Genomic DNA, 68,641 nt, shown 5'->3' on the forward strand with positions numbered 1-68,641 from the left:
TTCAGAAATTTCTCCAGATGTTCCTCTGTGCTTTCATGTCCGTCTCCATCAAATCAGAATTGTCCATGGCCCCTATTTAACGGATACGATATCATTTTTCACCGGAGGGCGGCGCACGCGTGGCGCGCTGCTCTCTCTCCTCCCGCCCATACAGGCGAGAAAAGTAGGTATCGAAAAAAGTGAGTTTTGGGTAAACTATATTTAGCTGACAGTTGCTCAAACAAAAGGAGACTTCCCTCCACAAACAAGTCCTGGAAGCATTTAATACCCAATCTATCCCATTCTTTAAAAGCCACATCTATCATAGAAGATTTAAAAATAATTAGAAAAAATGGGACTTGAGGAGAAAATCTCAATAGGCCAAAGTATTTTTGGAACTGTACTCAAATTCTCATAGTGTGTTTAACTATCAAATTGTCAGTTAACTTATTCAGGGATAAAGAAAGTGAGGACCCAAGAAGAGAAATAATAGAAAATTTATTAACAGAGTTAGCTTCTAAAGAAACCCACATCGGACAATCCTCACAATTAATGTAATATAACCAAAATGTAAGATTACGTATATTAACTGCCCAATAATAAAACCTAAAGTTTGGTAAAGCTGGCCCTCCATTCTTATTAGCTTTCTGAATTTTATTTAGTCTAGAATGCTTATTTTTCCATATATAGGATGATATATTAGAATCTAGAGAAAAGATTTAGGGATAAAAACAGGTAATGCCTGAAAAAGATATATAAATTTAGGTAAAATATTTATTTTAATAGAGTTAATTCGACCAATCAATTTGAAAGAGGCGACCAATTTGATAGTGTCCTTTTTACATAATTCAATAGGGTAAGAAAATTTTCTTTAAATTAGCACTTATGATATTTAATAATTATTATACCTAAGTAAGTAAATTGGGTTCTTACAATTTTAAAAGGAAGGTTAGAATTAGTTGATATCCAATTATTCAAAGGAAAAAATTCACTCTTTGTAAATTCAGATTATAACCTGAGAACTGGCAAAAACAGGAGGGTAAAGAAAGCGCATGGGTCAACGAAGTCTCGACATTAGAAATAAAGAGCAATTGATCATCAGCATAAAGTGAAACTTTGTGGATAGTGCCTCTCCTTAGAATACCAGTGACCTCATTAGATTCTGGAAAGGCTATGGCTAAGGGTTCTAAGGCCAGCTCAAAGAGCAAAGGTCTCAACAGACAGCCCTGTCTGGTGCCATGTTGAAGCCTAAATGGTTTGGAGTTCCAAGAATTAGTAATAACCCTAGCAGAGGGAGCTAAATAACACAATTTAATCCACTGAATGAAATCAGGTCCAAAATTGAATTTTTCTAAAATTTTAAATAAATAATTCCATTCAACTCTGTCCAAAGCCTTCTCAGTGTCTAGGGATACCACACATTCGGATATCTCCTTAGAAGGAGAATAGATAACATTTAATAAATGATGAACATTAAAATGAGAATATCGATTTTTGATAATTCCAGTCTGATTATCAGATATGACAGATGGTAAAATATTTTCAATCCTATGGGCCAAAACTTTAGACAGGATCTTAGTATCAACATTAAAAATAAAGAAATTGGCCTATAGGAAGAGCATTCAATTGGATCCTTATTCTTTTTGAGGATAAGACAAGAGAAAATCTGCAGATGTTGGCAATCCAAAGTAACACACACAAAATGCTGGAGGAACTCAGCAGGCCAGGCAGCAGCTGATGAGTTCCTCCAGCATTTTGTCTGTGCCCCCGCCCCCACAGATGCTGGCTGACATGCTGAGATTCTCCAGCACATTGTGTATTGCTCCAGATTTTCAGCATCTATTGTCTATCTTCTGGGTCTGCTACCTTTATAACACTTACACATTTCTCCCACTCAGCTATATCATTGAAGTCAGTCATTTTGTAATTACATCAGATAAAATATTGCTGACTAAATCAGCATCATTTCTCAATCTCAAATTTAATAATTGTTAGCTCTAGGATATATTACTGTGAAAAACCACATGAATTCACTCATTGACCCTCCTTTTCCAGTAATAATAGGGGTGAATCTAGTATAGCCACTATAACTATACCATGAAATTGACAGTAATCTAGGATTTTCCCTACATACTCAGTTTACCACAGAAATCCCTGGCTGCTGTCAGTTATTCAGTCCTTCTCCAAAATTTTCACAATAAAAGGAAATCATGAAGTGATGAAAATTTCAAGCAGTTGCAAACTCTCCACAAAGCACAGTGAAAGTGTGAAGCTTGGACACAAGACAATGAATTTTAAGATACTCCAAGTTATAATTAGCAAATTCCTTTGGTTTATAAAATATGAATATGAATTGCAAATCTTTCAGATAAATGTTTAAAAATATAATTAACTTTGAAATAATAAACATGAATTTTATTATTAAAAAGTTATATTGTGCTCTCAGTCTTTATAACATTTGTGTATTGGTATTTACTTAATGGGACTATAAAGTGTTTCAAATATCATTTAAACAATGACTTTTTTTTTCTTACTGGCTTGGCACCTGTGAGAACTCTTTAATATGATTGCTTAGCCAGTTTGATGACATCTTGTCTGCTGGACACCTCTGGTCCTTTGAATGTGAATTCTGACAAGAACTGTTGTTTGAAAAAGAGAAGTTTACGACTCAGATATTGCAATATCTTTGTGTATAGTTTTTGAGTTTGCTAGCAGGCATCATGGCTTTGTTACTGAGTGCAGAGTAACAGAGACATTTAAAAACAGTCAAATAAACGAAGGTATTTCTCAGTATCTTAGTTTGGCAGCATAGCAGTTAGTGTAATGCTATGACAGCACCAAATCCTGCCACAGCCTGGAAGGAGTTTGTATGTTCTCTTCACAACTGCACAGGTTACCTCCAGGTGCTCCCGTTTCCTCCCACAGTCCAAAGACAGATGAGATAGTAGGTTAATTTGTCAGATGGGTGCAAGTGGGTGACAGAGGATTCATTGGGCCAGAGGGGCCTGTTACTGTGCTCTATCTCTAAGTAAATAAAATTTAAAAATAAATAAAAATAATATATTTGGCAATAAAACCATAAACTCCCTAAAGTATTATAAAATTAATTGGGAACATTAAGCCCATGGAAATTACTTACCTGCGGTATCCCTCTCAGTGGTGTTGTGCTGCTTGTTCCAACCATCACCAGTCATTACGGTTGAGCTCTGCTACTGGGCAATGGCTGACCAGGACCTGGCCAGAAGTGCTGGCACCTGATTTTCTTATTGTCAGTGTTTTACCACAGAGACAGGATATTGTAGACAAGTTAAACAGCGAGCACCAGGTGGCCAACAGTGTGCAATGGAACCCTGGCTGAAGTACAATCATGCCTAATGTACTCTGATGGATTTAGTCACAATCATCTTGCAAGCATGGCCTAGCAACAGTCACCAGGTCACGTCCTCCAGGTTGAATTTGCTCTCACGGTTCAATTTGTCTCTTTGTGTATTTGCACAAACATAAATATTATTCCCCCTCCCCGCAGTGTTTCACTCTCATACCTCTGATTTCACTTCCATTTTATTGCCACTTAACTTCCTTGGTAAGTCAGTAAACCCAAGTGGGACACAAAGGTCCATTTTGGTTGTGACACAAAATTTCCGTAGTACCCAGGACTCAAGGATCTAAATGAATATTGCACAATTTTGTAGTGAAGCATGTGGTTGCTAGGACCAAAGCCAGGTTTTGTGGGGGTGGGGGAGTTAGTATAGACTGTGCAGGACGTGCCCGGAAATTGGAGAATGACAATCTGTGGGTCAGTCATGACACATATAGCCTGAAAGGACTGAACCAGGGCTTGGGGTTGTGGCCAATGGAACAGTGAGCAAGGTATGGATCTATCCGTCTTAGATTAATGACTACCAATTATCATTGGACAAACTGTTCTTTTTTGGAGAGATTTCTCTGTTTTATTCATCTTTTTAAAAATTTCAATGTAGATATTTGCTTGCATTAAAGTCTGTTTTCCAGTGTTTTGCCCTTTCAATTAATTTAGTTGTAATTTTATGTCCCCAGCAACATCACTTCCTGCACTGGTTCTTGTCAGAAATTGTTAAATCTGGATGTATAACATCCTATCCCATCACCTAACTCATTTTAAGTTTAGTCAATAGCTGTAACACCAACACATAACTTTGTGCAATTTTATGAATGGAAATTTTCATATAGTTAGAATGCTTCTTTATTGAATCCTCTGTTGCCAGAAATGTTCTATAATTTACCTTTTGTGCTTCAACGTTCATAGTAATTCATCAGATATGGCTCTGCTTTTGAATTGCCTGCCAGCTCTCTAATCAGATAAGGTTCGTCCGTCGTCACCGATGAAGAGTTCGACACCATTAGTACGCTCAACCCAGCACAGATGGAGAGCACGCATAGGAGCCGGCTCGGGACCTCTCACCCTGAAGTCTAGCGCTGATGCCACTACGCTACCAGCTGGCTGATGGTGTCAAGACTAGCACTTGATTCGGATTTAAGTGAGGGAGAGTTGCACAGCGTCAGCCTCACTCTCTCTTCCCAATTCCCATCTGGATCCAGTGGCAAGACAAGAGTCGAGACGGCTGGAGATGGGACTAGGCGCAGTGGATGACCAGGAGGTCTTCTGTGTCTTGCCCTGCTCTACACATTCTACAATGCTTGCAGAGACTGCCCTCTTGACCGTTGGACCTTCCATTGGTCTCGTCCACTCAATCCGCCGGAGTCTGTCTTCACATGCTGGGATAGACAACTCCCTATCTCACCGAGGGTTTGAGACCCGTCGGCTACCCTCACCTGGTTTAGCCGGCTTGTCGAAGCCGTTGCCCGGGGTGTGGCCGCTGTCACATGCAAACAGCTACGGGGAGCCACAGGTGAGAGCTGAGTGCCAGGTGGGGACCAAAGATGGATAAACCATCCTGAAAAGGACGCGACATGTTCCCCCAACAGAGGTGCTACCCCTCCCTGACACCCCATACACCCCTCAGATAATCAGCTGCTCAGGACTCTGGTTGGCTGTGCCTGGACCTCACCATTCATTTCAAGATGGTTTGGACACAATTTTCCACTTGAAATCCAGTCCATAGTATATTGATTGGAGCTGTGTAAACACAACACTCAGTGGCCATTTTATTAGGTACACCTGCTCATTAATGCAAATATCTAATCAATTAATCATGTGGCAGCAACTCAATGCATAAAAGCATGCAGATGTGGTCAAAAGATTCAGTTGTTGTTCAGACCAATCATCAGATAGGGGAAGAGATGTGATCGAAGTGACTTTGTTGGTGCCAGACAGGAGAGGTTTGAGTATCTCAGAACCTGCTGATCTCCTGGGATTTTCACGCACAACAGTCTCTGGAGTTTACAGAGAATGGCTTGGAAAACAAGAAACATCCGGTGAGCGGCAGTTCTGTGGGCGAAAGTGCCTTGTTAATGAGAGAGGTCAGAGGAGAATGGCCAGACTGGTTCAAGCTGACGGGAAGCAACGGTAACTCAAGCAACCATGCGTTACCGCAGTGGTGAGAAGAGCATCTCAATGTACGACACATCGAACTTTGAAGTCGATGGGGTACGGCCGTGAACGAACACTCAGTGGCCACTTTATTAGGTACAGGAGGTACATAATATAATGACCACTGGGTGTGGTGCAATCAGGGCCCCTCCCTGTGGGAGGAGTAGATGGCAATAAATGCTGATTGAATGTTGCTCCATAGTTTCACCGGTTGTCAAACTTGTCACTTTCGCTGTGCAGATCACATGGGAACCGTTAAAAGTAAAGCAATAAATAGATTAAAGGTTTTTTTTTACTAACTATAACACACGTAATTAAAACATGCAAATTAACTTCATTAAACCAAGAAGATAATCTCTCCAATTTCCTCTTACTGGGTTTGGTGCGCTTGCTCCAGGTCAGGCTGCTGTGGATTCTGAAGGTGGATGAGTGAGAGTCAATAGTATCCCTCAGACCAGTGTCTCGTTGAGCTGCCAGGAAATCCAAGCTCTTTCCTGAGGGAAATAATTCTCTAATCCAGCTAACCTACTGAAAATACCACTGTTAAAGGGAAGTATTTAACTATTTATGGTTCTATTACTATTTATTATTTATGGTGCAACTGTAATGAAAACCAATTTCCCCCTGGGATCAATAAAGTATGACTATGACTATGACTATTTTGGGAATTATAGTCCAACAAGGTTTTCCAGTATGCATGATGATGTGCTGGGAGTGGCAGAAGATATAGTTCATATTTCAGACTGGTTCAGACAAGTTATTACTGTATGTCTCAAACAGGTTTCCCTTCCTTGCAACCAGTTTTTTTCTGCACCCACTCATTGCTGGTCTAAAGACCTGGAAAAAATCCACTATCACAGGGCACCAATCACAAAGATGCTTTGGCTGTTTAACCTTCTCAGGCTTTGTCCCTCTAAATATTACCCCAAGTTGCCTGTCAGTCACTTTATGTGCAGGTACTCCTGTACCTAATGTCACTTTATGTACATACAATTAGTCTATATATATCAGCTAATCTTATGTATTTGTATTTATTGTGTTTTTCTATTGTGTGCTTTATGCTTACTATGTATTTTTATGCTACATCAGATCCAGAGTATAACAATCATTTTGTTCTCCTTAACGCTGGTGTACTGAAGAATGACAATAAACAGTCTTGAATCTTGAATCTTGAAATTTTTGCAGCATCTGCCTTGAGGCCAGAGAATTAGGCCCCTGCTCCTCGCTAGATTTTATATCTTAGCCAGCTGCACGAGGCGCAGAAATTTTAATTTGCCTTTGTGACAATCAGTTTCATGTATTTCATTCTGATACGAAGGAAATTATTACACGTTCCAGAGAAAGCTAATGTTTGCCATATCATCAAAAAAATTAGTCTTAAAGATTCTCTAGCATTCTGTTTTCCTAAATTTGCTTGGTGGTTTATTCTTGCTAGATATTGTTGTCAATCAAATGCTCCATTTAAAATCTTGCTTTTCTCCACTTCAAGTTCAATTTTAATTCCACTGAAAGGGTTCCAACCCATCCAGAATATTTCCTGAATAAGCTAGTTTACTGAGAGCAGCACACACAAAATGCTGGAGGAACTCAGCAGGCCAGGCAGCATCTTTGGGAATATTCTGGTATCTGTCCCCCACTTTTCCTTCGCTACATCGACGACTGCATTGGCGCTGCTTCCTGCACGCATGCAGAACTCGTTAACTTTATTAACTTTGCCTCCAACTTTCACCCTGCCCTCAAGTTTACCTGGTCCATTTCTGACACCTCCCTCCCCTTTCTAGATCTTTCTGTCTCTGTCTCTGGAGACAGCTTATCCACTGATGTCTACTATAAGCCTACTGACTCTCACAACTATCTGGACTATTCCTCTTCTCACCCTGTCTCTTGCAAAAACGCCATCCCCTTCTCGCAATTCCTCCGTCTCCGCCGCATCTGCTCTCAGGATGAGGCTTTTCATTCTAGGACGAGGGAGATGTCTTCATTTTTTAAAGAAAGGGGCTTCCCTTCCTCCACTATCAACTCTGCTCTTAAACGCATCTCCCCCATTTCACGTACATCTGCTCTCACTCCATCCTCCCACCACCCCACTAGGAATAGGGTTCCCCTGGTCCTCACCTACCACCCCACCAGCCTCCGGGTCCAACATATTATTCTCCGTAACTTCCGCCACCTCCAACGGGATCCCACCACTAAGCATATCTTTCCCTCCCCGCCTCTCTCTGCATTCCGCAGGGATCGCTCCCTACACAACTCCCTTGTCCATTCGTCCCCCCCATCCCACCCCACTGATCTCCCTCCTGGCACTTATCCGTGTAAGCGGAACAAGTGCTACACATGCCCTTACACTTCCTCCCTTACCACCATTCAGGGCCCCAAACAGTCCTTCCAGGTGAGGCATCACTTCACCTGTGAGTCGACTGGGGTGATATACTGCGTCCGGTGCTCCCGATGTGGCCTTTTATATATTGGTGAGACCCGACGCAGACTGGGAGACCGCTTTGCTGAACATCTGCGCTCTGTCCGCCAGAGAGGGCAGGATCTCCCAGTGGCCACACATTTTAATTCCACATCCCATTCCCATTCTGACATGTCTATCCACAGCCTCCTCTACTGTAAAGATGAAGCCACACTCAGGTTGGAGGAACAACACCTTATATTCCGTCTGGGTAGCCTCCAACCTGATGGCATGAACATTGACTTCTCTTAACTTCCGCTAGGCCCCACCTCCCCCTCGTACCCCATCTGTTACTCTTTTTAATGCACACATTCTTTCTCTCACTCTCCTTTTTCTCCCTCTGTCCCTCTGAATATACCTCTTGCCCATCCTCTGGGTCACCCCCCCCCGTCTTTCTTCCCGGACCTCCTGTCCCATGATCCTCTCGTATCCCCTTCTGCCTATCACCTGTCCAGCTCTCGGCTCCATCCCTCCCCCTCCTGTCTTCTCCTATCATTTTGCATCTCCCCCTCCCCCTCCAGCTTTCAAATCCCTTACTCACTCTTCCTTCAGTTAGTCCTGACGAAGGGTCTCGGCCTGAAACGTCGACTGCGCCTCTTCCTATAGATGCTGCCTGGCCTGCTGCGTTCACCAGCAACTTTGATGTATGTTGCTTGAATTTCCAGCATCTGCAGAATTCCTGTTGTTTGCATGACAATGCAGGTGCTGGAATTAAATACTTCAATCTTTCAAAATACGCGTCTTTACCAAATCCATTGCATTATTACTTTTGGACCTAATGACATTTTGATTGCTCCTTTCAGCTACTGTTCAGAGTGCTAGGTGCAGTCAACTTTAGCTAGAGTGGATCATCTGTCTTGGCTTCCACATACGTTCCTCCACATCAGCTTATCTTCAACCAAAGCCATTCACTAAACATGACATCAAAGAAAGCTGAGAGCATGGACTTGACACAGTTTTTAGAGACTCTGACTATGTTCCATGGTAGTGCTGAAGACTGTGTTCCAGGAATAGAAGCGTTTCCAGAGCAGTTATCCGGGTATAGCTAGGTTATGAGTGTCTGCCTGACAAAGTGGAAAATATTAAATTCTCTTTTCCTCAAAATGCAGGATAAATTCAATCTGGTTATTTGTTATCCTTTTCTCAATGATCAGAATGGCACAGATAAAGGAGTTTCTTGAGTCAGTGACTTAAGCCAAACTGGCATGAACTGCTTTGTCAATTACTTTCTATCATAAGCTCTGAAGCATGGATGGCTGTTAATGATAGCAGTGTTCAATATTGCTCAGTTCCATGGATAACAAAACAAAACAAATAACATTTCAGCCAGTCAAATGAACATCTTGGACAAGAGAAACAAGCCACCATTTATCCCAGAAGAATATCTTAATTTTGTCATGCCAGAAATATTGTGCTAATAAGAACCATCCTCTGGGTCACCCCCCCCCGTCTTTCTTCCCGGACCTCCTGTCCCATGATCCTCTCGTATCCCCTTCTGCCTATCACCTGTCTAGCTCTCGGCTCCATCCCTCCCCCTCCTGTCTTCTCCTATCATTTTGCATCTCCCCCTCCCCCTCCAGCTTTCAAATCCCTTACTCACTCTTCCTTCAGTTAGTCCTGACGAAGGGTCTCGGCCTGAAACGTCGACTGCGCCTCTTCCTATAGATGCTGCCTGGCCTGCTGCGTTCACCAGCAACTTTGATGTATGTTGCTTGAATTTCCAGCATCTGCAGAATTCCTGTTGTTTTGTGTGTGTTGCTTGGATTTTCAGCATCTGCAGATTTTCTCTTGTTTGTAGTTTATTGAGTGAATGCTTTTCAGTGGATTGGTAACTTGGAGAGCTCTCTCACCATCCTGAATCACATTGACTATTTTATTTCATGCTCTGGTCAAATAAATAAGCATCTCCAAGGAAAATAACTCCATGCATTGTAGTGCCATTTTCCCACACATAACAAATCAAACACTGATCAGACATTATCCATTATAATAGTGCAAGCAACATCTGATATAAGGTCTGGGCTTCCTTTGATATCTGCAGATCTGGTTAGGGTTTAGGGATTGTTACTCATCCCCCCACGCTTTGGTCAGGTTATCAAATGTATATATATTTAAAATATAGAAAAAAATTTCCAGAGGAAATCTTCTAATCAGAATTCTCATTTGTACTTCTGTTAACTTCACCCGACCATCACTTGCTTAATTTTCCTTGAAATGCACCCAGGTAATCTATTCAAATTTACCCAAGAATAAAAAAAAGAGTAATTTTACAAGAGATTCCTCTAGTGGAGCAGATTTCCATGTTATATATTACATACTCACACAGGTCATCACTAATTGCTGATCTCTCCCATTTATCAACCCTGGAGGGACCTTACCATCAAATATATTGTTAAAAGTAGAAAACAAATAGTCAAAGTATTAACAGTTTATTTGGGTGTTTTACAGGACTTTTTATTTTCCAGAACAAATTAATATTGTAGCGGGACACAAAAGGCTGCAGATACTGGAAATTTCTCTGACCTGATGAAGCGCCTTGACTTAAAATGTTGACTGTTCATTTCCCTCTGTAGATGCTGCCCGACCTGCTGATTTCCTCCAGCTCCTTTGCATGTTGCTCAATATTTTACGTCTTGGTTTATTTGTCATCATCTCTTTAGATACTTTTGTAAACTTAAGGTAAACTTCCACTTCTTAAGTAATAGGTTAAGACGTTTATTTCACATTACTGATTCAGATGTAATTCCGAGATTCTGTGCATGATCCTCCCATTCTCAAGTAGGTGAAAAGAGACCAGGAATCATCTAAATGACTTTGAATTGCAGAAATTAAGTCCAAATCATGTATACTTTAAAAATCACCTTTCTAAGTGTAACTTACCCATAAATATGCGACCCCACTCAACTCACATTAACACATGCACTTGAATACACATATGTACAGGCATGTGCACTCCAGTACACACAAACACATGAGCATTCACACATGCACACACAATGTGGAACTAAAAGGTTGTGGAGGCAGAAACATTTGGAACATTTAAGATAGGCACAGGGATGAAAGAAAAATGGAGGGCTATGTGGGAGGGAAAGGTTAGATTGATTCTGGAGTAGGTTATAGGGTTAGTATAACATTATGGGCCAAAGGGTCTGTACAGTGCTGTACTGTTCTATGTTCTGTGCTCTTAAAATTCAGCAGCTATTTACTTTTTAAAAGAGGAGCAGAAATTACTGAACTGAACCCACTTACTCTCTCACAGTGTTTAAATTTTGTTCTGAGCTTCTCTTTTCTTTTCCTCCTAACCCAGGGGTTCTTAATTTTTTTTTAATACCATTGTCCCTTTGTGGGCACGTGGCCAAGTGGTTAAGGCGTTCGTCTAGTGATCTCAAGGTTGCTAGTTTGAGCCTCAGCTGTGGCAGCGTGTTTGTGTCCTTGAGCAAGGCTCTTAATCACACATTGCTCTAGTGTCTGTGTGAGGAGTGGCGCCCCACACAGACTTCCAACCTGCGCCTTGTAAGGCATGAAAATGCCCGACGCAGCTCCCTCACGGTCTGAGTTGACGTTTCCCCCCTTTGGCAGTCCTGTGGACCCCTTCTCAGAATAATGTATTTAAATACATAAAATAAAATACATAGAATTATAAAAGAAACAAATTGCATTGAAATAAGGTTATCAAAATACTTTTAAAAACACATTTGTAATATAGTAATATATGTGCTTCTTTATTAATGCAAGACTATACATTTAAAATACAGGCAATTTAAAATTAAATTTATTTTTTAAAGGTGTAGTGGCGTAAAGGGAGTTGGTGCTCAGCTTGAATAAGAACATTAAACTGTGGGGTTGTCTTTGGCAAAGCAACACTCATGTCATGTCGGACATCCAATCGATTATGATTTTTTGTTTTAAAGGTTCCTGATTCGCAAAGATATGTTGTTGCAAATGGAATTAAAGCTTCCATAACTCACTTTACAAGGTGAGGATAGGCTTCTCTTAAGGAGCACCAGAATTCTCCAAGGCTTTTTAAGTTAAACTCCAATTGTAATAAGTTTTTTGTCCTAAAATCAATGAGTTCACCTTTGGGTAGATCAACATCTTCGATAAAGTTTATATCAGAAAGAAAAGGATTGTGGATTCATGTTTCTACTTTAATGCCATTAAATAACTTTTGAAAGAGTTCTGAAGTGTTTCCAGGTGTTCACAGCTGTCTCTCTCTTCAAAGAAATTGACGGAGAATTTGGTATCTCAACTCTCATCTTGGTAAAGCACTTCCTCCAGCATTTAAAAGTTTGCAAAGATGTCGGCCTCTACTCTCTCTTCTCCCATATCGGCAGCTTAGTCAAGAAAGCTAGCAGAAGCATCCATAATAGTCACTTCAGGACCTTGAATTGAAAGATTTATTTCATTCATATGGTTAAAAATATCTGGCAGGTAAGCCAACCCATGGATACAATCCTTTTTCCAAACTGCTCCAAGAGTGGGGTTTCTTTTTCCTTCAGAAAAAAAAATGAATCTTCAATCCTTAGTTCGAACAACACTTCAAAATTTGTCCTCTTGAGAGCCAACAGACTTCTGTGTGGTAAAGAGACATTTCATATTCTGCTCCCATTTCTTGACAAAGTCTTTTAAAACTGCGATTATTCAGAGACCTGTTTCTGATAAAGTTAGTGACTTTTATGGCTGTTGACAAAACCTCTCTCAGGGTTGTTGGAAGAGTATCTGTTGTCAGTGCATGTCTGTGTAAAAAGCAATGAGTGACAACAACGTGAGGAGCTTCCTTTTTCACTAAAGTAGATGTATTACCAAGCATTGGAGGAGATCCATCTCTGCAGAGTATGAAGTTTTTCTTTCCAGTCAGTTTTGTTTGGCAAAAAAAAACTTCTTACCATTTCCAAAATGTCAACGGCCTTTGTAGTTTCCAAAAGAGACTCACAAAATAAGCATTTTTCTTTGATGACTACATTGCAGGTCTGTAGTTTCACCCAACTGCATACTGAATGGGAATTGTGAGGTTGCCAATTCCTCAATGACCTGCTTCAAGATGTTAAAAGAAATATCAACTATTCTCGAACATTTCACATTATTTGATACGGGAATTGCTTCCAGGTTTTCTCTCTGTTCCAGTCCACAACCAGCTCAACCATTTCCAGTGCACATAGCTTTACTAAAGTCTCTCCAACAGTGTGAAGCAATCCAGTAAGCAATTTTATAGGATGCTTCAAGAAAAGGTATTTGTGAAATGGCAAATCCATGTTTTGGAAGTGTCCCAACTTTTTTGAATTGAGTCTTTCTTTGCATGGAAAAACCCCTGCTTCTTAAGGTGCATTTTCAGGATGAACAGACGTGAGGTGCTCTGTCAGTTTTGCTGGCTTCATACTTCCGTTCACAAGAAATTTACTGCAAAAAAAAACGCTGAAGCTTTTGTGTTCTGTCACGTCAATTAATGCAAGTGAAACCATATAATACATAGTAATATAATGCAGGTTTTACAATTTATCCAAAGTTCTAACACTTTCAATGGCTTTTAGATACTCCGAGACACAAGGATTACAACAGTAGCTCAGAAGTTGTGTCCTTCTTAGAATTTGGCTATTGTTGCATGTATTTTACAAAAGGCTATGAGACCCTATGGAGAATGAAGAATTCTCATTTGAACTGCCTAGTTTTGCAAAACATTAACAAACAATAAGGACGACTGACCTCCTTCCATGCATTGATCAACACAGACGGGGAACAATGGAGAGCAATGGAGATGTCTGGGTCACAAATGTAAGAACACAAGACCTCACCGTTTGGTAGCTGTACAACTACTAGGTGAAGAACTGCCCAATAGTTGACCAGCTACATTGCTTGAGCATCTACAGACAGGAAGACTGCAATCATGTTCGGTCTAATGGCAAAGTAGTGGTGAGCATGCCGTAAACGATATTTTGAGATATTTGTAATGGCTGTAATGTGATATGAAAATATTTGTAATTTATATTGGTGACAAAGTCACAGGTACAGCTAATCCTACTGTGATTTGTTGCCTACGTTCATAAATGAAGGAAATGCTAAATTTCACTTAGAGGTTAGTGAAAATACAGATGTAACCCGAAGGGGGTTTGTGGACCCCAGGTTAAGAACCCCTGTCCTAAGTCATTTGTTACTCATTCAGTTGAGGTGGGATGGTAGAGATGGAGCTGGAGGTGAATGATTGGAGGTAAACATTCAACCTCATTTGCTAAATGTGATTGCGTAGCAGGTATCTGTTGTAGCTAGCTTCTAAAATCTGGTTCATCGAACACATCAAAGTTGCTTGAATTTCCAGCATCTGCAGAATTCTTCGTGTCTGGTTCATTGAAGCAGGTTTAGTGAGAGTGACCAAAGATGACTTTTCCCCCAAGTTTCCAACCTGGTGTTCTCTTTGTTCAGGCTTATGATAAAGTCTAATATTAACTCTGCTGATAATACTCATGCCAATAAATTCATATTTGGTCAGTAACACTTGAATACCACATATAAAACCAGCAAATTGTTTGGCTTTGATCTAAACTTCAAAGTTCCGCAATCAGAATACAAAGTTGTTGCCTGTCCTCAATTAGCATGACTGATTGAGATTGAACTTCTACGCTGTTTTTCTATTCTTCCTGTCAAAATAAGTAAGTTTCTATTTTCCTGCATTGCTTTCCTCTGGGAGAAATGCCTCAGATTTAGCAAAAGACATGTTGCTCTAAGTATTGCTGCTTACCACAGTTACACCGTGACCTGTGAATATTTAGGACTTGAGTGCATGTGATGCTAAACCCAGAAATTGTGAAGCTGCTTTCAGTGATGTAGTCCTCCTTTACTCACTACACTCCTTCACTGCCTTCTCTAACAGAATGAAGGTGAGTCAGTCAGACTGCAGAATATACTGACTAAGTACAGTAGATCCCCCCCCACCGTGAATTACAGAATCAATGATATTGAAGAAGAAACTCATTTAGACCATAGGCTCCATTCTGAAAAAGTTATCTTTCTTGTTGTCAAAAGAAAACTCTCTTTCCATTCCATTGCAAGTTCCATGATTTATCCACCTTCATTTAATCTCTGCCTGGCCTCCAGATTGTAATGGAAATAACTCCAGCTAGACAGAGTTCCTTCATGGTTATAATCCTCCAGCCCCACCAGCATTTTTGTAAATCTTCTCAATACTCTCATTATTGTTACCACACTCTTCCATAATTGCCGTGACCAGAACTGTAATCAGTTCTCGTGTTCACTGAAGCAACATGGGAGATCAAAGATAGAGAGGTCAGAGTGGGAATGGGGCAGAAAATTGAAGTAGCAGCTGATTGAAAGATAAGGGTGGCCCTTGCTATCCAGCTTCCAGCATTTTCTGCTTTTGTTTTGGGAACACCTTGTTGCCTGTCACTTTAATTCTCTTCTCTGCTCCCCCTCTGTCTTTGACCTCTCACATTGCTCTGTCAAGGCCCGATGTACGCTTGCAGAATAACAGATGCTTGGAACGGGCTGCCAGAGGCAGTGGTGGAAGCAGATACAAAAGTGGTGTTTATAGCTTTTGGACAGGAATGTGAATATACGGGGAATGGAGGCAGAGACGGAAGAGGTTTACTTTAGTTTTGAATCATGTTAGCACAGAGATCATGGGCCAAATTTCTCCTCTTCCAACTGACTACGTTACGGTCCATGGAGCTTAAGATTGAATATAACTACTGTATTTCAGATAATCACCCTTTGTTTTCTCCTTGGTACCTTTCCTTATATTTTTTAAAAAACATTGCTCTTTGTAATTACAAGTTTTTAAACCAATCGTTATCTTGACAACTTTGGTCTGCACCCCAACAGACAAACCTGTGTTCTATTAATTTGACCCTCTCTGCAGTTTAACGCACATTGCCTTTCTCACACTTTTCTGTTTCTGATGAAGGGTCTTTCAGCAGGAACGTCGACTGTTTCTCTCTGCGCCGATGCTGCCTGACCTGCTGAGTGCTTCCAGCAACTTCAGGTTATGGTTTGGACTTTTTGCATTCCATTCTTCATTTTTCGTTTCTATTGCTGATCTTACCTTGCCATGCACCATTAACTACTTTGTTTGCCAACATTTTAAAAGTACTTTGTTAATCACTTCTTCTCTTGGGATATCTTGTGGTAACAAAAGGCAAGTTTTAAATGCAAGTCTTCCCTTTTGTTCCGAAGGAAGTAGCTGTGGAGATTGTGGAGGCATTAGCGATGATCTTTCAAAAGTCGGTAGATTCTGGCGTGGTTCCGGAGGACTGGAAGATTGCAAATCTCACTCCGCTATTTAAGAAGGGGGCAAGGAAGCAAAAAGGAAATTATAGACCTGTTAGCTTGACGTTGGTGGTTGGGAAGTTGTTGGAGTTGATTGTCAAGGATGAGGTTACAGAGTACCTGGAGGCATATGACAAGATAGGCAGAACTCAGCATGGATTCCCTAAAGGAATCCTATTACAATTTTTTGAGGAAATTACAAGTAGGCTAGACAAGGGAGATGTAGTGGATGTTGTATATTTGGATTTTCAGAAGGCCTTTGACAAGGTGCCACACATGAGGCTACTTAACAAGATAAGAGCCCATGGAATTATGGGAAAGTTACATACATGGATAGAGCGTTGGCTGATTGGCAGGAAACAGAGAGTGGGAATAAAGGGATCCTATTCTGTTTGGCTGCCGGTTACCAGTGGTGTTCCACAGGGGTCCGTGTTGGGACCGCTTCTTTTTACATTGTACATCAACGATTTGGATTATGGAATAGATGGCTTTGTGGCTAAGTTTGCTGACGATACAAAGATACGTGGAGGGGCCGGTAGTGCTGAGGAAACGGAGAGTCTGCAGAGAGACTTGGATAGATTGGAAGAATGGGCAAAGAAGTGGCAAATGAAATACAATGTTGGAAAGTGTATGGTTATGCACTTTAGCAGAAGAAATAAACAGGCAGACTATTATTTAAATGGAGAGAGAATTCAAAGTTCTGAGATGCAACGGGACTTGGGAGTCCTTGTACAGGATACCCTTAAGGTTAACCTCCAGGTTTAGTCGGTGGTGAAGAAGGCGAATGCAATGTTGGCATTCATTTCTAGAGGAATAGAGTATAGGAGCAGGGATGTGATGTTGAAGTTCTATAAGGCGCTGATGAGACCTCACTTGGAGTACTGTGGGCAGTTTTGGTCTCCTTATTTAAGAAAGGCTGTGCTGATGTTGGAGAGGGTACAGAGAAGATTCACTAGAATGATTCTGGGAATAAGAGGGTTAACATATGAGGAACGTTTGTCTGCTCTTGGACTGTATTTCTTGGAGTTTAGAAGAATGAGGGGAGACCTCATAGAAACATTTTGAATGTTGAAAGGCATGGACAGAGTGGATGTGGCAAAGTTGTTTCCCATGATGGCGGAATCTAGTACGAGAGGGCATGACTTAAGGATTGAAGGGCGCCCATTCAGAACAGAAATGTGAAGAAATTTTTTTAGCCAGAGGGTGGTGAATATATGGAATCTGTTGCCACGGGTGGTAGTGGAGGCCAAGTCACTGGGTGTATTTAAGGCAGAGATTGATAGGTATCTGAGTAGCCAGGGCATCAAAGGTTATGGTGAGAAGGCGGGGGAGTGGGACTAAATGGGAGAATGGATCAGCTCATGATAAAATGGCGGAGCAGACTTGATGGGCCGAATGGCCGACTTCTGCGCCTTTGTCTTATGGTCTTATGGTCTAACACCAGAGACTCATATGTATGCTTCTGCCAGTGGAATTGAATTATGCAGTTGGGCAGGCTCTCGTTGAGTCTGCTATCTCCACCACCACACTTGGGGAAAGGCCTCCAAGATCTATTTGTTTAGAGACTTTGGCAACTGTAGCCATTTAGTGCTTCATGAACTGATTTAACTTCCTAGATCCTTGGAGAGAGATGTGTGTGTGTGTGTGTGTGTGTGTGTGTGTGATTGATACCTACACTTGGAGTTAGCATGAATTTACCAAGAATGTCAATTTGTTCATGTGCTGCAGTGGTATTTAAAGAAACATGATTGAAATCTCCAAATGTTCTTTGCTTATGTTGCAGTTGTATGTTAAAAATAAGAACCTTGCATTGAAGCTATTAAGGGTTGTGGCAACTGTGCTCTTGAGATAATGCAGAGCTAATCAGAATTAAGATGCCCCAAGGATTAATTTGCTGTTCTATGCAGAATCGTATGAAGGGTAAGGCTACAGGGTTGCACAATGTATCGTGCACAGAGCTGACCAAAGCAATTTGACAACATGAATACGCAGACATTCAATAAAGGCTTTCACTGCCTTAAGCATCCTGGTAAAGAAGCTTCATAATGCTGTCACCAATCTAACCCAGTGCAGATCTGTTAAACAGTGATTTTAAAAATCCATAGTTGCTCTATTTTTCACTGTAATACTGGCAGCTAATTATTTTCCCAAAGGTGTTCAGCTCTTAAGTTACTGTGTATACATCAGGGCTTCACAGTGCCACACATACTCACCGAAGCAATGTCTCTTGGTCCTCCAGTTGTAAGGAGCAGATCCTGGAATCTTTTAATGAAGGCAAGTACAAAAGGAGTCATTGAGGAATCTGAATCTGATGACCTCTGGAATTACAATGAGGAATTAACAGTTCACTGCAATACAGGCTACAGTGCAGGTAGTGCAGTGGATGTGATCTATATGGATTTTAGTAAGGCATTTGACAAGGTTCCACACGGTAGGCTTTTTCAGAAAGTTAGAAGGCATGGGATCCAGGGAAGTTTGGCCAGGTGGATTCAGAATTGGCTTGCCTGCAGAAGGCAGAGGGTGGTGGTGGAGGGAGTACATTCAGATTGGAGGATTGTGACTAGTGCTGTCCCACAAGGATCTATTCTGGGACCTCTACTTTTCGTGATTTTTATTAACGACCTGGATGTGGGGGTAGAAGGGTGGGTTGGCAAGTTTGTAGACGCCACAAAGGTTGGTAGTGTTGTAGATAGTGTAGAGGGTTGTCAAAGATTGCAGAGAGACATTGATAGGATGCAGAAGTGGGCTGAGAAGTGGCAGATGGAGTTCAACCCGGAGAAGTGTGAGGTGGTACACTTTGGAAGGACAAACTCCAAGGCAGAGTACAAAGTAAATGGTCGGATACTTGGTAGTGTGGAGGAGCAGAGGGATCTTGGGGTACATGTCCACAGATCCCTGAAAGTTGCCTCACAGGTGGATAGGGTAGTTAAGAAAGCTTATGGGGTGTTAGCTTTCATAAGTCGAGGGATAGAGTTTAAGAGTCGCGATGTAATGATGCAGCTCTGTAAAACTCTGGTTAGGCCACACTTGGAGTATTGTGTCCAGTTCTGGTCACCTCACTATAGGAAGGATGTGGAAGCATTGGAAAGGGTACAGAGGAGATTTACCAGGATGCTGCCTGGTTTAGAAAGTATGCATTATGATCAGAGATTAAGGGAGTTTAAGAGATTAATAAGAGGAATAGATAGAGTGGATAGCCAGCGCCTCTTCCCCAGGGCACCACTGCTCAGTACAAGAGGACATGGTTTTAAGGTAAGGGGTGGGAAGTTCAAGGGGGATATTAGAGGAAGGTTTTTTACTCAGAGAGTGGTTGGTGCGTGGAATGCACTGCCTGAGTCAGTGGTGGAGGCAGATACACTCGTGAAGTTTAAGAGACTACTAGACAGGTATATGGAGGAATCTAAAATGGGGACTTATATGGGAGGCAGGGTTTGAGGGTCAGCACAACATTGTGGGCCGAAGGGCCTGTACTGTGCTTTACTATTCTATGTTCTATGTTCACATCAGCTTTTACTGTCTGATTATTTCCAAGATAGTTCATTGGTCAGACACTTCACTGGGCTAATACTATGCATCTACTAGCCAGCTCAGTCAACCCAGGGAAATGGGAGTGCAATGTTCTTGGATCAAGCACTTCACAACTAAAGGTAAACTTGAGAAAATGTAAAGATCAGTGCAATATGGACTGCATGGTTTTCAGAAGACCCATGTGAGAAAGTTGAGAAAGAAGACCAAGAGACCATCAAGTACCGGAAATATAGGAACACCAAAGACTAGAGGCCAATTCCGTGGGTTAAGGCTTGATATGTATTCTGTATTGCAGTGAACTGTTCATTCCTCATTGTAGTTCAATTATCTCCGCTTATATTAAAGATTACTGAGCACGTCACCAAATGACATAAGCTACACATTGCACCAGTAACTTTAGCCAATGCTTAGTTCCCCATTATTCATCTACCAATAATCACTGCCATTTAGGACTACCTAAATGAGACAACCGCTGGAGTATTGAAATCTCCTTACCCAAACAAAGGATATAACTTCTTTAGGGAGGGTGCAGCAAAGATTCACTGGTCTAGTCTTAATAAGTTCCACCACACCCTCACATACACAACACTCCTACAAGCGCCCCACCCATCCAAACTCCCACTCTTCTGATTTATATCATGCAGATGTCAGAAGCATGCTCCTTTTATTTCCATCCAATCCCATTCAATATTCTCACCCTTGATCCTTTCTCATTTCAGATACTCAAGAGCTGAAGCCTGACCAGACAGAGCAGGGTGATGACTGAAATGCTAAAAATGTGCCATCTCATAGTCTCCTGCTCAGGGCATGAGCAATGTTAAGGAGCATGGTAGAATCCAGCAACAACTTAATACAGAACCACATGTAGAGATTAGAGCCTATTCTTTCCAGGGAAAAGTTTTGACCATCTTCCTGTGTACACTTCTGGACTGATCCTAGCAGCTTCTGAAATATCATCATCATCATCATCATCAGGTGCCATGCCCAGTTTGAGCTTTGACTGCCATGGCCCACACACTCCTGTTTTGGGTCAAGTGGATTAATTCATTGGTATTCATTCAGTTCTCCGGCTGCTGTCTTCACCATCATTTGTCTTTGTCTTCCTCTTGCTTTCTTCCCTTCAATCTTTCCCATAATTACTGTGCATTCTAACTCCTCTTTCCTAATCACATGTCCAATGAAGTTACGTTGCCTTTTCATGATCTCATACATTATTTCTCTTTTTGTGTTTGCTCTGTTCATGACATCCTTGTTAGATATTCATTTCGTTCATGATATTCTTTGCATCCTCCTCAAAAACCACATCTCTGCTGCCACAATTCGTTTCCTCATGTTACTAGATATTGTCCAACATTCTGAGCCATATAACATAACTGGATAAACGTAACATTTCAGTACTCTGAGGCGGGTTGTCACACCTAGTTTAGTATTGGTCAGTATACTCTTCATTCTCGTAAAGGTGTCTTTTACCATCCCTATTCTTCTTTGGAGGTCCATGTCACACCTGCCATCTGATGTCACCCAGCTTCCTAAGTAGCAAAAGTTCTGTACTTGTTTTATGTCTTCCCTGGTTATTTTCAGCCTGCAGATAGGATTCTCTTTCTTTTTGGATATCACCATACATTCTGTCTTTTTGCAATTGATAGATAGACCCATTTTTGCACTTTCTTCAACAATTATATCAATTAAGTTTTGTAGTTCTTCCTCCGTACTTGAAATTAACACAGTGTCATCTGCATATCTGAAATTATTGATGTTTTCACCACCAACTTTGATTCCCAAGATGTATCTTATTTTTTGTAATATTGTTTCACTGTACACACTAAATAAATCAGGGGAGAAAACACACCCTTGTCTAACGCCTCTCTTGATTTTCGTAAACTGACTCACTTCTCCATCTATTCTTACAGTGGCAGTTTGTTCCCAGTACAGATTTCTGATTAGGTGGAGGTCTTTCAAGTCTAGATCTTGAGTTTTCTGTAATATTTCAAATAACTTACTGTGCTTCACTTTATCAAATGCTTTTGTGTAGTTGATAAAACAAACAAATCTTTTTGCACTTAAATAGCTCGTTCTGATAGTATCCTCAACGTCAATATTGCGTTTCTTGTACCTTTGTCTTTCACAAAACCACATTGTTCTTTGCCTGTTTCAGCTTGTATCTTACTTTTAGCTCTTGTCATCAAAATTCTTAGAAGTACCTTGGTGATATGACTCATTAAACTTATGGTCCTATGTAATTCACATTCTATTGCTCCAGCTTTCTTAGGAAGAGTGATAAATACTGATTTTTTAAAATGCAAGCAACAGGAATTCTGCAGATGCTGGAAATTCAAGCAACACACAGCAAAGTTGCTGGTGAACGCAGCAGGCCAGGCAGCATCTCTAGGAAGAGGTACAGTCGACGTTTCAGGCTGAGACCCTTCGTCAGGACTAACTGAAGGACACTTTCAAATCTCTTACTCACTCTTCCTTCAGTTAGTCCTGACAAAGGGTCTCGGCCTGAAACGTCGACTGTACCTCTTCCTAGAGATGCTGCCTGGCCTGCTGCATTCACCAGCAACTTTGATGTGAATACTGATTTTTTTCATCTCTTCTGATATTATTCCAGTCTTACAAATGTCATTGATTAAATCAGTAAGTTTTGCAATTCCATAATCTTCAAAGGCGATAATTTGTTCTATTACTAAATAATCAGCACCTGCTGCCTTTCCTTTCTTCATCTTATTTATTGCATTACGAACTTCAGATTTTAAAATACTTGGACCTTCAATGTTTTTCTTAATTTCTAGTTTTTTGCCTCGATCATCTTCAAACAATTCCTGAATATGCTCAGTCCATCTGTTCATAATCTCATCTTTTTCCATGATAATGGTATCCTTTGCTTTCAAACATCCACCTGAAGAACAGAGGAGCTTTTTACCAGTGATATTCTTGATTTGTTGATGTAACCTTTTTGGATCAGTAATAGGGATTCTTTCTATTTGCTCACATTCCTGGTTTAACCATTCTTCTTTGGCTTTTTGACATAAGCTTTTAACTTTTTTAACTAAGGACTTATATTCTATAGGATTTGCTTTCTTCCATCTCCTTTCTTCCATTAGATTTTTGATTTCATCTGTCATCCATTTATTCTTCGTGCTTTTTTCTTTTTTTGGAATCACTGACTTTGCTGATTCTACCAAGGCATCTTTTAGAAAGTTAAATTTCATTTCTACGTGATTGCTATCATCTTCAACAGATTCTATTTCTATACTTTGAAATCTATTCCTTACTTTAATCGTAAATTTTTGCCTTAAGTTTTCTTCTTTAATTAATTGCAAGTAGTCAAAGGATTGTTCAGGTTTTTGCTTCTTTAGTTTTTTAAGTTTTACTTTTACATGACATACTACTGGGTTATGGTCACTATTACAGTCTGCACCTGGATATGTTTTGCATCGAGTCACTGCGTTTCTAAATCTTTGGTTTATAGTAATAAAGTCAATTTGATTTCTAGTGTTATCACCTGGACTTTTCCAGGTCCACAAGCGTCTTGGATGGTTTTTAAAGTAGGTATGCATAATGGCCTGATTATTCATTTCACACCATTCTACCCATTTCTCACCTCTTTCATTTCTTTCCCCTCATCCAAACTTTCCTATGGTATTTCCGTCAGCACCTTGTCCTACTTTAGCATTTAGATCTCCCATGACAATAACAATATCTTGAGATTTGCATCCATTCTTTGTTTGTTCAAGCTCTTCATAGAATTTATCTATTTCTTCATTTGTTCCATCTGTTCTTGGTGCATATACCTGTATAATTGCTAAATCAAATGGTTGTCCTCTGAATCTAAAAAGGAGAACTCTTTCTGATATTGCCCAATGTCCTAAAACACTTTTTGCCATGTTTTCATCCATACGAATTCGTACTCCATTAGTATGGGATGTTCCACAAGAATAAATTAGTGTTTTATTTCTATTCTGACATGTTCCAGCACCTATCCAACGAACTTCGCTAATTCCCATGATGTTAATCTTTAGTCTTTCCATTTAATTTATCACATTGTCCAATCTTCCTGCTTGATATAAGGTCCTTACATTCCAAGTGGCAATAATTTTCTTTTGTGTTACTTGAATTTTATGAGCAGTAGCTTGATGATGGTTGGGGATCCCCTGCTGACCAGAATCAACCCTACCGAGCGAAGCATCTTCAGAATTGTCTTGAAGATCCTCTTGACACTGTTGTTGTGTGATACATTTTATGAGTTTGACCATGGTTTTCTTGGCAAATAGAATCTAGGAGACCTAGTATCTAGCAACGGTGGTTTGCTATTGCCTACTGTTAGGCGAACTAACAAAATCGCCATTTCTCTTCCCAAATGTTCATCTGCCTGCACTATAGCCATTGACATTTGAGGTCCTAGCTCATCCGCGTTCTCTGTCATAAGTTCAGTTACTGAACCTGCCGGATCTGTTGTTGGCCTTCGCTCGTATCCTGAGCAGGAACCCTTGCAGGTGCTACCGTTCCGGGTCAGAGCGGCCCTGGGAGCAGTGAATGACTAAGGGGTAACTCCACTTTCCCCAAAGCTCTGAAAGTCCCCAATCAGAGCCTCATCACTGGTTGCAGTTTAGAGTCATACCCAGGACATTTCTGGAATATAAGGACACCAGAAACAAGCCTGCTTCACACTGCTTCACTTTTCAATAAGTTCATGGCTGATCTTTACCCTCAAACCCTCTGTTCCTGCTCAATCCCCATATCCTTAGATTCCTTTGATATGCAGAAGTGTATTAATTTCTGTTTTTTATGGAGCTTTTTGTTTAGAGACACAGTGTAGAACAAGCCCTTCTGGCCCAGCAAGTCAGGCAGCTCAGTAAGCCACAGATTTAACCCTAACCTAATCACAGAACAATTTACAATGGCCAATTAACCTACTAACCAGGACGTCTTTGGACTGTGGAGGAAAGCGGAACACCTGAAGGAAACCCATGCGTGCAAGGGAAGAACATACAAACACTCTCACCGAGGATGTCAGAATTGAACTCTGAACTCCAATTCCCCGAGCAGTTATAGTGTTGCACTAAATTGATTGAGCTTTCATAGCATTCTGGGTAGAGATGAGTTAAGAACTTGTTCCTTACCTCAGTCCTAATGAACATACCCTTATTTGCTAGACATGTTCTAAGTTCCCTATTCTTCCTGCATTTACCATGCCATGTCCTCCAAGAACTTTATAAGTTTCAAGAAGATCACTTCTCTTTCTTCTATACAAGAGAATGGAAACCCATCATTCTTAATATCTTCTTATGTAGAAGATCAGCTGTCCAGGAAAGAGACTGCACTCTCTGTAAAGAAGTTATAGCCTTTGTTTAGGTAAGGAAATTGCAATAATCTAGGTGTTGTCTCATCTTGAGCTGTCCACATACAGAAGAGGCTACAAAAAGCCCAGTCCATCACAGGAAAATCCCTCCCCACCATTGAACACACCTACAAGGAGTGCTGCCACAAGAGAGCAGCATCCATTACCAAGGACCCTACTGTCCAGGCCGTGCTCACTTCCCACTGCTGCCATTAGGAAGGAGATACAGGAGAGTTCGGTCCCACACCAACAGGGTCAGAATCAGTTATTACCCTCCAGCCATCAGGCTCCTGAACCAGTGTGGATCACTTCACTCACCTCACCACGGAACTGATTCCACAACCTATGGAGTCACATTTAATGACATTAGAACTCATGTTTTCAGTATTATTTATGTTGTTTGATATTTTTGTACTTGCACAGGTTGTCTTCTTTTGCAAATTGGTTGTTTGTAGTTTTTCATTGATTCAATTGTATTTCTTCATTCTACTGTGAAGAAAATGAATCTCAAGGTAGTAGATGGTGACATACAGTATACGTACTTTGATAATAAATCTGCTTTAATTTCATAATTGTCTTCATTATCGGGATCTGGATAGATTCAGTAGGGCGGACATTTATCTATCTCTAATTGCCCTTCAGCAGATGGTGGTGAGTCATCTCTTTCAAGTGCTACCAGGTAAACTGGAGAGTAATCCTACAGTTCTATAGGGCAGCGAGTTCCAGGATTAGTAACCGTCAGCAATGTCTTGGAACCATGGTATTTAGGGAGCTAGTTCAACTGAGTTCCTGCTCAATTGTAGCCCCAAGATATGGGTCATTTTTCTCGTCAAGATAAGCTGAGCTGTGGTCTTCATCAAGATTGTGCTCAGATTTAGATTTTTTTTAAGTTTGTAAGAATGTTTTTTGGAGACAGAGAGGGTATTTTGGAATCAGGGCAGGGTTTAGGGATAAGAGTGCAGAGGAGTTAGAGGTCAGATTAGTGTTTGGGGATAGGGATATGGAGGAGTTAGAGGTTAGGCCAGAGTCTAGACCTCTGCTCTGTACCCCGCATTTGAAGGTCAGCTGAGTGGATGGATAATGAAAGACATCCGGAGTCTAGGATCCCGCTCTGCGCTGGAGGCAAGTGTTGTGGATGTAGAATGAAGGATACCTGAAGTCCAGGAATCCACTCTGCCCTTGATGGCCAACCACATGGGTGTGTGTCATCTGTGGATGGCAGACTGCTGGGTCCCAGCATTGGAGGTCTATCTGAGCAGGAAGCACGAGGGTCCATAAGTCAGGGGGCCTGGGAGTTCAGGCTCCCATCATCAGCTAGTCCATGGGTCAACGCCTGAAGCGCAGTTGGAAGTCTGGAAGTTGAAGCCCAGTGGCTGAAGCCTGAAGCAGGGAAACTGTAGGCACGGAGGCTGAGGGTGGGAGGACTGTCCATGTGAGAGGGTGAGTGGGAGGGGGAAAGGGGGTTCCCAGTTGTTGTTTAGTTGCTTGTTGAGTTTGTTCTGCTAAGATTTGTGGTCATGCTATGTTGGTGCCCAAATGTCTGCTGACACTTGCATGCTGCCCCAGTATATCCTCGGCTGTTAACGTGAATGATGCATTTCAGTCTACGTTTCAATGTACATGTGATAAATCCGAATCTGAGTTGGTGACCTAGTGATAGTAATGCCATTGAACATCGTGGGAAGAGGTTAGATTCTATCTTGTTGGATATATTCATTTCTTCACACCTTTGTGGTGTGATTGCTATTCACTTGGAGGGTCAGACACCCTGATCCAATAGGCTGGTCCTGGACTTATTTCATAATTTACTGGCATAATTTACATATTACTATCTAACTATTTATGGTTCTATTACTATTTATTATTTATGGTGCAACTGTAACGAGAACCAGTTTCCCCCGGGATCAATAAAGTATGACTATGACTATGACTACTATTTGTCACTTATCAATCCAAGTCTGAATGTTGTCCAGGTTTGTGGAATGCAAGGATAGGTTGTTTTATTAGCTGAGGAGTTGCAAATAGAATTGAACACTGAACAATCATCAAACAAATGTACACCCACCCCGACGTAATGATTAAAGGAAGATCATTCATGAAAGGTGGTTAGGTCTAGGACTTTGCCCTGAGAAACTCTTCTATTTATGTCTTGGGCCTGGGGTGATTGATCTCCAATAATCACAACTCAGGCACTTCGATGCTGCACTCAGTCAAGTGTAACCATGATGACAAAAGCACTGTCTCACTCACCTCTGGAGTCCACACGTTTGGTCCATTTTTGGATCAAGATTGTGATGGGGCATTGGGCAGAGTGGTTCTGGTAAAAACCAGATTGTGCAATAGTGAGTAGGTTTTTGGTGAATGTTGTCATTGTTAACAGTTATGTCCAACACTTTGCTGAGAGTGGGCTGATTGATTGGTAATTAGCCAGATTAGATTTGCTGGCTTTTATTAATAACCATAAGACATAGGATCAGAATTAAGCCATTCGGCCCATTGAGTCTGCTCCACTGTTGCTTCTTAGCTGATTTATTATCACTCTCGACTCCATTCTCCTGCCTTCTCCCTGTAATCTTCCATGTCTTTACTAAGCAGGAACCTATCAACCTCCACTTTAATGACTTGGCCATCCACAGCCATCCGTGGCAATGAATTCCACAGATTCACCCATCCTCTGGCTCAAGAAATTCTTCCACATCTCTGATCTAAAGGGACGTCCTTCTAAGCTGAGGCTGTACCCTCTGGTCCTCAACTCCCCACCATAGAAAACATTCTCTCCATAGCCACCCCATCTAGACTTTTCAATATTCAATCGGTTTCAATGAGATTCCCCCACCCCACCCATTCACTCATTCTTTGAAACTCCAGTGAGTACAGGCCCAGAGAATCTGAGTGGGATGGACCTGCGCAATTATCCAAATTTTGGGTAGATGCCGACGTTGTAAGTGTGCTGGAAGAGATTGGCTAGTGATGCAGTAATTCTGGAGTGCAGCAATGTTGTCTGGTGCAATAGCATTTGAAATCTTCATTGTTTCAACTTTTCTTGATATCTTGGTGAGTGAATCAAATTAGCTGGATGTTGGCTTCTGAGATGGTGGGATTTCAGGAGGAAGCTGGCGGTGGATCATCTGTTTGAAATTTCTGCTTGAGTGTGTTCATGAGTGTTTCAGACCTGTCAATGATGCGAATGGGGATGTCTTGGAACCTTATCCTCTTATTAGCTGTATAATTGTCCACCAGCATTCAGGATAGCAGAGCTTTCATCTGCTCCGTTAGTTTTGAGCTTGCTAGCAAATTGGTCTGTTATCGTCACATGTAAAACTTTATCTTGCATGGCATCCATACAGATTACTTAATCACATCAGTACATCGATGGTAATAACAGTCTCCTGAATATAGTGTTACACTTACAAATTAAGTGCTGTGCAGATAGACAATAAGGTGGCCAAGAGTTTATTTAATCATACAATGATTAGTACTTAGCTAATCAACTAATTAGTTCTTATTGTACAGCTCTCTGTCTCTCTCTTTCTCTCGTATTCAGTTTTTTTGGTTAGCATATATAAGTATTACTTTATTACAACTTCACTTTGTTTGCACCTCATCATTGTTAGGTACACTGGTACTGCTCCTCTTAGTCCTTCTAATAGAACCAGGTTTCAATAGTAAACAGTAAAAGTAGAGTCTGGGAATTCTAAGCCAAGAGGGTACTGAGTGTGACAGGGCATATTCTGTTGCTGATGGTCTATATAACCTCTCGGATGCTGAGTTTTGAACTGCCAGACCTGTTTTGTGATAATTTCTTTTGTATTAGTGATATTGCTACAAAATACATAGGCTCAATGTGAAGAAACGAGACTCTAGAAAATGGGGCTGGTGAATTAATAACAGGAAGCAAGGAAATGGCAGATGTATTAAGTCAAAAATTTGCTTTAGTCTTCACTGTGGAAGACACTGGAAATATCCCTAAGATAACAGATTAATTAATTTTAAATAAAATTGAGGAACTTGTAAAATTCCTAATCAAAAGGAATAAAAGTATTAGAGAAACTCACAGGGCTAAATGTGGACATATCACCAGGACCCAATGGTTTCAAAAGGAAGAGGCTGCAGAATTAGTCAGTCCATTGATTGCAAATTTTCAAAGCTTGGTAAATTGCAGGAGGGATCCAGAAGATTGAAAACAGCCAGTCTGGTCAAAACGCAGAAAGATTGAAGTGGGGAACTATAGACCAGTTCAACCTTTCTTGTTGCCATGATTCTGAAACCAATAATCAAATAGAAAATAACTAATCAGTTAGGAAAGCTGAAATCAATCAAACCTAGTCAGGTTTCAATTTATGGACATAAATTATGTTGGACAAATTTACTCATATTCTTTGAGGATGAGATCGGGAGAGTTGATAAAGGGGAACCTGTCCATTTAGATTTCTAAAATGCATTTGACAAGCTACCACATTAGAGATGGGTGCATAAATTATTGGAGTAAGTGTGTTAGTATGGATTGGAAACTGGATGACATGTAAAAAATAGGGAATAAATGGGATGTAATCTGTGTAGTTCCCCAGACATTGGTTCTTGACCCTCGTTTTTTTTACGATTTACATTAATGGTCTTGAGGAGGGAATGAAAAGTAGTTTCCAGGTCTGTTGATGATATGACGATAGGTGGAAGGGCATGTTATGCAATGGGATATGGAAAGACTGTCGATATGGAAACTTTCAAATATTCCTATTTTAGACTGCTACAGCTGAAACCCATAGCTACAGCCACAGACAATACAGCAAGCAACATCATTTTAGGGCTCTTAAAAAATCTTTTGCTACTCAAAGTCGATGAATCTCAGACAGCAGTTCAAGTACTGGAAGCATTATCTCATGTCCGCGATCTGCTTGTCACATTCTCTGAGGCAATGGGCCTTTCACGATAAGCCTGCTGTAGTTGGGTTGTAAACCAGAGTTATCAGCCATTTTATTCAGCAGATTGCTCCTGTTGGCCAGGAGCCAGCCTTTGACTGCCAAGATGGCTCAGGTGCAGAATTACAGCTTTGTGGCTGTAGCCAGGAAACTGGGCTGTGTCCTGGATTGATTTGCTATCTATGGCTGTACATCTGGCAGACAGCCAGAAATAGTTTTGGTTCCAATATAGGAAGGAATTGATAGATGGCAAGCGGAAAAGCCTGCAATCCTGACATAGCCTGTTGATCTGTAGTGAGAGAGAATGAATCCAGAGAATCTGTGAGTACCCTAAACCAACATTAGGTGGCAGTCCTTCCAAGGTAGGCTAATCCAATATCATAGTTTCAACATGTAGCTAATTTATCTCCTCTGATTTTTTATCTGAACAGATATATTTTGTATAGGAAGTGTGTAAACAAAATAATCTGGGGGAAATTTTCCTCTTGATAGTTGGTCAGGGTCCTAAATTTCCCTGTTTTACTTTGTTACACCATGGTTGTCACAGACTTTATTAAACAGTTCTAGATGAGTGTTTCCCCACAAAATCATTCAGAGTCGTCCCCAACCAGAAGCTCTGAATGAATCATGAGATCTGCAATCTGCTGAGAGCCAGAACAATGGATTCCAGTCTGGTGACCAAGAAAGTTACAGGAAGTACAATCACCAGAAAGCCATCACTTGGGCAAAGTGGCAATTCTGAACCAAACTTGAATCAATAAAGGATGTTCGACAGTTGTAACAGAGCTTAAATATGATCACCTCTTATAAAGTTAAAATTGAAGCAACACAGGGTGACAGCAGAGTTTCAGTTCCAGATGAGCTCAGTGCCTTCTATGCACACTGTGACCATTAAAACATGGAGGAACCATCACAAGCTCACACATCCCCTGGCGATCCAATGATTTCAATATCTGAAGCTGACACGCAATCCACCTTCAGGGGGTGAACCCACGAAAAGCATTTGGCCCAGTTGGGGTACTTGGCCAAGTACTAAAGATCTGTGCTGATCAATTGGCTGGAGTTTTCACTGAGATCTTTAAACTCTCACTTTGGTGGTGTGTGGTATTCACCTGCTTCAAGCAGGCCTCAATTATATCAGTGCCCAAGAAGAGCCTGGTGACCTGACTCAATGACTATCACCCAGTAGCACTTACATCCACAGTGAAGAAGTGTTTTGAGAGATTGGTGATGAAACATATGAACTCCTGTCTGAGAAGCGACTTGGATCCGCTCCAATTTGCCTACCGGAGCAACAGGTCCACAGCAGATGCCATCTCAACGGCTCTTCACTCAATCCTGGAACATTTGGACAGCAAAGATACAAACATCAGGATGCTCTTTATCAACTACAGCTCAACATTCAATACCAAAAATCTCCTTAAAGCTAATCAATAAGCTGCAAGACCTTGGCCTCAACACCTCTTTGTTCAATTGGATCCTGGATTTCCTCACTGGTGAACCCCAGTCAGTTTGGATTGGCAACAACATCTGCTCCAAGATATCCATCAACACATACAACACAGGACTGTGTGCTTAGTCCACTGCTCTATTCACTTTACACTTATGACCGTGTGGCTTAGCGCAGCTCCAATATCATATTTAAGTTTGCTGACAACACCAGTTTGTTGGCTGAATCAAAGGCAGTGATGAATCAGAAAATAGGAGGGAGAATGAATATCTAGCTGAGTGTTGTCATAACAAGAGCCTCTTACTGAATGTCAGGAAGACCAGCTGATTATTGACTTCAGGAGAAGGAAACCAGAGGTCCTCTTTGGAGGATCAGAGATAGAGAGGGGTAGCAACTTTAAATTCCTATTTCAGAGGACCTGTCCTGGGCCCAGCACTTAAATGCAATTATGAAGAAAGCACAGCAGTACCTCTACTTCCTTATGAGTTTGAAGAGGATGATAACTAAAACTTTAACAAACTTTAACAAACTTCAAACTTGTGTAGTGGAGAGTATACTGACTGGCTGCATCTCATGTTCTCGATATTTATTGCTTATTTATTAGATTATGAGGACACTCAGTCCTCGTTTATTGTCATTTAGAAATGCATGCATTAAAAAATGATACAACGTTCCTCCAGAATGATATCACAAGAAAACACAGGACAAACCAAGACTAAAACTGACAAAACCACATAATTATAACATATAGTTACAACAGTGCAAAACAATACCATAATTTGATAAAGAGCAGACCATGGGTACAGTAAAAAAAAAGTCTCAAAGTCCCGATAGACCCATCATCTCACGCAGGCGGCAAAAGGGAGGAATTCTCCCCGCCATGAACCTCCAAGTGCCGCCAACTTGCCGTTGCAGCACCATTGGAAGCACCCGACTGCAGTGGACTCTGAGTCCGTCTGAAAACTTCGAGCCTCCGACCAGCCCCTCTGACGCAGCCTCTCTGAGCACCATCTGAGCCTCTCTGAGCCAAGTGCTCCGACTCCACCCCGGCTGCCGAGCAACAAGCAAAGCCGAGGACTCGGGGCCTTCTCCTCCGGAGATTCTGGATCACACAGTAGCAGCAGCAGCGAAGCAGGCATTTCAGAAGTTTCACCAGATGTTCCTCCGTGCTCTCACATCCATCTCCATCAAATCAGGATTGTGCACGGCACCCTACTTGACATATAACAGACATCACCACCGGAGTGGCCGCTGTGAGCTGCGTCACGCTGCCATCTTCCCTTCTGATTGTAATAATAAATAATATTTATTATTATTATTTCTTCTTTAGTACTTGTACAATTTGTTGTCTTCTGCATTCTGGTTGAACGCACTAGTTGGGCGATCTTACATTGAATGTGTTATAGTTATTATCCTATGGATTTATTGAGTATGCCCACAAGAAAATGAATCAGGGTTATATACAGTGACATATATATACTGTGATAATAAATGTACTTTGAACTTTGATGGTGTTTTAGCCATATAAATCCAAGGATTCTTTTCCTTCTAAGTATTCCTGTCCCTGCCATACCTAATGGGAGGGTAGAGTCACAGAATCCTAAAGGGTGAGCAGTACCAGTGAGCTACGAACAGTCGTTCTTTGTTACACTCTTGGGAAGCTCACTCTGTAAATTGTTGAATTTGCAACATTGATGAATTGGTTTCAATCAATTGCAAGCAGACCAACCCACACTCGAGGAGAAAGGTGTTTGGCTGATTCAGGATGCAGTTCTAGTTTTAGTTCTGTTGTTCAGGAAATTAAAATGTGGCATATGTGAACAGACCATGCTCATTTTTTCAAATGCACCCTATTTAAACCGGATCGAAAAATAACCACACGTAAGTTTATTTTAATCACTAATATTTCTGTTTATAAACCAATGAAGTGGAAATGGGCACGGTATTTTACAACAGATTTTTAAGAGATGACCTTTCCGAGAAATAAGTTGCAAAATACTGTGTACTGGAATAGAACTGCAATTAAAATAACCATGTTTTTGATATGCATTTGGTCTTCAGAAATATAAGATTTTCCTTGATGTCCTCAACCATCCTTCTCAATTCCAAACAAATCCCTATCACCAACCTACTGCTGTTTTTCAACCACTTTATCTACCCCAAATGCACAATCTATGACCCAGCTGATTTCCTCTACTAGTTCAGCCTTTGCAAAAAATGATCCCATTTATAGACTTTGCAAAGCATTGGAACTCAAACATCAGAAGGATGCGCACTAAACCAAAATGGCTCCCAAGCAATGCTAAGTTAACTCATCCTTAGGACATTGATGAATTCCGGCAACTGTACATTCACAAAGATTTTTAAAATATATAGTATTCATTTGGCTTCTATATCGAGGACATCGTCAAAAGGCGATGTCTCATTAAGGATCCTCATCACCCAGGCTATGACCCCTTCTCATTACTAACATCAGGGAGGAGGTATAGGAGGTTGAAAATAACACTCAGCATTTCAGAACAGCTTCATTCCCTCTGCCATCAGATTTCTGAACAGTCCATGAACCCACTTCTTCATAATTTTGCTCACTTTTTGCACTACTTAATTATTTTTTATATTTCTGATTGTAACTGAAAGTATTTTTAATGCATTACTCTGTGAAACGATAACTGTCTCCATGTTGTACACCACTGCTGCAAAACAATAAATATCATGACATATGTCGTGATAATGAATCTGATTTTGATATCCTCCTGCAAAGGGCTGCCTGGTGAAGTAAGGGGAAGATGTTTCTCAAACTCACAACAATCTCAGCTTAAATAAACAACACCATTTTCAAAACCTTGTGAAATATTTTGTAATTTAACCATGGAAAGTATTGGCAGGCAAGATGTTAATGCTAATAGAGTGTGAGTCCTCACTTTTTTATAGTACTCATAGTTTCATAAGTAACATTTGGACAAATGGAAACTTCATTAGTCTGAGATGCTACCATGCCATTTGACAATATAATACAGAGACATAAGAGACTGCAGATGCTGAAATCTGGAGCAACAGGCAAGATGCTGGAGCCTAGCAGTTAGCACAACGTTATATAAAAGTTGTTGGTGAACGCAGCAGGCCAGGCAGCATATCTAGGAAGAGGTACAGTCGACGTTTCGGGCCGAGACCCTTCATCAGGACTAACTGAAAGAAGAGCTAGCACAACATTATTACAGTTCGGAGTTCAAATCTGGCGCGGCGGTAAGGAGTCTCTATACGCCCCCTCCATGGAATGTGTGTGTTTTCTCCATGTCCACCGGTTTCCTCTCACAGTCCAAAGATGTATGGGACAGGTTAATTGATCATTGTAAACTGTCCTGTGATTTGCCTAGGGTTAATTGGGCTTGTCTGGGGTTGCTGGGCAACGTGGCTCAGAGAGCTAGAAGGGCCTACTCTGTGCTGTATTGCTAAATAAAATAAAATAAAACTCAGCGGGTCAGGCAGCATCTAGATGGGAAATGGACAGTTGACGTTTTGGGTCAGGACCCTCCACCCTGATTGAAACACTGACTGCCAATTTCCCTCCATTGATGGTGCCCAGTCTGCTGAGTTCCTCCAGCATCTTATTGGTTATTCTTAATATAACAGTTTAACTTGACAAAAACAGTCAGAAACATTTCATAAAATTGCTTGAAATAAAAGTATTAAGATCTAGTACACATTTATCAGACTTCCTCACAATCTCCTCTGCTCCAAGGAGAACAATCCCAGCTTTCCCGATCTAAACATGTTGTGAAGTTTCCTCATCCTTGAAACCTTTCTGGCTAATCTTCTCTAAATCCTTTCTAAGACTTCTACTTCCTGCCTAAAGGGTAGTGACCGGAATTGGATACGTACTCCATTCTGGTCTTATCAATGTTTTATAAACATAAGCATCTTGCTATTGTACTTAATACCTCTATTTCTGAAGACCAGGATCCTATAGGTTGTAACTACACTCTCAAAAATAGGAAGATTTTGGTAGATGTCCATCCAGATCTGTTGTGTATTCAATATTTCAGTAACACTTGAATAATACTGTAAATGTATTGTTTGACAAAACATTCTTTGTTGTTTACATACAAACGTAATACATTGTGGGTTGCCTGTAGAAGTACATCCATAGCATGTCATCACGTCGCTTGCACACCTCACTTAAAGTAAACACAAAGTTAGATACATAAATCTAGGCTCCCTTGTTTTTATTTTGATTAGTTTTTATGTTTGGGAGTTACAAAACATAACGATGGTGACGAGGTATTTTAAAAATGAACTGAAGTCGACTACATACCTGTTGCAGCGCAGTGAGATGTTTCAAATAAAAGAAAAGAACAGTGAGAAATGGCTGAGTTAAAAAAAAAGAGCAGCACATTGTGTTTTTTTCTTCAGAGCTGCATGTCCTCTTTACAAAAGGATAGGTGATCGAGTTTTAAAAAAGGCAGAAAATAGAAGAATTTACAGTTTCATAAACAGTGAGTATCAGGTGGTAATAATCATTAAAAAAAAGGCAGAATCAGCTGGCTAAATTGGAAAGACAGATGTGTTCCATTGCACAATGGATAGCTGGCTCATGTATACTGACAGATTGAGCAGTATTTTAAAGCAAATAAAATAACCAATAAGAAATACCAATTTTGCAAAGTGTATTAGATTTAAGGGCGTACAGTTTGCTTAGAAAGTTTAACTGCTCGAAAGGAACCAGCTTTTTTTCGAACAAAAAAGACACTTATGTTTGAATGCTGTTCATAGACTTCAGTTCAGCATTCAACATAATCAGTCCTCAGAAACTGATTGGAAAGCTGAGCCTACTGGGCCTGAACACCTCCCTCTGCAGCTGGATCCTAGACTTCCTGACTGGGAGACCTCAGTCAGTCCGGATTGGAAGCAGCATCTCCAACACCATCACACTGAGCACGGGCCCCCCCCACCACCCCAGGGCTGTGTGCTCAGTCCACTGCTGTTCACTCTGCTGACCCACGACTGTGCTGCAACACACAGCTCGAACCACATCATCAAGTTCGCCGATGACACGACCGTGGTGCGTCTCATCAGCAAGAACGATGAGTCAGCATACAGAGAGGAGGTTCAGCAGCTAACGGACTGGTGCAGAGCCAACAACCTGTCTCTGGATGTGAACAAAACAAAAGAGATGGTTGTTGACTTCAGGAGGACACGGAGTGACCACTCTCTGCTGAACATCAACGACTCCTCCGTAGAGATCGTTAAGAGCACCAAATTTCTTGGTGTTCACCTGGCAGAGAATCTCACCTGGTCCCTCAACACCAGCTCCATAGCAAAGAAAGCCCAACAGCGTCTCTACTTTCTGCGAAGGCTGAGAAAAGTCCATCTCCCACCCCCCATCCTCACCACATTCTACAGAGGTTGTATTGAGAGCATCCTGAGCAGCTGCATCACTGTCTGGTTTGGAAATTGCACCGTCTCAAATCGCAAGACCCTGCAGCGGATAGTGAGGTCAGCTGAAGGGCTCATCGGGGTCTCTCTTCCCGCCATTACAGACACTTACACCACACACTGCATCCGTAAAGCGAACAGCATTATGGAGGACCCCACGCACCCCTCATACAAACTCTTCTCCCTCCTGCCATCTGGCAAAAGGCACCGAAGTATTCAGGCTCTCACGACCAGACTATTTAACAGTTTCTTCCCCCAAGCCATCAGACTCCTCAATACCCAGACCCTGGACTGACACCAACCTACTGCCCTCTACTGTGCCTATTGTCTTATTTATTATTTATTGTAATGCCTGCACTGTTTTGTTCATTTTATGCAGTCCTGGGTAGGTCTGTAGTCTAGTGTAGTTTTGTGTTGTTTTTTACGTAGTTCAGTGTAGTTTTTGTATTGTTTCATGTAGCACCATGGTCCTGAAAAACGTTGTCTCAGTTTTACTGTGTACTGTACCAGCAGTTATAGTCGAAATGACAATAAAAAGTGACTTGACTTGACTTGACTTGAGCTGAAATGAGGTTTGCTGATGTCATGAAAGTAATGCACGAACATTTACAACCAAAACTATTGTTGAATGCAGAACACTTTAGGTTTCATAAGCAGAATTAAAAGGAAGTTGAGTCCATTTCAGCCTATGTGGCTGAATTGAAGAAATTGTCTGAGCATTGTCAGTTCAGTGATGGGTTTAATGATACACCGAGAGATCGCTTAGTTTATGGAATCTTGCAAGAAAGCATTCAGAAGCACCTCCTAACTGAAGTACAACTTAACTTTAAAACAGCAGTTGAAATAGCTGTGTCCAGGGTAACAGCAGACAGAGATGCAATTGGGTTGCAGTCAGGAATGACATTGAGCACGGACAAAATTACAACATCTAAATAGAATCTGGCCTGGCCAAATAAATGATGTTAATGTTGTAGAGAGGGTTCACATTCACCAGACCAATGCAGATTTGAAGGTGAAACTTACAGAAAATGCAAAAATGGCACATACAGAGAGCATGTTGGACAAACAAAGATTAATGGACAGTACAGGGAAGCAAAAAAAATAAAAGGTCAAGTTGCAGTTTCAAAAAGAGCACTCTTCTGCATGCACTGCATGCTGCTGATGAAAATTCTGATAATGATGAGAGTGACACAGGACTGTGTGGCCTTGAGATTTACAAGGTGGAAACTAACAATAGACAAGCAATATGGCTTACAGCAGAAGTGAACAATAAATTAATTAAGATGCAATTGGACACTGACCCTGTTGTTTCAGTCATTCCACAAAATGAGTTTGAATGACATTTCAAAGATATTGAACTGAAGCCTGCAGATATCCAACTGAGAACTTATACTGGCGAAAAGTTAACTCCCATGGGACTGAGGTTCTTAACAGTGAAACACAACAACCAACAAGCTACATTGGGCTTATATGAGATAAGGCCAACATTGTAGGGGTATGAGAGGCTGAGACAACTACAACTTGATTGGAGATCTATCTACCATTTCCATGCTACCTCCCTTGCAACAGAGTCAACTGAAAGGGAAGTAAGAAAGGTTCTGGATGATGCCACAGCTGTCTCCATGTTGTATACCATGAACGATGGCCCAACAAAGTGCCAGCCTCAGTGCCTCTGGTTGGAAAGCATTTTGGATTAAAGAAGGACCATGCTGCTCAGAGGAATCATGAAAGTGACAAAAGCAGTGGTCTGACTACAACAGTTTTTGTAGGTAACATATCTGAGAAAGCTTCTGATATGTTAATCAGACAGTTACTTGTGAAATGTGGTTTGGTTTTAAGTTGGAAGAGAGTTTAAACTGCTTTAGGAAAGTTGCAAGCATTGGGCTTTTGTGAGTAAAAAAAACCAGAATCTACTCTGCGTGCATTAAGGTTAGTGCTTGAACTTCAAGTGGAAGACAAAAAGCTGCTTGTAAAAGTGATGCAAAGACCAAAGCCCGGCTGGATGAACGGAAGGCAAAAAGAGTCAGTGGAGATACAAAAGCAGAGGGCTTGTTAGATGATGTTGTGCATGAGGAAACCAACAGAGGAGACCAGATCCTAAAGGGAGCAATATAGGGATTAATTAGAGAATACTCCAGTGAACTAAATGCACCTTCCCAAGATCAAGATGCACAAACCAGAAAGAAAAAAGAAAAGGAAGAGGAGGATAACTCAAGTGCTATGGGAATGGAAAATAAACAAGACCTAGTTTCTTAGATAATCACAAGAAACTAGAAGAAAAAAGGAAGGAGAGAAGAAGAAAGACAAGAAGTTGAAAAGGAGAGAAGAGACTGAGAAATAACGTGAGTGAGAAAGAGAAAGGCATGAAAGAGAAGGAACATGAGAAAGAAAACAAAAGGGATCGAGAGCAGGATAAAGTGAGAGAAAGAAGTCGGGAGTGGGAGAGAAGCAAAGATCAAAGTAGATCCAGATAGAAGAGCCTAGGAAAGGAGAAGAAAGTTGTTCAGAGCTGTCAGAACCACATCCTGCAGACTCAGAGTCAACTTCTACAACCACCACAGAGGAGGCCCCGGGACCTGGGATTGTTTCACAGCCACAAGTCTCACCTGCCAAGCAGAGTGACCTCCCTTGTCAGGAAAAACATCCCAAAGAGTAAGAAATCCTCCACAGCAATCAAATCTTTAGGCTTGAATGGGACAATTTAAAATTTACTGTGCAGTGGATGTCTGTCTGATAGTTGTATTGTATAGTATACTGGGTACATAGTTGAAATGCATCCTCCATTGAGTTGGAGTCTATAGCTAAACAGGGAGGAGTGTTGTGTATTTAATATTTCAGTAATATTTGAGTAATATTGTAAATACATTGGTTAAGCATTCTTTGTTGTTTAGATAATCTACCACATGGTATGTGCATGCCTCACTTAAAGTAAACATGAAGTTAATACATTATTCTGGGCTCCCTTGCTTTTATTTCAATTAGCCTTTATGTTTTGACGCTACAAAACATAACAAGATCTCTCTGTCTTACACAATCGTTGGAATGTACCCTGTAGTCACCGCTGTTTGCTTGTTCCTCTTGCCATGAGGCATGATTTCACACTTCACTACATGCGATATCATCCTATCGCATGACTTCCCACTCTTCCACCCTATCATGTTCTTTTGAACACTACAATAACCTTCACATTGTTTACCAAAAGTTTGACTTTTGTATCAGTTGCAAATTTTGAATATTTAGTCTGCATTCCCATAACCGAATCAATATTGAACAAAATGCCAAAACAAAACAGGTGCTATCATTTAAGAGGTGCTAAAACTGTGGACACGGTGCAGCATTAGTTGTGACATACTGGTCAATTTTACACTACCATCATAGAAAGCATCCTCACATCAGTCATTACTGTCTGGTTTGGTTCGGCATCCTCTCTCAACATACGAAATTGACAGCAAACTGTTGGGTCCTTGGCTGCAGAGTACCATCACTGCAGGACTTGTACATGTCCAGGTCGAAGAAGCTGGTAGGAAAGTCATTGCAGTCACTACCCACCCAGCAAATTGCACTTTCTAGAAGCTCCCTTCTGGAAAGCATCATAAGGCTATTAAAGCAAAAACTTCATGCCATCTTAAAAGTTTCCTTTTCCCACCAGGCAGATAATCTGATCAATCATACTAGTTAGCCCCTTCATCCCCCCTGTCTATTACCCCGGTCACTGTTCTGCACCGTTAACACTTCCAACCACTTTTTATAATGCTCTCTACATTGTAAATACATGCTGGTAGTTATGTAACAATAATACAATTCAATTTGTACGGTGAATAAAGTTGATCCTTGAGTATCACTGACTTGTCTGTAAGACACTGTCTGAGAAGATTTTTTTTTGTTTTGCAGGTTGTTTTGATCTTTTTGTAGAATGTTCCTATTTGCTGCGTTATTTCGAGGCCAGGCTGATGTGGTGTAAATTACACAGTCATTTGGGTGGTGGCCAGTCCAACAACAATCAGTACTGGTCAAGGCTGAAATCCTTGAATTCTCTTGTTTGGATCGAATACATGCAAGTGCCTGGCTGCAATGAGGTCCTCCGATGAAGCAGGGTGCTGGTTAAGATAGTACTGTACTTCAGACATTCTGTCAGTCGAGGAAGAGCAACACAGGAGACAGAGGCCCTCTAGGTGAGGAACAGTGTAGAAGTCAGAAGCCCCATAGATTTAGGAAGAGCTTTGTGGACAGAGGATGTCTAAGTTTACAGACAGGATTATTGGACAGAGGCCCTTGAAGTTAAAGACTGCCATGGTAGTAAATGAATTCACATCAAGTGGATGTACAGTATTCACCAGCAGACTATGGTCTTCAAACACCAGGCAGCACTAATTCATCCCTTCCACCTCATTGTTATTGTCATTTATAGTTTTTATTATTATACATTGCAATGCACTGCTGCATCTCTACAAATGTTGTCTGTTACTGGCAGTGACAACACAGTGACTATACATTACATAAAATGTACTTCTGTTTTCATGTTCTGTTTCACATTTATATCTTGTATATCACCATTTATACATACATTTATATCACCTTTGCAGCAAGTGCTTTTTCCACCAGCAATGTTAATATGATTTTTTTCTGTTACAGGTACTGTGATGGTGGGATAGTCCTGCACAATAGAGGAGAGGGAAGAGTAGAGTAGATTTAGATCTGGAGTAGCTGAATCACTTTGCTTCAGAATGGAGAGCCATATGCAAAAAAGAATCTATTAAGAAACAGTGTATCATACACCGGAAAACATCAAAAGAAGATGATGACCATTTAGTTAGTCCTCAAGACTATGAATCCTGGAAAACATTACTTGAAGCAGCCAAGGTGAGAAACTATTACCTTATTTTAGACGTTGCTAAAGAACTTGGAGAAAAAGAAGTCCCAAGAATCTACTATCACCGAAGATGCCCAAGCCTCTTCACCATGAAGAGAGACTTAGAGACTCTGAAAAGGAAAGCCAAAGAAAGCATTACTGATGAAGCTGGTGAGAACACCTGTACATCAAAGAGGCCAAGTAGGAGATCTTCATCAGAAGCAGGGCTGTATGATTAAATCTGCATTTTTTGTAATAAGATGAAATTACTGAAGGGCTCCAAGTCATGTAAAAAGCATTTGGGGGCTGGGGTAACATTTTCTGCTGTACTGATGTTAATATGGAATATATACAAAAAGTGATTACTTATTTGAATTCCTGAATAACATGTGATTATATGTGTCCTAGGGTTTTTTACTGACTTTTCCAAAATAAACAACAGACAAATATTTTTCTAAAAATGAAATGATTCACTCTCCTGAAATTGGGCACTGTACTGCGAGTGCCACCAATGACATCGTTTTCAATGCAGAATTTTATAACAACATTTGATGAAAAGTGCTTGAACTCAGCTATCATAGTGACAAATTTCAATGTTGAGGGATCACTGATGACAAAATACCACTCGGTTGAATATACATGTTGTACTTTATATTGGCCAGTTGTCAGAAATGCTTATTTTAGGGTAATGTTATAAAATGCATGATAGCACACATAAAGCTACCACTGGTGCAATGTTATCACATATTTTCTAACTCTAGAGATGTATATCTTGCCAAAAATCACTATGAGCATTATTCCCCTCAGATGGTACCAACCAACCCCACTGGCTCACGGATATTACCTGGAGTATGGTTTCATTCCATTCCTATCAGATCGGCGATGCCCCATGTGTCTTATTTGTAATATTGCACTGTCTAAGGAAGACAGTAAACCGTTAAGGTTGCAGGAACACTTCCGTAAAAGACATCCTGACAAGGCTACTTACGCTATTATTCAGTTCCAGAAGATGAAAGCAGCATTTGAAAAGCGTTGCCCGCTTGAGTCATTTGCCAAGAAATCTAAAAATGACCTTGATAATGGTCTCATTGCTTCTTATAACATTTCCAAACAAATAGCAAAGTGTGGAAAATCTGAAAGATTAATAATGCCTGTAGTATCAGAAGGGCTCACCACAGTTCTCAGAATTGATACCAGTATTTAAAATCAATTCCTCTGAGTAATAACTCTGTAGCTCATCCTGTGGGTGAAATGAGTGAAGACATCGAATGCCAACTATGCACGGAGCTACAAAAAACAGAATTTGGGATACAACTGGACGAGTCAACTGTGTGAGACAATGAGGCATTGCTAATGGCATATGTATGGTTTATCGAAGTGGAAAAGTTTATGAAGAGATTGTCTTTCGTAAAAAGTTAAAAACAACTATCAATGGAGAATCAATCTACACCAAGCTCAAAATGTATATTGAGGATAAAAGTAAAAGGCTGCTGCTTGAAACGTTTCTTTTATCTTTTTGACACTGGTTGAATTTTTGCTCAAAGTCGACAAGAACTTGGAAAACAAGATTGAACTACGTGGAGATGTGACACACCTACCCAATCTGTACGACAAAATGGACATTCTAAATATGTAACTGCAGGGTGTGAATTTCAATTTAATCCAGGCAAAAAGTGCAAGGTCCACTTTTATTGGAAAATTGGAAACATGAAGAAAACTTTGGGAGCAGAATGTTCTCACAGTTTCCCTGCATGGAATGTATGGCACTCTCTTTCACAGACAGTAATTTGCAATAACACTGCTTGCACCTGCAGTCACTGAAGAAGAATTTTCAGAATCATTCAAGGATGTGAACAATCTGGAAATTCTGGACAGGGTAATTGACCCTTGTTTTGCAAGGTGGAAGAACAGGAAGAGAGCTTGAAGGAAATGATCAAAATTCAGAATGAAGAAGCAAGGTTTAAAGACAAATAAAAATTAAAGTTGAATCATTTTTCTCAAGTTAGCATATGGTAAACATGTTGTTACACTAAGAGGGTGCCAGAAAGTATATTGTGCCTAGGAGGGGCATTGGCAAGTATGAAGGTGCTTTAGGGGGTGTTGGCAAGTATGAAGGTGCTTTGGGGGTGTTGGCATGTATGAAGGTTCTTTAGACGGGCGTTGGCAAGTATGTAAGTGCTTCAGGAGGGTGTTGGGCTAAAAAAGGTTGGGAAACACTGCTCTAGCTGATTGCAGGGAACCTGCCTGCCAGAAGTTCTTTATTCACAGTCAGCAAGAGAACTGTTTGTATTGGGTCAAAACATCAGGGCAGTCATCACTGAGAAATTATATTGTGAAGAGGATTTAAGTGCATCTATCTTCGCCATTTGTAGATAAATACATTCAATGGCCACTTTATTAGGTACACCTGTACACCTACTCATTAATGCAAATATCAAATCAGCCAATCATGTGGCAGCAACTCAGTGCATAAAAAAACACGGAGACATAGTCAACAGGTTCAGTTGTTGTTGGGACCAAACATCAGAATGGGAAAGAAATGCGATCTAAGTGATTTTGACTGTGGAATGTTTTTTGCTGCTGAACGGGGTGGTTTGAGTGTCTCAGAAACCGCTGACCTCCTAGGATTTTCACGCACAACAGTCTCTAGAATTTAGAGAGAATGGTGTGAAAAAACAAAAAAAAAATCCAGTGAACAGCAGGTCCTTGTTAATGAGAGAGGTCAGAGAATGGCCAGATTGGTTGAAGCTGACAGCAAGGTGAGAGTAACATAAATAACCATCCATTACAACAGTAGTGTGCAGAAGAACATCTCTGAACATACAACCTTTTACAGACAGATCAGCCATGATCTTATTGAACGGCGGGGCAGGCTTGATAGGCCGGATGGCCTACAGCAGCAGAAGACCACAAACGTATAGTCAGTGATCACTTTATAAGGTACAGAAGCAGAATCAGGTTTAATATCACCATGCCGGTGTCATGAAATTCATTAACTTTACAGAAGCAGTAAAATGAAATACATGATAAATAAATATAGAGAAAAACTGAATTACAGTAAGTATAGATATGTCTATTAAATAGTTAAAATAAGGAGTGAAAAAAATTTGGAAATAAAAAAGTACTGAGGTAGCGTTCATGGGTTTGATGTCCATTTAGAAATCAGATGGCAGAGGGGAAGAAGTTGTCCCTGAATTGCTGAGGCCTTCAGGCTTCTGTACCTCCTTCCCGACGTTAACAATGAGGAGAAGGTATGTCCTGGGTGTGGGGGTCCTTAATGATGGATGCCACCTTCCTGAGAGACCACTCCTTGAAGATGTCTTGGATACTATGGAGGCTAGTACCCATGATGGAGCTGTCTAATTTTACAAGTTTCTGCAATTTACTTTGATCTTGTGCAGTAGCTGCCCATCCCTTATACCAACTGGTGCTGCAGCCAGTCAGAATATTCTCCACAGTACATTTGTAGAAGTTTCTGAGTGTTTTAGTTGACAAACCAAATCTCCTCAAACTCCTAATGAAATATAGCCACTGTTTTGCCTTCTTTATAACTGCTTCAAACTGTTGCATCCAGGTTAGGTCCTCAGAGATATTGATACCCAGGAACTTGAAATTGCTCACTCTCTTCACTTCTGAACCCCCTATGAGAATTAGTTTGTGTTTCCTTGTCTCACCCTCTCTGAAGTCCACAATCAGCTGCTTGTCTTGCTGACACCAAGTGCAAGGTTGTTGCTACGTCACCACTCAACTAACTGGTATATCTTGCTCCTGTACACCCTTTCATCATCATCTGAAATTCTGCCAACAACGATTGTATCTTCAGCAAATTTATAGATGATATTTGAGCTGTGCCTGGCCACACAATCGTGGGGGTAGAGAGAGTAGAGCAGTGGGCTAAGCACACACCCCTGAGGTGTGCCAGAGTTGATTGTCAGCAAGGTGGAGATGTTATTTCCAATCCACACAGATTGTGGTCTTCTGGTTAGGAAGTCAAGGACCCAGTTGCAGAGGGAGGTTCAGAGGCCCAGGTTCTGTAGGTTTTCAATCAGAACTGTAGGAATGATGGTGTTAGGTGCTGAGCTATAGTCAGTAAACAGCTTCCTGACATAGGTATTTGCTTCGTGGAGAGCCATTGAGATCACATCAGGCTATAGACCTATTGTGGTGATAGGCAAATTGCAGTGGGTCCAGGTCGTTGCTGAGGCAGAAGCTGATTCTAGCCATGACCAACCTCTCAAAGCATTTCATCACCGTAGATGGAAGTGCTACTGGATGATAGTCATTAAGACAGCTCACGCTGCTGTTCTTGGGCACTGGTATAATTGTTTCCCTTTTGAAGCAGCTGGGAACTTCCAACTGTAGTAATGAGAGATTGAAGATGTCTTTGAATGAATACTCCCACCAGTTGGTTAGCATAGGTTTTCAGAGCCTTAGCAGGCACTCAGTCAGGCCCAGCCACTTTGCAAGGGTTCACCCGCTTGACAGACAGCCTGACATCAGTCTCCAAGACTGAGATCACAGTGTCTCCGGGTACCGCAGGGATCCTCACAGCTGTAGTTTCATTCTGCCTTTAAAACTGAGTATAAAAGGTGTCGAGCTTGTCTGGGAGAGAAGCATCACTCATGATGTTGGGTTTTACTTTGTACAAAGTAATAGCCTGCATACCCTGCCAGAGTTGATGTGGATCTGACGTCACCTCCAATCTCGCTCAGAATTGTTTCTTCACTCTTGAAATAGCCCTCCAGAAGTCATACCTGGCTTTCTTATACAGACCTGGGTCACCAGACTTAAATGCCACAGATCTAGCCCTCAGCAGACCATGAACCCCCTGGTTCATCCTTGGCTTTTGGTTTGGTTTGGTTTGTTATAGTAAGATTTCATAGGCACACACTCACCCACATAGGTTTTAATGAAGTCAATGACAAATGTAGCATACTCATCCACACTCAAAGAGAACTCCCCGAGTACAGTCCAGTCCACTGATTCTGTGCAGTTCTGTAAATGCTCTTGTGCCTCCTTTGTCCTTACCCTCTTGGTCGTCACTACTGTTGCTGCAGTCTTCAGTCTCCAGCTGTACTTCGGGAGTAGAAGTACAGCCAGGTGATCAGACTTCCCGAACTGTGGGTGTGCAATACCACAAGTAGGCACTTTTGAACTTAGTGTAACAGTTGTCCATTACTTTAGTTCCTCTGGTACTACAGCTGATTTATTGATAATAATTATTTAGTGACTTTTTCAAACTAGTCTGATTAAAATCCCCAAAAATGACGTTGAAGGCATCAGGATGTGCAGTTTTGGGCCTGTTGATAACACCGCTCAGTTCACCTTGAGCCTGTTTGACATTGGCCTGAGTGAAATGTACACTGCTACCAAAGTGATCCCTGAAATCTCCCATGACAGGTAAAATGGCCGGCACTTCATTGAAGGTACTCCAGGTCTGCTGAGCAATATTGGGACATCACCAACACATTATTACACCATGAGGAGTTAATTATTGTCACAGGTGCAGAGCAAGGGTGGATCCAAATGCAGGACAAAAACACGTTTTGTAGCGTTAACAAAAATAGAGTTTATTAATAGTTACTAGGAAAACAGGGAAGCAAGGATTGTACAGAGAGGCATCAAGGAGTGAATGAAGCAGAAGCGAGAATATGTGTGGCTGGAGTTGGGCTCTGATCTTGGACTTAGACTGGGACTCGGGATCAGGACTTGCCCTTGGGCTTGGCCTGGGAACTCTGGACTCGGGACCTGGACTTGGACTTGGGCTTGGCCTGGGAACCCGGGACTCGGGACCCGGACTTGGACTTGGATTGGGACTTGGAACTCAGAACATCAGAGCCTGGACTTGGAACTCGGAACATCGGAGCCTGGACTTGGAACTCGGAACATCGGAGCCTGGACTTGGAACTTGGAACCTTGGAGCCCGGATTTGGAACTTGGAGCCTCAAAGCCTGGACTTGGAACTCAGAACTTCGGAGCCTGGACTTGGAACCTGGAACATTGGAACACAGAGTCAGGACTCTTCCTTGGATACAGGACACAGAGGCGAGACTCTACCTTGGACACAGGACACAGAGCGAGGACTGTTCCTTGGATACAGGACACAGAACACAGAACATGAAGAGACAGTTCCCCACTCAGGGTAGTGGCAAACAGCCGGACCTACCCAGCGGAGATGAAGGCACGAAGAGACAGTTCCCAACTCAAGGTAGCAGCAAACGGCCGGATCTACCAAGAGGAGGTGAGGACATGAAGAGACAAAACCACACAACAATAGACAATTCTTTATCTTGGCACAAAATGTCTCCAAGTAACGGCGAGCTCTCGACTCGGCCCTGGAACTACAGACAACGGCTCTTGACTCACTCCGGCAGGTTAACTTGACGGACCCGCTCTGGCGAGGTAGCAAAGCAGACTCGCTCAGGTGCGGTAACTTAACAGACTGGCTCCAGCGAGGAGAGGCGACTTACTGGCACTCGCTTCGGGGAGAAGACTTGACTTGCTCTGGCGATGTGACTTGGCTCACTCCAGCAAGGTGACTTGTTCGCACTTGCTTCGGTGATGTGAGGTGATGGTCCAGTGCCAAGAAGCTGAAAGCCGGACACTAAATACTGCTCATTCGGCTGAGAATCAGATGCCTTTAATTACAGAGCCCAAGAAACACGGGAAACAATGAATTAAAGGAAAACAAGGAGTCAATGGTCCCGATTGTGACACAAAGGAAATTTAAAGGGAACCAGGGAATAACCAATCAGGACCGTGACAATCATGTGGTATACATCTCCTCCTCTGCTTTTGAGAAACTCAACCAACCTATCTGGATGATCAGAACATATCAAAGGAAACAGCCAGAGAATGAGATTTGTTTTAAATCATCAAAATCTGTTAAATGAGAGAAGGTCACTGGACTAACGTAACCAATTCTTCCCAAAGAGCAACAACATGAAATTCTTTTCAGTTGTTCTAACAGCCACCAAATCCTTACCCCATGCATGCAAGCAGGACTCCAGGTAACTGATCACACCATGCTTGACTAACTGCTTTCCCTGGATGAAAATTCACATTCATGCAACCAATCAATGATTTTTAAACAACATCACTCACATCCCAAGTTAATTTCCAAAACTTATATTTAACCATGGCCCTGTTTTGCATTTACAGAAGTACAACTAATACAGATTTTTTTTTGGAAGTATAGAAATCACAAATTGATATGGGGGAAGAAAAAGATGACACCCGCATCTTTGAAAGGAGATTTTAGAAGTGTTTTGGAAAAAAAGCAAGGGAGTCTACACACCACGCAACACTCTTAGATTTGTGTCATGTCATCCTTTAGTTAGCATGAGCATCTATCTCAAGACTATCAAATATTAGATAACTGTATTGTCAAACTGGGAAATAAAATATGCAGTTTGTAAAACATATAACTTCTGATAGTTCTAAAAAGTACTTTCTCACATCATTAAAGCCACTTTTACCATTGTTTCACAATCCTTTCAACAAGACTCTAGTCATCTCAGTACCCTATATTACTCTATAATTTGAAAGACAATTACAAAGTTTTAAACATTCGTTTTATTCTCCAAGTATGCATGTACAGTACAACACTGATATTCATCTTCTCCAGAGAGCCATGAAATACAGAAAAAAGACATCAACCGCTCCCTGCATGAAAAAGAAAAAGAAGCACAACACACAGATCCCAACACCCCCACACACAAAAGCTAACTAATCGCCGACATGGAAAACGGCGGCTGGAACATTGAACTACAAACCGTAACCCCCTCTGTTGCAAAATAAAAGTGACAATAACATCAAACTCCGAACCCCTCCCTTGCAAAAACAGCAATAAAAACATCAAACCCCCAAGCTCTCCCTCACAAAAAAAACAGGGATAATAGCATCAAGCCCTATGTACCTCATACACAAAATCTTAGAGATCACCCACACAGAAAAAACAAGAACATCAGACCCCCAATCCCTAAATTATCTAAATGCATTTATACTTACTATTAAATTTACAAAATCTAAGCTACCAACAAATGAATTATTTGAACATATTTAAAGAGCAACACGATGCATAAAAACTTGTGCTCCAGAACTTGCTGCGCCATTAGCCAAGCTGTTCCAGTACAGCACAACACCGGAATCTACCCGGCAAAATTGCCAAGGTATGTCCTATACACGAGAAACACGGCAAGTCCAACCCAGCTAATTACTGCCCTATCAGCCTACTCTCAATCATCAGGAAAGTAATGGAAGGGGTCATCAACAGTGCTATCATGCAGCAACTACTTGGCAATAACCTGTTTACGGATGCCCAGTTTGGGTTCCGTCGAGACCACTCAGCTCCTGACCTCATCACCGTTTTGGTTCAAACATGGACCAAGAGCTAAATACCAGAGGTGAGGTGAGAGTGATAGCCCTCGACATCAAGGCAGCATTTGACTGAGTATGACATCAAGGTGCCCTAGCTAAAGTGGAGTCAATGGGAATTAGGGGGAAAACCCTCCACGGATTGGAATCATACCTGATACAAAGGAAGATTGTTGTGTTGGTTGGAGGTCAATCATCTCATTCTCAGGACATCACTGCAGGAGTTCCTCAGTGAAGTGTCCTAGGACCAACTGTCTTCAGCTGCTTCATCAATGACCTTCCTTCTGTCATAGGTCAGAAGTGAGGATGCTTGCAGATGACTGTACCATTTGTGACTCCTCAGAAAGTGAAGAGTTCACTCTCAAATTCAGTAGGACCTGGACAATATTCAGGCTTAGGCTGACAAGTGGAAGGTAACATTTGAGCCACACAAGTGCCAGGCAATGACCATCTCCAACAAGAGAGGCTCTAACCATCATCCCTTGACATTCAGCAGCATCACCATCACTAAATCCCCTATTATCAACATGCTGAGAGTTACCATTGGCAGGAAACTGAATTGGTCTAGCTATATAAACAATGTGGCTGCCAGAGCAGGTCAAAGGCTGGGAATTCTGTGGCCTGTAACTCACCTCCTGACTCCACAAAGTCTGCCCACCATCTACAAGGCTCAACTCGGGAACTGTAATGGAGTACTCACAACTCACCTGGATGAGTGCAGCTCCAGCAACTCTCAAGAAGATTGTCACCATCCAGTACAAGGCAGCCCATTTGAGTGGTACCCCTTCCACAAGCGTCCAACTCCTCCGCCCTCGATGAACAGTTGCAGCAGTGTGTAGTATCTACAAGATGCACTGCAACAACACACCAAAGTTCCTAAAGCAACACCTTCCAGGCCCACGAACACTACCAACTAGAACAGGGATCGGCAACCTTTTTGCCTCTGTGGGCTGGATCGCGTATTAATGAGCGGATAGTGGGACAGATAAATGCCATAAAAAACTTGAAACATGGGAATTATCCATTTAAATACATCTAGTTATGTCTTGGCTCAAATTAATGAATAACGCATGCTAGAAAATCATTTGTGCTTAAGATTGCCTACCCCTGATCTAGGACAAGAAAAGCAGATACCTGGGAACACAACCACTTGGAAAACCCCCTCTAAGTCACTCACCATCCTGGCTTGGAAACATATCGCCATTCCTTCATTGTCACTGGGTCAAAATCATGGAATTCCCTCCCTAACAGCACTCTGGGTGTACCCACAGGTCAGGGACTGCGGCGGTTCAAGAAGACAGCTCATCACCACCTTCTCAAGGGCAACTAGGGATGGGCACTTCCTTGTCCATTCATGCCCCCCCCCCATCCCTCCCCACTGATCTCCCTCCTGGCACTTATCCTTGTAAGCGGAACAAGTGCTACACATGCCCTTACACTTCCTCCCTCACCACCATTCAGGGCCCCAGACAGTCCTTCCAGGTGAGGTGACACTTCACCTGTGAGTCGGCTGGGGTGATATACTGCGTCTGGTACTCCCGATGTGGCCTTCTATACATTGGCGAGACCCGACGCAGACTGGGAGATCATTTCGCTGAACACCTACGCTCTGTCCGCCAGAGAAAGCAGGATCTCCCAGTGGCCACGCATTTTAATTCCACGTCTCATTCCCATTCTGATATGTCTATCCACGGCCTCCTCTACTGTAAAGATGAAGCCACACTCAGGTTGGAGGAACAACACCTTAAATTTCGTCTGGGTAGCCTCCAACCTGATGGCATGAACATTGACTTCTCAAACTTCCGCTAATGCCCCACCTTCCCCTCGTACCCCCTCCGTTATTTATTTATATACACACATTCTTTTTCTCTCTCTCCTTTTTCTCCCCCTGCTTGAATTTCCAGCATCTGCAGTATTCCTGTTGTTTGCCTAATGTTGCTTTTCCACTTTGAGAGGTCTTGGGACAGAGTCCCAGGTGACAGTGGGGATGTTGCATTTCTTCATGGAGGCATCCTTGAATCTAGTCCTCTAAACACTGTGTAATCTCTTGTGACAGAACTCAAAATAGAGTGTCTCTTTTGGGAGTCTGGCATTAGGTACGCAAATGTATGGCCTCCCCAACTTAGCAACTGAGTGAAACTCAGATCTCAATGATTGGGATTCTGATCTGAGAGAGATAAAAATTGGTTTGTTTGTCTACCAGTGAATTTGAATGATTTGTGAAGGAAGTGTTGATGATATCTTTCCAGGGTTGCCTTACAGACTATTCCTATGGAGCAATAGAATCATTTGGCACGGAAAAAGGCCATTTGGAACACTATGCCAATACCCACCATCAGGCACATATCCATATCGGTTCCAGTTTTCTAGCATTCATCCTTTTGCCTTGGCACTACTGCTGTTCATCTTAATCCTTAAATGCTGTGAGAATTCTGCCTCTGCCACCTCCTCAGATAAATCCTCTTCTCCTGGCATTAAACTTATGCAAAAGAAAATCATTTCTCATGATCTAAGTTATTCATAATTTTGAATACCTCAAACTAAATCTTCTCTGCTCCAAACAAAACAACCCCATGGCCATTCAAATGCTGTAATGTCCCCTCTCAGGCAAAATCTTCATGAATCTCCTCTGCATCTCTCCAGTGCCATAATGCCCTTCAATAGTGTGGTGACACACTTTAGTCACTACAGGAGGAAAAGGTCAGTGGTCCGTGAGCCAGTCTTCACGAGGTGACTGGAGGTGGAGATGGCCAGTAGCTTTAAATTCCTTGGCATTCTCATATCAGAGGGTTTGTCCATCATAAGGAAGGAACAACAGCACTTCTTGGCAAACTTCAATATTATTCCACATTCCGAATGCCACCCTCCTCACTCTCAATGTCACCGCCAACTTTTATTCATCTGCAGACTTCAATCACAACTCCTGCAGCCACAAGCAGATCGTTCATGCAGCAACAATCAGAAAGGATCTCAGTACCATTGGATACAGGCTTCCAATCTCAAAAGCAATCCTTGACCGTTACTTTCCTATCATGAAACTAATTTGAGTTAGGACCATAAGAACTAACAACAGGAATAGGCAATTTAACCAATGAACTACTTCACTGTTCAATAAAATCATGGCTGATCTTGCTGTGGACTCAGCTTCACACACCTGATTTTTTCCAATTACCTTTATGTGACTCTCTCAGCATAGGCCTGTGATGAGTTAGCTATTGCTGTGAATTTGGCCTAACAGCAACATAACTCCACAATGCATGGGAACAATGATGACAGAGGTCATTTCCATTAAATAAACGTGTCTTGGGTAAATATGATTTCGGTTATACAGAGACATAAAAGTTTGAATGTTCTTTCCAAGGGAAATGAAGGCAGTTACTGTATGAACACTGATACACCCAGGAAACAATAATTGAACTCACACCAGTATAAACTTAGATTGAAAAATTTTAAGCTGTAACAGATACAATGATACTCCATAATACAAAATAAAGGCCATCATATTTATAAGTAACAGTCTACATTGTGCACGAAATGACTATCTAATGAGGATGTTATGAACAGAGCAAGCACAAAAAGAGAAATAATGTATGAGATCATGAAAAGGCAATGTAACTTCATTGGACATGTGATTAGGAAAGAGGAGTTAGAATGCACAGTAATTATGGGAAAGATTGAAAGGAAGAAAGCAAAAGGAAGGCAAAGACAAATGATGATGGAGACAGTGAATCCACTTTACCCAAAACAGGAGTGTGTGGGCCATGGCAGTCAAAGCTCAAACTGGGCATGGCACCTGATGATGATGATATTGTGCACATAATCGTTGGAGCTCATCCTTGTGTAATCGAGCCAGTTTACTTCACTTGGTTTACTCACAGTACTGAAATGGTTTTGCACTGAACAGCCTGACACAGGAAACAAATATTCATACAACATACAAAGAAAAAGACATCGAACCTCCTTCAACGTCGTGTGCTAAATAGCTAACTAAAAGCTATCTGCACACTCTCCTTGAGACTATTTTCTGCATGGAAGATTTCCCAACATCAGTATCTGTCCTCCCAAATGGGTTCTGTGAACGTTTCACTATGTTCTTCTCCGATGTTTGTTGAATGTTTCTAATCTCCGTTAATCCCACACTTTCTCAAAAATGGCTCCCATCCTCTATTTCCTGCTGGCAACGTATCCAACACCTTCTGGAAATCCCACTAAAAAATATTCACCTGTCCCCCTCTAACCACTGTGCTTTTTATGTAGAACGTTACTACAGCATTAAAACAGGCCCTTTGGCCCATCTAGTCTGTGCCGAACCATTAATCTGCCTAATCCCATCGACCAGCAATAGAGTCATAGAACACTACAATCCTCAAACAACTCCAGTATGTTTGTCAAACAGGACCTGTCCTCCCTGAATCCATGTTGTTTCAGCCTGATGGAACTATTTCTATCCAGGTGTCTCACCATTTATTCCTTCATGGCAGTTTCAAGCATTTTCCTAACTATATTCATCCACCTAATTGACCCATAGTTTCCTGAGGTTTGTTTATATCCTTTTTTAAATGGTCTTACAATCTGCTGGGATCTGCCCAGATCCCAGAGAATTTGGGGAAAAAGATCCACCTTGCCTGATTGTCTTGGTCCATTGTAAAATAGAGGATCCGGCTTTTCAGAAAGGTTGAGGCTTGACATTTGGAATAAGCTCCAAAAGTCAGTTACTTAAGCTGATCATTACTTCTTGAATCAATTCTCTTTGAAATTGTAAACATTGGATGCTTCTCTAGACCTAGGATGGAATCTACCTTTGGCCTATTTTGTTGAACATCATCTTTCATGAAGCCAAAGTACTGGGGCTTCTGTTATTGTGACAAGACGAAAAAAGTGCATTTCATTTCAGAAGCACAAATTCATATGAAGATATCCACAAAGTGAAAGCCTTACTATTTGAACAACTCTAGGGAACAGTTTGGCCCCTTATTGTTTAGCCAATCAGTGTGTAAAAAAACTTTTAACCTTCATAAACAGTAATAATCTTGGGTTAATGGCTCCGTCTGTCTAAGTAGACAATGGATGCCCCCAGTTCCGGGGCGCAGACCTGAGTGATGAATATGGAGATCCTGGGCTGCCGGGACATCAAGATCCCCCCCTCGGCCTCGCGGATGTGGTCCAAAGGAATGTGAAGCAGTACATTTGCCATTGGCTTGGCTGCAGGAGCTGCCGGGAGGTGACGTGATACGTCATCCAACCACTTTAAGGGCTCCACTCCGGATTTGTGTAGGGTTTACTCCTTAGCCTTCTCTTCTCCCAAAGGTACCCTCAAGGCAGTGGGATCTGTAACCCTGGATAGGAGCCCGTACCGGGTACTGTCAGCTGGAGCCAGCTGAGCCCGGGACTCGTGTAAGGCAGGGTCGTCACGCCCTGTAGTAGTGACATATGAAGCCACTACCCACCTTAAATCAATAATGCAAAATAAGAAGACTCAGAAAAGGAACAAGAATATGTTCAGCATAATGAAACACATCTTAAGTATAAAAGCATATTTAAATAGTTAAAGTACAAGGCATCTGTAGAAACTTTGACTTTGGTTGGGTAGCGAAAGACAAGAGGATGTGATTGGGTGGCAAGGGCTCCTTCAGCCAGAAGGGTCTGTTGTCATGTTGTATCTCGAAACAAAATGAACGAATGACAGATTCAAACAATAACAGATTTCCAACATATCTAGTTTATTCTTCAAACAATAATTGTGGGTCATTTTAGTTTTGTAATTTACATCTGTAATTATGCAATGCACTGAAACAAAATATAACAAAAATAATTTAAAAATGTATATTTTATAAAAATGATTGGACTATTTTCATTTGAAATTAACGTGGGTGTTTTGTCACCACTGGAATTTTACTGCAATGATTCTATGTTACCAATTATTCAGCCATGTTTAAACTCATTATTCACACTGTTTCCCTTTCTCTGATCATTAAAAGCTGCTTGGAATCTAAGGCTTGCAGAATCACATGGTCTATAAGTACTTAAAGGATAATAGCTGCCTTATGCTGAGTGCAAAGAGGTGACTTAACTCGATTCTGAAACAAAGCAATCTATTTCTATTCCATGATTCCCTAAATGCACAACGTGAAGAGCTGAAATCAGGGTCTCAAGTAATGAAATTGAAGGCAAGATGAAGAGAATGAGGGGGGACGTACTGCAAATTTTAGAACATCATTGAAATGGAAAAAGAAAAAGAAATACATAATATGATTTTATATTCCAATTTATGGCAATTATATATGATCAAATAGAAAAACAATGCTACATCTTCGTTCATTATGTCTCAATATCTAAATTGTTAAATGTTATTTGATAGAAATATATGTTTTGATGGAAAATGCTATGGTACTGACTAAGGAGGGCAATATTACTTTTCTGAAGTAAACCTTACTTTAATGGGCTTGTAAATTTTTTTTAAAAAGTCAACAATTCCTACCAATGTTCTTTTTATTACTTAAAATGAACATAAGGAAATAGGAAGCGGAAGAACAAGTAATCCTTATGGCTGTCGTAGAGAGTTATGGAAATAGACCATTTGGCCCATGAGCTTGCATTGTTCAGCAACTCCTATTTCTACACCAACCAAAATTATTCTCCTCACATTCCGATGAACTTCTCCTAGATTCCAGTAGTCAACTATCCACCTAGAGTGGCTAATTAACCCATGCATTTTCAGAAGAAACCCATGTGGCCACAGGAAGAACTTGCAAGCTCCACACGGACAGTAGTGGAGATGAGGATTCAACCCAGATCATTGAAGCCATGGGGCAGCAGGTCAACTAGTTGTGCCACTGCACCACCTGGTTGGGTATAACTTTAGGTAAAATTGCCCAAATCGAGGGAAGGACCGATTGCTCAGGTTTCCTCTGCTCAAAATTGTGCATAGACAGTGGATAAAGGCAGGACTGCACTCTATGGTTATGTTCTGTGCATTGAAGAAGGCTGCCGGACACCAAATGCTACATTTTAATGCAGTGGGTATTGAGTAGAATGCCTGAAACTGGGTAAGGTCACTTGAAGCACGGAAGTACATTTAGTCAGGATGGTGTGGTGAAAGTAGACTTTCCTGACCAACTTTACCTCTGTAACCCTCAACCCAACTCTTGCCACTTCCAGGTCCACATCTAAAGTCTTTTATTCTAAATTCCATTATCTGCAGTCTCTTGTATCTATTGCCTGCCAACTCTTGTTCCACCCCTTCCCTACATGATTTTATTCTGGCTATTTCCCTTCTGTCATTCAGCCCATACGAATGAACTTAACCTGAAACATCATCTGCCCATTTTCTCTCCTCAGATGTTGCCTGACCCACTGAGTACCTCAGTGTTTTGTGTGTTGCTCCAGATTCTAGATTTGCACTCTCTCACACTCTCTCCATCTACCCTCACCCACACACGCTTCTACCAGTGGTTCCCCTCAATCTTTCCATTTATTCCATGTTCCACCTATAACCTTTGGTTTCTGATGCTATTCCCACTCTCTCCTCTACCATCAGCCTTCCTTCCCTCCTCACCTGGACCTACCTATTTCCTGCCAGCTCTTGCTCCAGCCTTTCTGTCCACCTTTTTATACTGGCTATCAACCCTCTGTCTTTCAGTCCAGATGTATGGTCTTGATCTGAAATGTCGACTATCTATTTCCATCCATAGATGCCGACTGATCTGCTGAGCCCCTCTAAGGTTTTGTGTGTTACTCCAAATTTCAGCATCTACAGTCTCTTCCATCCCCATCCTGCCATTTCTACTTTGAGATCTATAGAATGATCACTGCATAGACCCTACAAAAGGACAACAAGCTGCATCACCTGATTGCCCAACCAGCAAGTGAAAGCAACAATTATCTCAATGCCTGCAGGAGGTAAAGGGCAGAAAACTGTTACCTTTTCTTCTTTACGTATGCACGCAGTTATCTTCTCTCCCAAACAAAATGGCCAAATCACTTCATCATAAATCCCTCCATTAAGTGGAAGGATGGAATGATTTAGAGGCTTGGAAAACTTTGCAGTGTAACATCCTCCAAAACAGCCCTTGTTGTTCATATCACATTTTGAAAAATCAACCTTATTGCACTTGGGATTTCTAAAGTGAGGAATGATATTTGTAATCCATTTTAGCCACAACTGACTGTCCGCGAATCATTGGGGAGGTCATAATGACAGTGAGCTTGGCAGGGCACATAAAGTCCAGCGGTGGCCAGGATTCCTGAAGTACAAAATGCAGCTTTTCTTTGAAATAAGCTTGCCTGAAAATTTTCCCTCTACTCTTGCCCCTTCTGCAGTTATTGTCTGTGTTTTATTGTGATTTATTGATTGCACCTGTGCCTCCCTTTTACAGTTTGAACTGACTCACCATTGACCTAGTTCTGGCTTCAAAATGACAGCATAATTTTGCTGATTTCCTTTCTTTCAATCACTTGGACATATTCTCACTCCTGAAAAGTAAGGCCCATTTGGCTAGTCAATGTTAATGGGGCTATTTTGAAAGAATGTTTTGAAATGAGTCAGTTTGCAGACAGATGTCTCTGATCGAATTTGAATTAGAGATATTGATAAAATATCACCTAGAAGATGTACTGTTAACTCTGGCACTGCGGGGGTGCATTATTATTGATCAACATGAGAGTGTTACAGACACATTTTTAGTTACAATTTTGATTCAACACGAATTTTACATCCAGAGGCCAGAGTAACCTTGCGATTTCTAAACTGATGAAACAAAATCGCTGGTTCAATAATGTTGTGGTTGTTCGTTCTCTGTGTCTGTGTTCATTGCTGTGAATTCACATACGGTAAAGTGTCCTAACATTTATGTCCAAACACCACATCAACAAATATATTTAAAAATATTAGTTGCATTAATTCATGCTTCCTCAAACTGAATTATAAAAAATCATTTTAAATTTGTTTTTATTTTTTTCACCTCTTCTTTTGCAGTGTCAGTCTTGATTCACATTATTAAAGGTTATCACCGGCCTCCCCCTATTTTCCTAATCTCAGCTCTTGATCCTGAGAGTGTCTGACTCTCCATATTTGAATACACTTAGATCCCAGGGCATTGGGGATAACCATAGAAAGAAAAGGAATATTTGCATTTCTATAGTGTCTTTCTTGACCTCGGGACATCCCAAATCACTTAACAGACAATGAAGTACTTATGAAGTGCAGTTATTATCTCTCAACCAGGACTGACACTTGACATTGGATTGAATTTCTTCTCCTTGTGGAGCCACATAGAAAGTATGCTACAGGACCTCTTCCAGGGCAACCTTGTTGGAATGCAAGAGGAAGCAGATAATCTGTGTATAACAGCACCTCACATGATGATGAAGACCAGATAATCTATTCAGTCTAAAGTTCTGATGCAACTTTAAATGTTTAATCTGTTTCGCTTTGCATAAATGCCGCGGACTTGCGGAGCGTTTCCAGCATCTTTTTTTAAATCAGATGTCCCATATCTGAATGGTTTTTATTTTCAATCTATTTAGCCTTCAGGCTGAGGGAATAATAATGGGCAGGATATTAGAAAAATTCTTTGCAAAACTCAATGGGGCTCTTTATTAGGATAGTGGGGCACTGATCCAGTAGGAAGAGGACAAAAATGTGTACATGTTAGTTACAGAAGACCAACAAAGAAACTACACTTACCTTTGTCTAATTAAGTAGTTCACTGACTTTGACCTGAGTGATTATTGTGGGTTGGGACCATGGACACAGGCTTCACATTTCACAAAATCTTGTGGTCTTAGAACTAATAAAACAGACACTAAATATATATTTTTTGTGTGAATGCCTGTGTCAAGGCAGAAGAATATGACACAGGAGGTGGAGGATGATCAGTCAGTAGCCATAGTGGATTAACTGATTTTAGGCACAGGCGGCCATTCTTTGAACCTGCCAACACATGGCAAATAGGATTTGCTCAGGCATCTTAGCATCTTGTCTGAATAATTGAAGGGCATATTCATTTCAGCCCTTTGCTATACCATTCAGGCATGCATGAAACAGGAACTCAGTCTGGATATTTAGTAGAAAGAAGGAAAAAGTGTTCACCAAAGTGGGGGGGGATTGAAGTAACTTCTCCTTAGCTGGTACCTCGTGTCGTACAGTATTTTGACCCACTGAATTTGCGCCAACCATCATGCAGTCACTCACACAGATCCTACAGTAGTCTTTATAAGGCATTGGTCAGACTGCACTCAGAGTATTGTGGGCACATTATCTAAGAAAGGATGTGATGACATTGGGGAGGGTCCAGAGGAGGGTCATGAAAATGACCCTGGGAATGAAAGGGTTAACGGATGAGCCGTGTTTGATGGCTCTGGACCTGTTTTTGCTGGAGTTCTGAAGAATGAGGGGAGATCTCATCGAAAGGTACCGAATATTGAAAGGACTAGATAGAGTTGACATAGAGAAAATGTTTCCATTTGGAGTGGGGTGAGTCTAGGACCAGAGGGCATAGCCTCAGAATAAAAGGACGTCCCTTTAGAACTGTGTTGAAGAGGGATTTCTTTATCCACAGGGTGGTGAATCTGTGAAATTCGTTGCCACAGACGGCTGTGGAGGCCATGTCATTGGGTATAATTACAGTGGAGGCTGATATATTCTCGATTAGTTATGGGCATCAAAGGTTATGGGGAAAAGGCAGGAGAATGGGTTTGAGAGGAATAATAAATAAACCAAGATGGCAAGGCAGAGCAGACTCGATAGGCCAAAAGGCCAAATTCTCAGAATCAGGTTTATTATCACCGGCATGTAACGTGAAATTTGTTAACTTAGCAGCAGCAGTTCATGCAATACATACTATAGAAGAGAAAAAAATAATAAGTACATCAGTTACAGTATACGTATATTGGAATACATAAAAAAACATGCAAAAACAGAAATACTGTATATTAAAACTAGTGAGGTAGTGTCCAAGGGTTCAATGTCCATTTAGGAATCAGATGGCAGAGGGGGAGAAGCTGTTCCTGAATTGCTGAGTGTATGCCTTCAGGCTTCTGTACCTCCTACCTGATGGTAACAGTGAGAAAAGGGCATGCCCTGGGTGCTGGAGGTCCTTAATAATGGGCGTTGCCTTTCGGAGACACTGCTCGAAGACGTCCTGGGTATTTTGTAGGCTAGTACCCAAGATGGAGCTGACTAGATTTACAACCTTCCACAGCTTCTTTCGGTCCTGGGCAGTAGCACCCCCCCCCCCCACCCCCCATACCAGACAGTGATGCAGCCTGTCAGAATGCTCTCCACAGTACATTTATAGAAGTTTTTGAGTGTATTTGTTGACATGCCAAATCTCTTCAAACTCCTAATGAAGTATAGCCGCTGTCTTGCCTTCTTTATAACTACATTGATATGTTGGGACCAAGTTAGATCCTCAGAGATCTTGAGGCCCAGGAACGTGAAACTGCTCATTCTCTCCACTTCTGATCCCTCTATGAGAATTCGTATGTGTTTCTTCGTCTTACCCTTTTGGAAGTCCACAATCAGCTCTTTTGTCTTACTGACGTTGAGTGCCAGGTTGTTGCTGCAGCACCACTCCACTAGTTGGCATATCTCACTCCTGTACGCCCTCTCATCACCACATGAGATCCTATCAGCAATGGGTTGTACCGTCAGCAAATTTATAGATGGTATTTGAGCTATGCCTAGCCACACAGTCATGTGTATAGAGAGAGTAGAGCAGTGGGCTAAGCACACATCCCTGAGGTGCACCAGTGTTGATTGTCAACGAGGTGGAGATATTATTTCTAATCTGCACAGTTTGTGGTCTTCCAGTTAGGAAGCCGAGGATCCAATTGCAGAGGGAGGTACAGAGGCCCAGGTTCTGCAACTTCTCAATCAGGATTGTGGGAATGACGGTATTAAATGCTGAGCTATAGTCGAATTCTGAGCTATACCGAATTCTGCTTCTATGTCTAATGATCTTATAGAATATACCATTTTACTCTCCTCACATACCATTCAGCCTGTCCCAGGTTCTATTCCTCTTCTACACACTAGGAATTGCACTCTTGGGATGTTGAAGGAAAATGAAGCACCTGGGAACAGCCATGCGGTCACAGGGAGAATGAATTACAGGACCCAAGGTCATGACTGAACACAGACAGTGGAACAATGAAGCAGCAGCTCCAGCTGCTATACTATTGTGCTGCTGTTGAAAGAGATATGGGGGAAAAATATCTGTGGTGGTTGCAATATAAATAGACATTTCTTGTTAAGTGTGGATTTGTTTGCAATAGCTAATATTTACTTCGCTAACACTTCTCACTGTGTTGGTAAATCAGCCAGCATAATGAAAAACCAGACCCACCCCAGACCCTATTGATACCCTAACACTCTTTTAATGCACTCTCTTTAGGTGTAACACAGTAACATTAATAAATTTTCCAGCAAACCAGATAATTTGAGAGGGAAGGTGAGACCGTAAGACCTAGGACCAGAATTAGGCCATTCGGCCCATCGAGTCTGCTCCTCCATTCGATCATAGATGGTTTAATTTCCCTCTCAGCCCCATTCCCCTTCCTATAACCTTTGCCACCCGGACTAATGAAGAACCTCTCGACCTCCACTTTAAATATACCCAATGACCTGGCCTCCACAGCTGTCCGTGGCAACAAATTCTACAGATTCACTACACTCTGGCTAAAGAGGTACCTCCGCATCTCTGTTTTAAAGGGATATCTTTCTACTTGAAGGCTGAGCCCTCTGGTCCTAGATTTTCTCATTATTGGAAGCATCCTCTCTACATCTACTCTGTCCAGACCTTTCAATATTTGGTAAGCTTCAATAGGATACCACCTCATTCTTCAAAACTCCAGTGAGTATAGCCATCAAATGCTCCTCATACAATAACACTTACATTCGCTGGATCATTCTTGTGAACCTTCTCTGGACTCTCTCCAATGCCAATGCATCCTTTCTTAGATAAGGGGCCCAAAACTGCTCACAATACTCCAAATGTGGTCTGAACAATGACTTGTAAAGCCTCAGCATTACATCCTTGCTTTTATATTCTAGTCATCTTGAAATGAATGGTTACATTCATCATCATCATCATCAGGTGCCATGCCCAGTTTGAGCTTTGACTGCCATGGCCCACACACTCCTGTTTCGGGTCAAGTGGATCAATTCATTGGTATTCATTTCCAATTCTCTGGCTGCTGTCTCCAGCATCATTTGTCTTTGTCTTCCTCTTGCTTTCTTCCCTTCAATCTTTCCCATAATTACCGTGCATTCTAACTCCTCTTTCCTAATCACATGTCCAATGAAGTTACGTTGCCTTTTCATGATCTCATACATTATTTCTCTTTTTGTGTTTGCTCTGTTCATGAGATCCTCGTTAGATATTCATTTCGTCCATGATATTCTTTGCATCCTCCTCAAAAACCACATCTCTGCTGCTACAATTCGTTTCCTCATGTTACTAGATATTGTCCAACATTCTGACCCATATTACATAACTGGATAAACGTAACATTTCAGTACTCTGAGGCCGGTTGTCATGCCTAGTTTAGTATTGGTCAGTATACTCTTCATTCTCGTAAAGGGGTCTTTCGCCATCCCTATTCTTCTTTTGATGTCCATGTCGCACCTGCCATCTGATGTCACCCAGCTTCCTAAGTAGCAAAAGTTCTGTAATTGTTTTACATCTTCCTCATTTATTTTCAGCCTGCAGATAGGATTCTCCTTCTTTGTGGATATCACCATACATTGTCTTTTTGCAGTTGATAGATAGACCCATTTTTGCACTTTCTTCAACAACTATATCAATTAAGTTTTGTAGTTCTTCCTCCGTACTTGAAATTAACACAAGTGTCATCCGCATATCTGAAATTATTGATGTTTTCACCACCAACTTTGATTCCCAAGATGTCTCTTATTTTTTGCAATATTGTTTCACTGTGCACATTAAATAAATCAGGGAAGAAAACACAGCCTTGTCTAACGCCTCTCTTGATTTTTGTAAACTGACTCACTTCTCCATCTATTCTTCAGCGGCAGTTTGTTCCCAGTACAGATTTCTGATTAGGCCGAGGTCTTTCGAATCTAGATGTAGATATTGTTATTGTCATGGGAGATCTAAATGCTAAAGTAGGACAACGACGATGATGATGACCGCTGACTCAACCTGCAAGTTAACTTTTAGGGAATCCTGCACTCAGACTCCCAAATCCCTTTGCACCTCTGATTTCTCAATTTGGAGCATATCATCTGGGATATGTTTGCCTCTGAATAACAGGCCAAACGCAGAATGGTGCTCTGGAGTCTGCTTTGTCCACCTGAAAGAGCCACTTAAACTCACAAGTGTCACCGTGCTTCTGGCACCAATATAGCGTGTCCACGACTCACTAACCCTAACCTGTAGATCATTGGAACGTGGGAGAAAACCAGAGCACCCTGAGGAAACCCAAGCGGACATGGGGAGGACATACCAACTCCTTACACACAAGGGCGTGAGTTGAAGCCCGATTAGTGCTGTAAAGCATCGTGTAAACTCCACAGCATCAGAGGTCAGGATCGAACCCTGGATGCTGGCACTGTCAGGCAGCAGCTCTACCAACTGTGCCAATGCAATGGGGCTCGGGCAGCTGGAGGCAGTGCTTACAACAGCAGCAGAGAATGAACTGAAGATGTGGTGGAACCTCGAGATTGTGACGGCTTACTTGAGGCTTTGAAAACCGAGGGGAGAGTTTGTAAGTGGACCAGGATCTGACATAAATCAGCAAGCCCAGGTTGACAGGGTGACAAAGGCAACGTGTGGCTCGATTGCCTTTATAAATTGAGTTCAAGAGTTGAGAACTTATGTTGCAACTATAGAACTCCAGCTAGCTGCATCTAGGGTACTGCATTTAGTTCTCTTTTCCCCATTACAGGAAGGATGCAGAGACTTTGGAAAGCGTGCAGATGAGGTTCAACAGGGTACTTTCTAGACTTTATAAGAAGTTGGACAAACTTGGGTTGTTTTCTCTGGAGTAGTGGAGGCTGAAGGAAGAGCTGACAGCGGTTTATAAGATTATGAGGGACACAGAGTAGGCAGCTAATATTTTTCCCCAGGATCAAAATGCTTAATATCCAAGGGCACGCATGCATTTAAGGTGGGGAGGTAAGTTCAAAGGAGGTGTGTATGCATTTGTGTTTTTGAACCAGGGCCTAGAAAAGTGGAAAGGAAGATGAGAACTGGGATCTTGGTGAGTACAAGGGGAGTATGGCAAATTTATTCAGTGAACCAGACATCAAACGATCATGATCTCTAAACTGTTGAATAGCAAGTTATTTTAAAATAAACAAAAATGCAGATGCTGCAATCTAAAAACGAGTAAAGTTGTGAAAACTCAAACAGCATCTGTGTAAAGAGAAGCCATTTAACGTTATGAGGCTATGTCCTTTTCCATTGTAAAGTTATGTTATTTTAGGGAAGTAAATACAAATGTAGAGAGAATAACAAAATGGGATTAGCGTAACATGGGCATATGTGATTGATGGCTGGCGTACACAGTGAGAAGAAGGGTCTCACTGAACTCCCGTGAGTTTCTATGCTGTACCGGTCTGATTTTCAAATCTTCAGCCTTGTTAACATTCTGCCATATCTCCGTTGCATTCCCTCTCGAGCTATGAAGTTCTTCTAGAATTGTACACACCCAAAAAAACCCCAGAAAATATAAATTTCCGTGATCCAGTGTTTTTTTCTCCAGGATATTCTGGGGATTAAGTTTCAGTCCTTGATCTATTCAGATCAATCCTCATGATCAACTTCAATCAGCTAAATAATTCACTTTGGAGGCACTTAGATTGCACACATATTTCATCAATCTTCTTGCATGGAGAAAACGGATCACATATACAAATACTTTATGAGTTTACCCCTTCCAGAATGCCAGAAGATAATTCTATTCGCGGCAACCTCACGGTCCACCTGCTCACGTTTTAAAGTTACATCATCTATTCCAGTCCCACCAGCCGGTCGGAGGACGAGAGCCAATTGTTGCTGCGATAGAGGCGGGACTTCCTGTTGCCCATTCTAGATTGATCTGCTACGAAAGCAACCCCGTCCCCTCTTCTTGAGTTGCACGTTCACGGATAAACTCTGGTGGAAAGTATGGGGTGGAAGGTCGTTTTCAGAAAAAAAAATCCCATAAACCGAACATCCTATTTCCGAGAGTGAGAAAAACAAGTTTTCATCGAATGGATGCGGATCTGGAAAGTGTACGTTCCAAAGCAGAACGTCGGGGTTGGCGAGGTTCTAATTAGGAACATTAAATTGGTGTGATGTCGTTCTGTTTTCGAATGTTGGACTGGAGAAAATCGTCCAACTGCATGAAGGGCCGATGCCGTCTCTGAAAGTGCTGCCCACCCTACTATTAACATTAATCAAAATGTGTTACCGGCCAGAGAAAATAAATTATTCTCCTCTTCTTCATGCCTAAACATTGTCATCTTTTAAACCAATTAACTAGTTAAAACATCCCGTTACATTTTTTTTCTTATGGTTTTTTAAGGAGTGGGGGAAAGATTGTAAACAAACTTGTTCTGAGGAGGCATACCTTCTGTTTTACTTCCAGCTGATAACAGTGGTAGTTAAATAGCATCCCATTTCAAGGGAAATTGGTAATATTTAATTTAAAGTATTGATTGGATTAATTATCTTTTCTTTCTAACATTTCCGCGCCTTTTTACAATAACATTGGAAAGCGACCCGCGAGAAAAATCAGATGACGTTGAGTAGAATTTCGAAATATGGTTGGTGGGTGATGCAAATCAGCTGATTGTTTTTCCCATCCTCGCCTCTCGGCCAGTGGAATAATTTCTGGGAAAGGGGATTTTTTTTTTGGTAGGTTTGACGTTGTGTTGCTGTGTGAGAATCTGGAAGCTGTGACCTGGATTTAGCCTATCGAGCCCATGAGAGAGAGAGAGAGAGAGAGAGAGAACTAGAGGGTGGGAGGACAGGCAGCATTAAGTGTGCTTCATTCTCTCTGTGTAAACCGAAACCATCAGGCTTGTCTGGAGAACTAGGGGATCGGCAACAACCCAGAGCGTGCATAGTTGAACCTTCACACGGCATATATACAGACCCATAACCTGGTGACACAGCAAAAGAACACAACACAACACAGCCTTTTTCCACTTGGATTTAGATCTGTTTGGAAAGCCTTCTGAGAGGTAAGAAAGCGGTTTCAACTCGTTTCACTTCCACACTCCGCACAGCTTGGGGGAATTGCCGAATGTAATCAGTTTATCTATAACTTGTTTCTACTCTAAAGTTAATAGAACATTTCTAGACGTTTTTAGGTTTGAAACATTATACAGTTTCGTATTCGGAAGTTGCCAGGGCTTTGGTTTCGATTCAGCTGAATTCTACTGTATACTGAGTTTTGATTGCAATGAGCTGTTGTAATTCGGTTTTATTTATGACCAAGGCCTAGGGAGAAAGATGATCTTCCCCACCCCTTTGGCTCCTCAACTGCGGACAACGTGGTGAAAATGAAATTCACTCTTCAACACCCCCCCCCCACCTTTGAACATTTTAAACATGTATTTCTGGGGTGTATATAAATTGGTTTCGATTCCTGTTTGTCAGTACAACATGACTTTTAAAGTTGTTGCCGTGCAGTTAATATTTCAAAAGGGGAAAATGACAGCCCCTCCGATGTCTGAAGAGGTTGTTATAGTAGCAGAGATTAGGCTTTCAGATCTGGCCTCTAATTTGGAAATAGCCCTAATAGTACATTTGTAACTTTTGCCTTTTTGCCTAGCTTTTTTTTTGCAGAGTAATTCACTTTTACTTTGAGTTTGTCTGTTTCCTTTTGGGCGCATTGTAAATAATGCACAATTGCATACTAGAATGGAGCATCTGATTATTTAACATACTTTCTATGGTAAATGATGGAACAGATCTAAAAGGAATCCTATTAACTAGACCACTCCTACAACGCAGTAAATATAGTGTGTTCCTGATTTTATTTAAAGGGGAAAAATGAGGTCATTTTTGGAATGCCATTCAATATATTGATTTTTTAAAAATGTAATTGTTGGAATTTGTGACCTTGTCTCTGCAGTTCTAATCCAACGTTGGGGATATACTTCAGTTATTGAATGCTAATATTGTTTATAAGTGAGCTAATCATTTTGGTGTATTGAGAGTATTTTACTGGAAAAGAATGTTGAAGTGTGATTGGCTCAGTGATGTGCTACAATGAGGCTATGGAAAATAATGCATGTGTGTGTTATGTTTTTAAACAACCAGGCCATTGCAATGTAGTCATTAGATATATTCCAAAAGGGTCTTCAATTAATTATTTAGTGCCAGAAGTTTTTATAAGCTCAAGATGATAGGTAAGCTTTTAAGAACAGAAATGACACCAATTGTGTTGTTCTATTGAGCAACAGCATTTAATTCCTGACACTAGATAAAGCCAGTTTCAGATTAACTGAAAAAGTTCAAGGCAGAAAAAGTGTACTGATCTGTTAGATGTGTT

General features: G+C 41.3%; 1 protein-coding gene and 1 pseudogene across 2 annotated transcripts in view; both read left to right on the forward strand.

Annotated features, from left to right (window-relative positions):
• The first annotated feature begins 8,881 nt into the window (after nucleotides 1–8,881).
• Nucleotides 8,882–39,380, forward strand: LOC134345985 (RNA-binding protein 25-like; annotated as a pseudogene).
• A 27,622-nt stretch (nucleotides 39,381–67,002) lies between these two features.
• LOC134345647 (ETS-related transcription factor Elf-2-like) overlaps nucleotides 67,003–68,641 on the forward strand; it is a 161,474-nt gene continuing 159,835 nt past the window's right edge. Inside the window, exon 1 of one of the 2 annotated variants that reach the window (XM_063046651.1) lies at nucleotides 67,003–67,325. The gene's annotated coding sequence lies outside the window, so the exon portion shown is untranslated. The remainder of the gene's footprint in view (nucleotides 67,326–68,641) is intronic. The other variant, XM_063046650.1, reaches the window with a different exon arrangement.

This window comes from Mobula hypostoma, chromosome 4 (assembly GCF_963921235.1).
Source record: "Mobula hypostoma chromosome 4, sMobHyp1.1, whole genome shotgun sequence".
NCBI lineage: Eukaryota > Metazoa > Chordata > Chondrichthyes > Myliobatiformes > Myliobatidae > Mobula > Mobula hypostoma.